The sequence below is a fragment of the Kogia breviceps genome, chromosome 1 (genome assembly GCF_026419965.1).
Source record: "Kogia breviceps isolate mKogBre1 chromosome 1, mKogBre1 haplotype 1, whole genome shotgun sequence".
Classification (NCBI taxonomy): domain Eukaryota; kingdom Metazoa; phylum Chordata; class Mammalia; order Artiodactyla; family Physeteridae; genus Kogia; species Kogia breviceps.
In genome coordinates, this window is record NC_081310.1 from 87,109,089 (window position 1) to 87,167,807 (window position 58,719).

General features: G+C 53.4%; 5 protein-coding genes across 12 annotated transcripts; 1 reads left to right on the forward strand and 4 right to left on the reverse strand.

The window, feature by feature from the left end:
• Positions 1-10,294: 10,294 nt before the first annotated feature.
• On the reverse strand, positions 10,295-22,427 carry CRABP2 (cellular retinoic acid binding protein 2). Of its 2 annotated transcripts, none has more exons than XM_067033422.1 (5): positions 22,238-22,427; positions 15,130-15,324; positions 11,575-11,753; positions 11,244-11,360; positions 10,295-10,776 (listed from the first exon to the last, which is right to left on the reverse strand). In XM_067033422.1, exons 1-5 carry the CDS (start codon positions 22,248-22,250, stop codon positions 10,726-10,728), a joined length of 555 nt encoding a protein of 184 aa, XP_066889523.1. In that variant the 5' UTR covers positions 22,251-22,427; the 3' UTR covers positions 10,295-10,725. The 2 variants fall into 2 exon arrangements, with proteins under 2 accessions (XP_066889523.1, XP_058907729.1); XM_059051746.2 differs by lacking the exon at positions 22,238-22,427 and adding an exon at positions 15,731-15,834.
• Positions 22,428-30,886: 8,459 nt separating this feature from the next.
• Positions 30,887-36,503, reverse strand: ISG20L2 (interferon stimulated exonuclease gene 20 like 2). Of its 4 annotated transcripts, XM_059051701.2 has the most exons (4): positions 35,662-36,503; positions 34,198-35,043; positions 31,895-32,095; positions 30,887-31,182 (listed from the first exon to the last, which is right to left on the reverse strand). In XM_059051701.2, exons 2-4 carry the CDS (start codon positions 34,927-34,929, stop codon positions 31,069-31,071), a joined length of 1,047 nt encoding a protein of 348 aa, XP_058907684.1. In that variant the 5' UTR covers positions 34,930-35,043; positions 35,662-36,503; the 3' UTR covers positions 30,887-31,068. The 4 variants fall into 4 exon arrangements, with proteins under 4 accessions (XP_058907684.1, XP_058907673.1, XP_066894669.1 ...); XM_059051690.2 differs by having other exon boundaries at positions 34,198-36,446; XM_067038568.1 differs by lacking the exon at positions 31,895-32,095 and having other exon boundaries at positions 35,662-36,029.
• On the forward strand, positions 35,759-42,577 carry METTL25B (methyltransferase like 25B). 3 transcript variants are annotated; one of them, XM_059051534.2, is made up of 8 exons: positions 35,759-36,501; positions 38,915-39,039; positions 39,193-39,385; positions 39,849-39,911; positions 40,152-40,295; positions 40,760-41,244; positions 41,660-41,844; positions 42,242-42,577. In XM_059051534.2, the coding sequence occupies exons 1-8, from the start codon at positions 36,391-36,393 to the stop codon at positions 42,361-42,363; spliced, it is 1,428 nt and encodes a 475-aa protein (XP_058907517.1). In that variant the 5' UTR covers positions 35,759-36,390; the 3' UTR covers positions 42,364-42,577. The 3 variants fall into 3 exon arrangements, with proteins under 3 accessions (XP_058907517.1, XP_066894643.1, XP_058907524.1); XM_059051541.2 differs by having other exon boundaries at positions 36,207-36,501; positions 39,278-39,385; XM_067038542.1 differs by lacking the exon at positions 40,152-40,295 and having other exon boundaries at positions 36,155-36,501.
• Positions 42,578-42,910: 333 nt separating this feature from the next.
• Positions 42,911-46,989, reverse strand: MRPL24 (mitochondrial ribosomal protein L24). Of its 2 annotated transcripts, XM_067038579.1 has the most exons (7): positions 46,900-46,971; positions 44,482-44,963; positions 44,127-44,370; positions 43,951-44,046; positions 43,635-43,738; positions 43,239-43,369; positions 42,911-43,141 (listed from the first exon to the last, which is right to left on the reverse strand). In XM_067038579.1, the coding sequence occupies exons 3-7, from the start codon at positions 44,307-44,309 to the stop codon at positions 43,005-43,007; spliced, it is 651 nt and encodes a 216-aa protein (XP_066894680.1). In that variant the 5' UTR covers positions 44,310-44,370; positions 44,482-44,963; positions 46,900-46,971; the 3' UTR covers positions 42,911-43,004. The 2 variants fall into 2 exon arrangements, with proteins under 2 accessions (XP_066894680.1, XP_058907716.1); XM_059051733.2 differs by lacking the exon at positions 44,482-44,963 and having other exon boundaries at positions 46,900-46,989.
• Positions 46,990-48,150: 1,161 nt separating this feature from the next.
• HDGF (heparin binding growth factor) lies at positions 48,151-57,903 on the reverse strand. The gene is made up of 6 exons (XM_059051722.2): positions 57,685-57,903; positions 51,350-51,426; positions 51,068-51,206; positions 50,212-50,391; positions 49,711-49,934; positions 48,151-49,506 (listed from the first exon to the last, which is right to left on the reverse strand). Exons 1-6 carry the CDS (start codon positions 57,769-57,771, stop codon positions 49,500-49,502), a joined length of 714 nt encoding a protein of 237 aa, XP_058907705.1. The 5' UTR covers positions 57,772-57,903; the 3' UTR covers positions 48,151-49,499.
• Between the last annotated feature and the right edge of the window lie 816 nt (positions 57,904-58,719).

A 58,719-nucleotide genomic window follows, 5' to 3' on the forward strand; every position in this document is an offset into this window, starting at 1 on the left:
GGCCCCGCTCCTGTCCTCCCTGGAGAGCTGCAGTTCCTGCCCTGAGCTATTGCCAGAGGGTTCTCTTTTTTCTGGCTGCACTGCGGCTCTCGGGATCTCAGTTCCCCCAACCAGGGATCAAACCCAGGCCATGGCAGTGAAAGCCCAGAATCCTAACCACTAGGCCACCAGGGAACTCCCTGCCAGAGTTTGGTTCTTTGAGCCAAAACAAGAGGCCTGGAAGTTAATTCCAGGAAGAACTTGCCTGCCTTGTGGGATCAAACAGAAATGGAGTGGGATAAGGGAGAGGAAGAGGCAGTGGGCTCTTGACCACTGGCCCCTCCCCTAGTGAAATAGGAGAGGGGCCCCAGGACTGAGGCTGGGGCCAAGGAGTGACTCCTGTCCAGCACCTCCTCCCCAGGGCTCTCTGAGTCTTGCCCCAGCCATGCCAGCCAAGGGGGAAGCTCCCATGCAGCCCTTGTCTCAGGAAGCCACCAAGTGGAAGCAGGACACCAGGACACCTCCCACCTCATCTATGGGGGTTTGGGGGTCAGGCTGTCTTCCTGCTGAGAGTCCAGGGTGGGGGGACCCACTAGGGAGGAATGTGAGGGGAAGGCATTTAGCAAGTCTGAGGAGATGGGATAAAAGGTGGGAGAATGAGGGAATCTGGAGGAGGTGTTGGTCTATGCAGGGCAGCTGGGGGGAGGGGGAGGTATATTTATCTTCTGAGCTGGTGGCATTAAAAATAACCAGGGCCCCTGAGTAACCCAACCTCCCAGGTTTCTATGGCAGGGTGGAGGCCATCAGTGGGGACTAGAAGTGCAGAGCGAAGGAAGAGGAAGCAGAGGATGGAACCAGAAAGGTCTCCTCCCACCAGCCCCCGCCAGCCTCGGGCTACTGAGGGCAGGGACTGGGCAGGCTGGTGCCCCTAGGGCTGGCTGGAGGGGGCAGGGAGGGAAGGAGGAGGGGAGCAGCTGGGAGCCAGGCAGGAACAATGCTGGCACTCAGCCAGGAGCTGGAGTTGGGGACTGAGGAGAGAGGAGGGAAGGGGAAAGGATGAGGGGTGGAGAAGAGAAAAAGAAAAGAGAGCTGAGAGAGGTGGAGAAAGTGTCCCCACGTGGGTGCATCCACACTACTCCTCTTCTGAGTCCCTAAAGCTACTTGAGGAAAGGAGCCTGTCCTCTGAGTTCCAGCCCCTTGAGGAGCTGAAGCTACAGCAGGAGGAACTTCAGTTAGCCTTTAGGAAGGACTTCCCTAGAGGAATGGGGGTAAGGGAAGGAGGGAGCCAGAGAGGATTGTGGGAGGGTGCAATCTCTCCTTCTCTGTTAAGTCCTGGGACTCAGCCGGGTTGTGGCCCACATTCTTGCCCTGAGACAGGCTGCTGGAAGGATGACCTCACCTTTCTGCCTCTGTTTCTGCAGTGCCTTGTCTGATTTCTGAGTCAGGGACTGTGATGACAGAAGGACAATTACAGGAAAGTTTCACTGAAAGATTAGCCTCTATACCCAGCTGTGAGGAAAGGGGCTGGAGCTGAGACCTGGGCAGCCTCATGGCAGAGGCTGAGGATGGCACGAGAGGGCCCTTCTGACACCTCGTCCCACAGAGCTTGCTGTGGGGCATCCCATCCCGGCTCAGCTCTGGAACTGAGGGGGTGGGGAGCAGGAATGATGTGCTTGGCACATACTAGAAGGTCGGGGAATATTTCCTCAATGGATGAGAGGACGGATGAAAGTCAGGGACTGCATTGGTCCTGCTCAGCACAGGGTCTGGCGAATAGCTGATGCTCCGTAAATGTTTGTCGAGGGAATAAATGCTGCCCATCTGGTCAAGGCCAGGCCTGGGCCCTGCCTTTGTAGGCATCCCTGAAAACAGTAATGACACCTGTGCTGTGGTTGAACCAAGAGGAGGATGGTCTGGTCCTTGGATCTCCTTACACTTAAGTACACCCTGGGTGGGCTGAGATGAATTGGGGGCTGGATCATCAGGCCTCTGAGGAAGCTCCAGTGTCCCGCCCTGAAGCTGGGCCAAGTGAGGGTGGCTCTCCCTCCCCAGGCAGCTCTGGGCTGAGCCCAGGATTCCCTGCTCTTAGGCTCCTGCTGAAACTTTAGCCCATAATCCCCCACCTGAGCCTGAAGGGCTCCCACAGCTGTCCTGGCCTCATAATCTTCAGTCCAGAAGGAGAGGAGAGGCCCAGCAAGGAGCAGAGGCTTGCCCCCGCTTTCAGGGTGAGAGATGGAAGAGAGCCTATGGAGAAAACTAACACTTCTCCACCCTGGAGCACCCACTTCCCCGGCTGGGGAGAAAGAGGATGTGGAGGGGTCCTGCTGACACCTGTTGGGACCAAGCAGACCCCTCTTAATGTGACCAATGATTTCCCTAATGCCTGAGTGATCCCCCAGGCAGGCCACACCACTTTCTGGTCCTCAGTTTCTTCCTGAACAAAGGAGAGGCATGATTCCCAAAGGCCCTTCCTTCTGGGACTCGGTTCTCTGGTTCTACAATTCCCAGCTTCTAAGATTCCACCTTGGGGCAGCCGGAAGGGAGGGCACGTTACCGAGGACTGTGCAGCTGTCAGGCTGCTCCAGAGCTTGAGTCACCAGCTTGAATCCCAACCTGACCTGACACACCTGCTCCCCTCAAGGAGTGGGGGTGGGAACTGAGCCCTGAGTCCTGTCTCCTCCAGAGACACCCCCAGATCTCTGCTGATGGCTGCCAGAATTGCCTTCCTCTCTGCTTCTCTGATCTCCCAGTCCCTTGCAAGTGGCTGGATCCCCTGGGGGAAGCTGGGAGAGGCTGGCCAAACCTGTGGAGGGCTGCGACAGGAATAAGGTTTCCGGGGGGGCAGAGGTCAGGCAGACATTTGATGAGGAGGCAGAAGAACGGAGGAGACGACTTTTAAAGTCCCTTCCAGTTGGAGGAGTCGGGCATGCAGCTCCAAGGAATGAGAAAGGGACCAGAATGTCATGGGAAATGAATGATGGTTCAAGAGGAGACCAGGGGCTGGGGTTAAGTGGGGTCATCCCTGTCTCATCCTACCCACTTCGGTGCTAGTGACTGGGCAAGGGGCTGACCCTGCTGTCTGGGAGCGACTGTCACAGCCCTGTGGGGAGCAGGCGGGGAGCGGGGGAGGAAGGAGCAATTCAGGCAAACCCTGCCAGCCCACCAGCCCAAAGGGAAAGGGGGGCAGAGATGGGAGGAGGGGACCGGGGTTCCTGGGACACCCAAGGAAGAAGGCGAGGGAGGGACACTGCCCCCTACAAGTCTACTCTGAGGAGAACTTCTCTTTGAGTGGGAATAGGTAGGGCCGGGAAGGAAGGTGGGACTGGACTGTGGGAGGCATGGTGAGGAAGGGGCCAGGCCACCCTCGGGTGGGCCTGGAGTGGGGAGCTCTTGGCAGCCACGGCTGGGAGTGAGGGTGCTGTCAGCCAGCCAGGTTTCTGCCGCTGCCTGGGAAGAGCCCAGCCCAGAGATCCTTATCCAGGGCAGGGACAGAACTGGTTTCTCGGCTGACGGCACCGAGGGGGAAGGGGCAGGAAGAAGCCAAGAGGTCAGGAGGGCAGTGGCAGGCTTGAAGGAGAGGTGGGAGGACCTGACCTGGGGGCCCCTGACCCTCGCTAGAGAGGCAGCCTCAGCCGCTGGGGGACCTCCGTAGGCAACGATTTTGCGTCCTATTTGCATATGACGGATTCACTTTCTAGACGGACTGAAGGACCCTCCCAGGTCCCCCAGCTATCCCTGTCCTGCTATCCTGTCCCTCGTCTTTCTCAGGTATGGATGGTCCAGGCAGGAGAAATCCCTGGGTGGACTCCTCCCTACCTCCCCACCGCAGTCTCTCCCTTTCCACTGACACCTGAAGGGTCCTGAAATCACTGAGGACAGAGGCAGAGGAGCCAGCAAGAGGTGGGGGGCTTTCCTCACAGCCTGCTCCCTTTTATCCTCCGCTACAAAGGGCCTGGCGGCCCCAGCCCCATCCATCTTGTGCCTGTGGCGGTCCTTAAGCAGCCCTTTGTTGGGACCTGGGGTCAGAGGGCCTGACCAGCATGCCCCCTCTCCTCTGAACCCCACCCCTGGGGCCCTTTCTTTCCCCCTCTTCCCCTCCTCCTGAGTATCTCAGTTTTCTCCAGCCTAGATCTCCTCCTGTCCCTGGCCACGCTGCCTTCTCCCATCTTCCCTCCCCTGGTCTCCTCCCTTTCCTCTCTCTCTCTCTCTCTCTCTCTCTCTCTCTCTCTCTCTCTCTCTCTCTATCTCCCCTCTCAGGGCTTCCTGTCTCTGGCTCCACCTCTACACATGGGCACGGAGCTGCCCTCAGGTTCTGGAGCCCTCAGAGGTACCCTGGGCCCTGGCTTCCCCAGGGCTTTCTCCTCTCTGGTCTCAGCCGTGCCCTGATTCTCTTGGTTTTGACATTTCTAGACCTTTCTCTCAGCTCCATGCTCCTGTTTCTTGGTGTGTGTGTGTGTGCGTGTGTGTGTGTGCGTATACTTCAGTTTCCCTAAGATGTGGGTGTAGACTGTCCCAGTGCCTGTAAGTGCCCCTGCCATGTGTGCCAGCCCTGACCTCAGGAGAGAATCACACATACCCCCTCCCTTGTCTTTGCCCTCCCTTCCTCTCTGGCTCTTCCTGCTCTGGCCCTTGTTGGGGCTCAGTGACCCAGGCCCCTCTGTTGTCCCAGAGGTTTCACACTCTCCCTCTCCTCTGAGAAGCTCGGACTCTAGAAAAGACTCTGCCCACACATATCTCACAGAATTTTCAGGATGCATGCAGGCGGTGTGGGGTCTTATGCATTTTCCCTCAAATGCATTGCTGAGTAATGAGGGCAGGTAACAGAAGGGGAGCCCAAGAAACCTTGGGTTGGGAGGGGAAGCTGGAGAGATTTTCTCACAGGCTGGGCTGGGCTGGGCCAAATGGGTGAGGTGGCCTCTCCCTGGTCCAATCTCCTGGGTCCAGGACTGTAACTTCCTCGTCATCTCAGGCTGGCAGGCAGGGAAGTATTGGAGAAGCAGAGGCCAGGAGGAAGGGCCCACCCAAGGGGAACCACCGTCTCAGGGTGGACACACATCTACTGCCTTCAGAGAACCCCCAGTCTGATGGGGGAGACCCAGTCCCTGCCCTCCGAGATCTCCTGGGAAAAAGAAATGTCTCTTCTGTCTGCCATTCTCAACAACTTTATTCAGAAAGAGACAAGCTAGGCAGAGAAACAAGAGCAGATGCCCCAAACAGACAGACAGAGCTCCAGCTGCAAGGGCCTGGGAAAGCCTTGAACAAAGGCCTCTCCAGGGTGGGAGTAGGGAGTCAAGTTGAAGGGGGAAGGGTAGGCTGGGGAGTCAGCAGCCTGGACGCAGGCCAGACAGAGCTGGAGTAAAGGATGGGGTGAGAGGGGAGGAGGTGATGCCGAAGATAAAGAAAGGGCTCAGGCTGACAAGTTAAGACTCTTCTGGGTTGAACCAAACACAAAACTGGCATCCAGAAGGCTCAGCCTGATTCATTCTTCCATTTCTGAAAACAGCACCAGCAGCGACCAAGGTCAGACAGCCATTCTTTGTTTTTTTTCATAAATTTATTTTTATTTATTTATTTTTGGTTGCATTGTGTCTTCGTTGCTGCACACAGGCTTTCTCTAGTTGCAGAGAGTGGGGGCTACTCTTGGTTGTGGTGCGCAGACTTCTCATTGCGGTGGCTTCTCTTGTTGCGGAGCACGGGCTCTAGAGCGTGCAGGCTTCAGTAGATGTGGCACGTGGGCTCAGTAGTTGTGGCTCGTGGGCTTTAGAGGGTAGGCTCAGTAGATGTGGCTCACGAGCTTAGTTGCTCCGCGACATGTGGGATCTCCCCAGACCAGGGCTCGAACCCGTGTCCCCTGCATTGGCAGGCAGATTCTTAACCACTGTGCCAACAGGGAAGCCCCCAGACAGCCATTCTTGACACCTCCCTTTTTCTTCCTCCCTTCTAATGCATCACAGTCTGCATCCTCCCCCAAATTTTTCTCCACCTTCTGCCCGAGCATCTCACCAGTCTTCTGATGGCTTTCCTTCACTTCCCCTTTTCTCTGTTCCATCTCCACCTGGCTGCCAGAAAAAAATCCTTAGAACACAAATGAAATGCCGCCCCTATTTAAAAATCCTTCAATGGCTTCTCATTGCTCCTAGAATAAAATAAGAAATAGTGGCAATTCCCTGGTGATCCAGTGGTTAGGAGTCTGCACTTTCCCGGCTGAGGGCCCAGGTTCGATCCCTGGTCAGGAACTGAGATCCCACAAGCTGCGCAAGGCGCAACCAGAAAAAAAGAAAAAAAGAAAAAGAAAAGAAATACTTACTGTGGTCCTCAGGTCCTTCAGGTTCTGCACGATCCAGCCAGTGATGGCCCCCAGCTGCCAGGCACTCCAGTTATGGGACCTTGAACAGCCCCAAACTGTCTTTAGAGACTTCACCCCATGGTTCTCTCTGCCTAGAGCACCTTCCCCTCTGCTCTACCCCACTGAGTCCTCCAGGGCCCCCCTAAGTGCTTTGTCCTCCAAAACACCTGCTCTTCTGAAGCTCTGCCCACCCCCAATCTAAATGAGGTCTTCTCTATGGCACTCTCTCCCTCTACTCCGCTTCTCCTTCATAGCACCTGCTGCACAGGTAATTGCCTATTTTTTAATTTTTTTTGCTGCATCGGGTCTTAGTTGTGGCATGTGGGGTCTTCGTTGAAGCGTGCAGGGTCTTCGTTGTGGTGCATGGGCTTCTCTCTAGTTGTGGCACCCAGGCTCCAGAGCTCGTGGGCTCTGTAGTTTGTGGCACACAGGCTTTCTAGTTGAAGCGCATGAGCTCAGTAGCTGTGGTTCATGGGCTTAGTTGCCCTGCGACAAGTGGGATCTTAGTTTCCTGACCAGGGATCCAACACGAGTCCCCTGCATTGTAAGGTGGACGCTTTACCACTGTACCACCAAGGAAGTCCCTTGCATATTTATTGATGCATTTACTTTTTAACCATCTTTCCCTACTAAAGGCCTGTTCCCCTCCCCCCCCCACAACCCCCATGAGGGCAGAGATCTTGTCCATTTTATTCATTTCTGTTTCCAGTACCTAGCAGGGTGCCCAGCTCCTAGGAGGCTCTCAGGAAACAATAGTTGGATGAATAAATGAAAGGGTCCCTCACCTCCCCCACCCCACACTCAGAGAGGGGACTTCCTTACCCAAGGACTCTGCACACTGTCTGCCTGCTCCCTGGCCCTGACCCTTTGCCCTCAGCTGACGAATGTGGACTCTCTTGGGGCAGGAGCAGGAGTCTCTGTCCCCAGAGCATCTGGTCTTGCAGGGAGAGGAGGCTCCCCAGCTGACACAGAGGCTCTGAAGCGTGATCACTGACTGTGCCGATGGAGGGAGAGGCCGCTTCAGGCCGTGTGAGGAGCTAAGCTTTGGAGAAGCAGCTGAATGCCAGTGGGTGAGAGGGCAGCATGCCATGCAGGGGAGGTTGGAGCTGAGGCCTGCCTGGAGGAACACACACCGGAAAGGGCAGGGGCCATGTCTTGAAGGGTCTCTCATACCTGTTTGGACACTATTTTGGACAAAAAGAGGGGGTGCAGCTAAAGGGATTTTGTGTCTTGTTTTATTGTTTTTTAAACAGGGCTCTGACATAATAAAATGTATGTTTTGAAGGATCCTCTGGCAGCACTGTGGAGGATAGATCAGAGACACTAAGAGCTTACTATTGCTAAGTGCTATGTACGTAATGAGATTTATTTAACTATTACAACATCCTTGTGAGGTAGATTTTTTTTTTTTTTTTTTTTTTTTTGGTTTTTGTGGTACGCGGGCCTCTCACTGTTGTGGCCTCTCCCGTTGCGGAGCACAGGCTCCGGACGCACAGGCCCAGCGGCCATGGCTCACGGGCCCAGCCGCTCCGCGGCATGCGGGATCCTCCCGGACCGGGGCACGAACCCGCGTCCCCTGCATCGGCAGGCGGACTCTCAACCACTGCGCCACCAGGGAAGCCCGTAGATGTTATATATAATTGCTATTTTCTAGATTGGAAGCCTGAGACTCATAGCAGCCCTCTTCATTGGAAAAGTACTCCTTCCCATCCCATGGGATTCTGATGGGATTTTTAATCACCGAGCCAGACCTGTTCCTTGGCTATGGGTGTGGCATGAGGTCCAGGCCTGGCCAATGAGTGGGCCCCTTACTTTGCCAACAGCAACTAGACCAAGGGTCCAAGGGATGGTCATGTGATATAAGCAGAACCAGACTGAGTCCTTCTGGGATGTTGAAGATATAGACCCCGGGAGAGAGTCCCACTTCTTTTTGGATCTCAAGCGGTAACCATGTAAGCTTGGGGCATAAGAAGCCAATTTCCTACGACTTAGAGAACATTTCTGTGTGCTAGGATTGAAGGTGACCAATGCACAAACAAACAGAGGTGAGCAGGATGGATGCAAGGGGAGAGGCTGATGTACTTGTTTGGGTCCCTGGATTTAGCCACACCTGAAGCTAGACCCAGCCAAAACTTCCCAGTACATAAGCTATTAAATTACATTATTTTGTGTTTAGTTTAAAACTATTCATGTACTCCCCCACCATGTTCAGAGCAGCAGTATTTACAATAGCCAAGACATGGGAAAAAATCCAAGTGCCTATCAACGCACGATTGGCCTAAGAAGATGTGGCATGCATATATATATATACATATACTATGGAATATTACTCAGCCATAAAAAAGAATAAAATATTGTCATTTGCAGCAACATGGATGGACGTAGACATTATTATACTAAGTGAAGTAAGTCAGACAGAGAAAGACAAATATTATATAGCACTTATATGTGGAATCTAAAAAATAATACTGGGAATTCCCTGGTGGTCCAGTGGTTAGGACTCCATGCTTCCACTGCAGGGGGCCAGGGTTCACTCCCTGGTCAGGGAACTAAGATCCCAAAAGCCAAGCAGTGTGGCCAAAAAATAATAATAATAATACAAATGAACTTGTTTACAAAACAGAAACAAACTCACAGACATAGAAAACACATTTATGGTTACCAAAGGGGAAAGGGGATGGGGAAGGGATAAATTAGGAGTATGGGAATAACAGATACACACTAACATATATAAAATAGGTGAACAACAAGGAGTTACTGTATAGCACAGGGAACTATATTCAGTATCTTGTAATAGCCTAAAATGGAAAAGAATTGAAAAAAAAAATATATATATATATATATATATCCGAATCACTTTGCTGTACACCTGAAACTAACACAATATTGTAAACCAACTATACTTCAATTAAAAATAAAAACAAAGGGCTTCCCTGGTGGTGCAGTGGTTGAGAGTCCACCTGCCGATGCAGGGGACACGGGTTCGTGCCCTGGTCTGGGAAGATCCCACATGCCGTGGAGCAGCTGGGCCCGTGAGCCATGGCCGCTGAGCCTGCGCGTCCGGAGCCTGTGCTCCGCAACGGGAGAGGCCACAACAGTGAGAGGCCCGTGTACCGCAAAAAACAAAAAATCCAGACAACTGAAGCTCAGAGACACTAAGTAACTTGTCTGAGGTCACACATGTAGCAAGTGGCAGAACCAGGATTTGAACCTCTCTTATTCTAACACTTGTGCTCGTTTCGCCCTATCACAGCATGATAATGTAAAGAGCAAACAGGCAAACCAGTTAGGAGGTAAGCAATGAGAAAGCATGGTCTAGGGCAGTGGCCTGGGGAAGGAGGGCAGGCATTTGAGAGAGATCATGATGGAATTTGGGAAGACACGGGACAGACCTGAGTGTGGAGGCTCAGGGAGGTGAGTGGAGGAGGACCCAAGGGGCCTGGAAGACCTAGGAGACAGGGCAGATGGGGCAGAGTGAGGGATCTCAAGGCAGAGATGGGTTTGTCTCAGACACAGAGGATACCTGGGCAAGAGCAAGGCCAGCCTGCAGGCGGTGACGAGCTCATCTGGAGCCAGGTGGGAAGCCAAGGCCAGGCCCAGGGTTGCCCACAGATTGGGGTTGGGGGAGAGAGAAGGAACAATTGGAGGAGGAGGAAGCTGTGTCACCATCATGGGAGAAGGTGGGAATCAGTTCCCCAGTGCCTGCTCAGAGCCAGGGGGACCCTGTTGGCCTTGGAAGCCAGAGCAGGAGACAAAAGGAGGCTGGAGGAGGGGAAGTGAAGGTGATGCTTATGGATTCAGCAGCAAATGAGGGGGTGGTGATGAGAAAGGTGAAGGGAGGGTGGTTCCCTCCCAGGTGTGTAAGTCACACCGGTGCTGCTGAAACATCGACTCTCTCACACTGCAGTTCAGAGGCAAAGTTGAACTCAGGTGACTTACCCAATCCCTTCCCAATGAGCCAGAGACAGGTTTCATTTTCTAAAACATTTTAATAAAATTAACCAATAAATATTCTACACTGTATGGGCTACAGGGACAAAGAGTGGAAGACAGAGGGCCAGTCTTCCCAGTCGGGCCCTCGGGTCCCCTTGCAGAAAAAGAGAGAGACGGTGCTCTGGACTGGCTTGGGGCTGGGATTGCTGACTTGGGATGGGGGGAGTGATTCTGGAATGGGTGATCTGGGGTCCTGCCATCCATCCCACTTTGTTGGTGTATGGGAGGAGAGGAGGGGCCAAAAAAAGCAGAGCCCCTGCAGGAGGCATCCTAGCACCCCCAGAAGTGACTGGGGTGAGGGGAGAGCTAGCCTAGAAGGAAGGAATGGGGGAGGGGCAGCCCATGGGGCAGTGAAGCAGGGAGCATGGGCTGGCGGTGGGCTCTGGTGGCTCTTGGGCCACAGCCACTCACTCTCGGACATAGACCCTGGTGCACACGATGTCGTCCGCCGTCATGGTCTGAAAGGGGAGAAGTCATTGTTAGCCCAGGAGGCCCCTGGGTCCTGTGCTTGGGAGCAGGAGGGTTGAGTGGAGGTACTCTGCTTGACCTCCAGGTCCAAACCTGCTTCTTGGCTCAGGACTGACAGGTAAGAGCTGGTCACAAAATGCCTGGGCATCATGGGATGGAGGACAATACAGCCCCAGGGGTCCATCCTAAGTCTTTCTCCCCAAGCCAGGAAGATCCCCACGGAGAACTGTTGGGACCTCTCGCACATGTCCTTTGCTCCACACGGAAGGGACACCCTTTTACGTTTGCACAAGGACGCTGTATGGGACAGGGACAGCTTAGTCCTGCCCCACCAGCCTCATAGGAGACGGGGAGACCAGCCACAGTTGTTCTTAAATCTCCTGCACCCTGGAATGTCCCGGAAAATCTCTGAAGGTAGCACTGGGCTTGCTCTGAGCTGAGAGGAGGCAGGCCTTACCAGGATCAGCTCTCCGTCATTGGTCAGTTCTCTGGTCCAGGAGGTCTTGGGACCCTCTCCCTTCAAAAGCCTCTGCTCGCAGACCATTTTGTTCTCACTCTCCCATTTTACCAGGCTCTGCATGAGAGGGTGGTCAAGTGAGGTGGGCCCACAGCAGGGACAATGCTGTGAGAGGTATAGGGGATGCACCCCCTTTCTACCCACCACCACCATCTAGGGACTTTCTCCATTGGAAATGGAGGAAAGACTCTAGGAAAAGACTGGAAAATGTCATGTTGAGAGGCAGGGCAATAGATGCCATGACCCTGAGGGACCCCGTCCCGGCACACACCTTACAGGGTCGCCCGTCCACAGTCTGCTCCTCAAACTCTTCTCCGATATTGAAGTTGATCTCTGTGGTTCGCACGGTGGTAGAGGTTTTGATGTAGAAAGTGTCTCCCTCCTGTTTGATCTCCACTGCTGGCTTGGATGCTGCAGCCACAGCGATCTTCCTCAGCATCACGTTCACCCCTGGAGGGAGAGGAGAGGCTCGACTTCTATGGGTGCTCCAGGCACCTGTCTCACACTCTCCCAAGGGACAGCAGGAGCAGGCTGAACTGAGTGGCTGGGAAGAGGGGCAAGCTGCCTGGGCATCCAGGAAAGTACCTTGAAGGGAGGGCAGGTGGTACAGCCCAGATGGCAGGTGGGTTCAGGGAGGAGGGACAGAGAGGCAGTGCCCTGCCCTTGGGAGTTCTGCTTCTAGCTACGGCCCCACCTGGATGAGTCAGCAGCCCTGGATCGGGATCCCCAAGTCTCAGCTCTTCACTCGGTTCTTGGGGGCAGCTTCCCCCATTCCTCTCATCCTGCCACGGCTCACCTTGGCTCAATTCACCTCACTTTTGGTCCTTTGTCCACCTTGCTGGAGACCATTTGCTGGGGTGGGCTCATCAGAGTCACTGTGTCTGCACCCCCACCCAAGTGCAAGGCAGGCCCTCCCCAGCCAGGCCTCACTACTCACGTCCTGGAGTAGGGGCCACTTCCCTCTCTGCCCACTCACCTCCCCTGTCTTGTGGACTTTATTGCTGAGCCTCTGTCCCTCCCCAGGATGGGAAGGAGCAGGGATTCTCAGCAGGGGAAGAGGTGGGACAGCTGTTTCCCCCTACAGAATGGTCAGCAGCCTGGGGACACCACAGGCTGTGAAATAAGATCCATTAGGCCATGATTTCCACCTGGCTCACCCTCCCTTGCAGGCTGGGTGACCCTGGGCAAATGGCTTAACCTCTCTGAGCCTTAGATTCCACAACTGTAAAATGGAGACAGTAACTTCTTCAAGAGCCTATCACATGGGATGATGTGTATTTAGGCCCTAGCACACACACTGCCAGGCACATCTTTATGTTTTCAGGAAACAATAGCTACTCTTATTGTTGTTATTTTCACTGATAAAAGGAAGGCAAAGAAAAAGCCAGAGTTGGGGCTCAGACAAAATTCCCTGCATTGGACTCCTGCCCACCTGCCTTCCTGGAACAGAAAGGGACACTCCCCTCCCCTCCTCTGATGGGGTCCCAACTCCAGGAACACCCACCCCACTTCAAGGGTCAGGTCTTCTCACTCAGCTTCTGTGGATTCAGAGCCCCTGTGCCTGTCCCCCTATCTTTTCCCAGATTGGACCCCTTCTCTCTATTCCCTAGTTATTTAAAAGGAGTGGAGGAGCCGGAGAGAGCAGCCCTCTGACAGGAAGTCAAGCAAGCAGGGAGGCACCTCTAGTCAGGGCCCAGGTCCAAGCTCTACACTGCTTCACCTGGCCTGGCCTCCTGCCCTAAACTGGAGCAGAACGCTTCAGGGAAGCAATGGGTGGGATGAGGGGCCAAGCTGGGCTGGGCCAGGCAAGTGGGATTCCCTATCTCCTGATGCGGTCCAGACCCCCTGGCCCTCCTCCAGACCTGGGTCCCTAGAGAAACAAATCTCCTTTCCCCTTGGCGCCAGAGCAGACCCACGCTATTCCAGACAGAAGGGAGTGGGAGGAAGCCCTGTCCCTTAGGAGCCCCAGGAGCCCACTTCTTGGCTGCTGATCTCTTGGGTCCAGGGAGAAATGACTGAGGTTCCCAGGACCAATTGACTTAGTAAAAGAGACATATCCCACTCCACCTCCTTGGACAAAAAGACTACTTCACTCTCTGGTGCTTCCCGGGAAGTCCATCCTGTTATCTATCTTTCCCATTATAGGAACAGGAGCTGCTAGCTATGTGTCATGACCATCATACTGGATGGGATGGGTATCCCCCAAATACCTGAGCATCCCTCCCCAGGAGAGAGACTCTTGCATAGGACAAAGAGGGGTGAGAAGGGACTGAGGTTCCCGCGGAAGCAAGGCTAGGTCCAGAGGAGACACCCCGGCAGCCAGCTTCTGGTACCTGTGGTGCTGGGGACAGGCTCAGCCAACGTTGGCTGATTCGGGACTGTGTTTGTCTAACGGGTCTGTTTTCAATCTGCCCCCCAGCAAGCCCTGAGGAGGGCACGTGGCTCTGAGAGACCCCGCAGGGAGGACAAACAGACTGAAGACAGACAGACAACAGGGTTGGGTTTGGGATCTTATCCTCCAGCTGGGGCCTGGGGGTGTGCCAGACCACTGCCTCCTCCACTGGGGAGAGGGGCCAGAATCCAGAGAAGTTGGGGGAGGAAATGGCATCTAGGCTTTCTGAAGGGAAAATTTTTATCCTTTGGCAGGATCTTGGTGGCATGCATGCGGGATCTAGTTCTCCGACCAGGGATCAAACCCAGGCCCCCTGCAACAAGGGTAGGGCAAGAAAGGCTGACATGATTACAAGAAATACTGTGGTCAGACTGCAAGAAGAACTAATGGTAAGGAAGGATGGAAATCCCTGCTTTCCTCACTGCATTCCAGACTCTTCCTAGTTACTGACTCATTTCTACAGCCCCCTGCCCCACACAGCCCTTAGCTCATTCCAGCTGGGGTCTCTCTGTTCAGTTCAGAAATTGATGGCTCCAGGGTTTCCGGGTGGCTTCCCAGTGGCTGGGTCCTTGACTAACCCCCATCTCTTTGCAGAGCCCTCTCCCCAACCGGCCCAGGCTTTCCCCCGCCTCCCCAGACACCAGAGGGCACACAGGAGTTGGGAAGGGCAGTCTGGGTAGATTCAACTTCCTCCACCTTTAACCAACAGACCTAGCTGGGCTGCAGCCCGTCTCCAGGGAGGCAGGGAGAAGAGAATTCGAATTTTCTGAAAGGGAGGGGATGGCTGGGGTTTCACACGAAGCCATTTGTTGAAATCTAAGAAAGTGATAATTATCCAGAGCGAGTTTAGGATTCTGGAGCTGCTCGCTGTAGGAAAATATTTGTCTCACAGATGGAGGGTGGGGGGAGCAGAGTGGAAAAGTTCTGAAAAGGGAATAAAGGGGGATCTGGGGGCCCTGCGGTGACGGATCACCTGGTGGGTGGAGCCCTGCGCAGAGAGATGTGGAATCTGCCCGGGGATTGGGTTACCTGAGGGGGGCAAGGGGAAGGAGGCAGGAATGCCTGGGGTGGGGGTGGGAGGCTCGGCTGGGTAAGGACCCAGGCTCCCAGCCTGGATGCAGGGTTTGCAGGTTTCGAACTGCGGAGAACCCCACTGCCTCACCCCAGGGAATACCGACCTCATGCTTCTGGTTTCTACCTAATTCAGAGGCTGAGTCGCCTCAGGAGTTGGCGTCTGTGGGCGCCCCGCCAGAGGAAGAAGGATTTAGGTGTTCGGGCTCAGCGCCCCGGGACTCAGGCCGTCTGACCTCTATTCTTGGGAATGCAGGCGCCCAGCTTCCCACGCGCTGATTCCAACTTCCCTTTCTTTCTCGTACCCACCTCCGAGGCCTCGGAGCCCCCTCTCCTCTTCCGGGCGCTCAAAAATCTCCTTACCCAAAACTTTGAGCAAATCCTCGAAGTTCTCCGATCGGATGATCTTCCAGTTGCCAGAGAAGTTGGGCATGGTGGCGGTGCTAGTGGCGGTCCCCTTAGATCCTTCGGCTGGAGCACTGGACGCTGAGTCCTTTAGTCGAAAGAGATGTCTCTGCCGCCTTCGCCGGATGGTGAGACTCAGGAACCAGGACTCGTCTGAGGACAACCCTAAAGCCGGCCTGGGCTCCAGCGCGGGCAGCTTTTATACCCTTTGTGGACCCGCCCTTGCCCAAGAATGAGGTGGCCCCGCCTCCCGCTCTGCCCCCTCTCCATCCCACCTAGGGGGCCTTGAGCCCCGGCCCTGCATTACCACCCCACCCCCACTCCCACACTGTCCTCTGGATCTAGCCCAGTGGGCGGGTCCAGAATTCGCTGAGAGGGCCCGGGATTGCTGGCTCCCGCGCCAGTGGGTGGATGAGGAGGCCGACGGAGGGCCAGCCCTCGGACTGGGCTCTCAACCGAGAGGAGAGGGCGCTAGGTTCGGGGCACAGATGCTGGGCTCTCATGTCCTGCAGTCCGAGGCACAGGGTCGCACCTCTCCTGTTCCCCATCCCTGCCCAACCTGACACGGTGCGCTCGACTCCTTGGCGCCGGACAGCCGGCGACACCACCGGCGGGTGAACCCCTGCTTGCAAGCCAGAGCTGGGGAAGAGAATGGGCGGCCGAGCTCCGGCTCCACTGAAGCTTGAGCTGGATCCAGTGTGACCGCTCTGAACTCAAGAGACCGGCTGGGGAGCCCTGGGGTTCAGGGGCCAGGCACCTAAGTGAGGCAACGGCTCCCCCTGCTGGAACAACTCGAAGAGGCTGGGAGGGGGCTTCACCCCCTACCCACCACCCTCGACTCCCCACCCGGTATCGGGCTCCAGTAGCGCCTGCGGACGCTGGAAGTTGGCGCAGGGAGACTCATTCTTCTTAAAGCGTTGGGCGGGCATCGAAGGGTTAAACAGGAGCCTGGAGCGCCAGGCTGGGGAGGGCAGAGGTCACAGCCAATCACTTGACACGAGCTCTTTATTACGGCGCTTTCTCCGTCACTCGGCTCCCCAGACCCCCGAGGGAATCGCAGTAGGCGGCAGGGAGGGGAGGCGGGGACTGAGGCGCGGAGCCCTCGGCGCGCCACGCTGCCACCTAGGTTGGGGGGAGTCTGGGTGCCTCGGGGAAGGGGCGGAGCGGGGTCTCAGGTGTCACCATTCTGAGCCGTAAAACGGGCGGAAGGAGAGGCCTCCCCTCCGCGAGCGGCTTTGAAGTGGGAGATCAAACGAGGGGGTTAGGCAACGGCTCCCCGCGGAGACCCAAGTGGGAGTGAGCGAGACCCCGGGGGAGAGGGCCGGGAGACAGAGAAACATAAATGGAAGTCAGGCAGGGAACCTCGCAGACAGGCCGAGATACCCGAGACCGCCGACCGCAGAGGATGCGGTACCCCGAGCGGGCGGAACCCGGGGGCCTGTCCAGCGCTGAGGGACACTGCGGCCCAGCTGCCCTCGGCGAATCCGTGCACGTGGCCCCGATGCCCGTACCGCACCCCACCCCCGCCACCCTGCCGGAGCTGTCCTCCCAGCTTCTTCCGAGGCGGGGAAGAAAATCCCCACATCTGGTCCCAGCTCTGGGTTCCTGCCCTGGCCCCTCCCTGCCAGCGTGGCCATGGGTGGAGCAGAGGACAGACTCTCCGAGATTCTAAGCCCTTTTCCTTAGAGCCCTGGAACGGTCTAGGGAGGTAGGGGCCTTAGTTGGGGAGGAGCCCGGAGGATGAGAGCCAAGGGAGAGGGGCTGGAGGATTTACCAAAGACACACTGGAGGTTGTTGAGCCTCTGTGCTGTAAAGAGGAAAATCTTTGAATTACGGGTGTGTAGGAAAAAAATAATGCAACTAGGGTGACTCTGGAGCAGGAGGGATGGAGATTAGACCGTAGAAAGGACTTCTTGACAGGGTCCCACCCTGCAATAACCAGTAAAATGTCAATTCTGAAGAAGGGAGCTGGATGCTCCAGCCTGGTTTTAGGGTTCCAGGTTTGGTGTGGGAGAGATTATTTGGGGGTGCAGGTGGCCTGGTCTTCTGAAAGTGAGGAGGCAGCAGGTCGAAGGGCTCTCGAAGGATGGACAGACAAACGCAGAGGTGGTGGAGGGAAGGGGGTGGTCCCTGGGGGTTGCTTAGGGCCTGGGGTTAAGGCACTGCCTGTGCTCCTCCCCCATCCACCCGGCTCCAGCAACGCTGTAGGTAAAGGGAGGGGGATTAGGTTCTGACAGTGAAATCAGGCTCCCAGCCAAAGGGATGAGGAGAGGCTGGGGGAGGGAACATGGCAGAAAGCAGACTCCTGCTGCCTCTCCTTCCCCCTCACTGCCCCCCATCTCTTCCACCCAGGTCCCATGTCCGTCTCCACTCCAGCCCTTTTTTTTTTTTTTTTTTTTTTGCGGCACGCGAGCCTCTCACTGTTGTGGCCTCTCCTGTTGGTTGCAGAGCACAGACTCCTGACGCACAGGCTCAGCGGCCATGGCTCACGGGCCTAGCCGCTCCACGGCATGTGGGATCTTCCCGGACCGGGGCACGAACCCGTGTCCCCTGCATCGGCAGGCGGACTCTCAACCACTGTGCCGCCAGGGAAGCCCGACACTCCAGCCCTCTTGAGACCCCAGCGAGAATAGTCCAGTCTCCTCCTCAATATTCATCCCTCTTGCTGCAAAAGAGAAGGGCCAATGTTGGCCCCCTCCCCCACAAGCCTTGTGACTAAGGATGTAGAAACCTCACTCAAAAGATGGTCACCAGAATGAGGGAGCCTAGACCTGCAGGAGCACAGAGGAGGGATGTGGTCTGGCTGAGGAAACTGGAGAGGCTGGAGGTGGGGGCTCCCTGGGGTAGAGGAAGGAGGCCTGGGCCCACTCCCCTCCCTTCACTTCCTCACTCCCCCCACCGGCCAGGCAGCCAGAATTTCCAAGAAGACAGAAGTAAGACAAAGGAAAGTCGGGCTGGGAGGGGAATTTTTTCCAGATGTGCTTGTGGTTTGGCAGCTCTGGGCCTGAGCTTCAGCCCCTGCACCCCAAGCCTGGCTGAGGGAGGTGGGCCGAGGGTCCAGAGCATGGTGCCGGGCAGCTAGGCTAGATGTCTCAGCCTCCAGAAGCCCTGTTACCCCACAGAAGCATGGAGGCTCATGTGTAAGGGGTGCTTAGGGTAGATTCAGGGGAAGGGGGTTGGGGGACTGGGATGAGAGGGCTGGGGGTACCAGGAAAGGGGGCTAACAGAGGAGGTTGGGGGAGCCTAGGGGCAAGGGGCAGGGGCTAAGGCCCTGGAACCAGGCGATGGGGAGGAGTTTAGCCAGCATCAGTCATTCAGTCACAACTGGCTTTAATTTCCTGCTGGGATCCATAAGGAGAAGGAATTTCCTAGTGTCGCTGGCCTTTTAATTATGACCCAATCTGCTGCAGATGTCCTGGGGCAATGCGTTCCCCTTTCTAGGAGCCTTGGAGACTCAGGTGGGGGAGGGTGCCTAATTGGTGAGAAAAGCTGGGGGAGCAGAGGCAGGATGGGGGTGGGGTGGGGAGGAAACCAACCCGCTTGAGAGAGTTAGGAAAAAAACACTCTGGGGCTTTGTTCCCGTTGCAGTGTGGCTATGAGGAAAGTGGCTGGTTTTGCAGAAGGAATGGAGATGGGTGGGCTCTGAATGGTTGCAAGAGTATGGGTGTGAGTAGATGTAGATGCGTGTACGATTGAGGGGTCTGGGGGCTTGGGAAGAGGAGGCTTCCCCACTCCTCTCCAACATTCCCTTGAAGCTGAGTCGGGGAGGAGTGATGGGAAGAGTGGGAGTGCCATGAACCCCTCACCCTCACCCCCAACCGGGACCAAGGAGGTTCTCTGGCCAAAGCCAGCACTTGTAGAAGGGCCTCACCCTGACCAGTGTTATTGCATCTGCTGGATCACAGAGTTTGTTGGCTGGGAGTCATGTAGAAATTAAACCCAGGTGGGGCTGGACAACTGGGTCTCTGCCACTCAGGGTAGGGGCAGCAAATAAAGCAGGACTTCTATAGAGGGTGGGGAAGTCGGAAAGTAGAAGAGAAGAGTTGGGAGTGGCTGGGGCAGGACAGCTGTGTCTCCTGGCCTCCCTGAGCCCTCAGGATTCCACTCAGCACCAAGCGTTGACTTAAGCATCCTGCCTCCTAGTCTGCTCTGATCCTCGGTACCGAAGCGGATGTTCCATTCGTGTGTCTCCCTGGGTTTAGGGACTAGCCCTTTTCAAATCTGGTAAGGCCGGCTCTGATTCTCCCCAAATGAAATTGCCATTGCAACAGGATGGATGGCAGTTAGACCAAAAAAGAGCTTCCAGCAAGCTAAAGTGCAAGCTGGGAGACAGAGATCTAGAAAGGAGGCAACTCATTTCCCAGGAACATCTGGGCACACGGGAGAGACCCTGAGAACTAAGGAAGGCGTGAGCAGAGAATCCGAGTGACAGGGGGAATGGGCAGCTGGACCCAAAGGTAGGGGCTGACAAGTGGCCTCCAGGGCCAGCCCCGGGGCCCTGCAAAGAGGGAGGTAAGTATGGCCCAGTAGGGTCAGACCCACAGGGTGTGAGGAGGGGACTGACTGTGATAGGAGGGATCACAGTTAGACCAGGGGAGGATCTGCACCGCACCCAGGCAGTCAGGCGGCTCCTCTGTTGTTTTTGGCTCTGCTACCTGGTTCCCAGCTCCTTCCGCCAACGCTTTCCTCGGGGCTGGGCCGGGCACACTGAGCCTGGGCCGGGCACACTGAGCCGCCACCGGGCAGGCTGAGCAAGGGAGGGGAGAAGGAGGAGGTGGGGATGCACTGGCTGAAGACGTGTCCGGATTGAATCTCTTTCACCTGAGAGAGGCCCCTGGCTCTGCTTGCCTTTTCAGGGGGCAGGCGCAGAGGTGTGGGCAGTCACTGAAGAGGCTGGAGACCCCCTGCACAAGGCCTGGCCACCACTGCACTGATTCTATTCCTTGACTCTGGGCTCTTTGTTCCTCTGTCCCGCTACCGTGGCTCCGCCATCTAGACTTTGCTTCTTGCCAGTCTGGCATGGGAGGTCATCCCTTTCTCCATGTAGGCCCCTGCTCAGTTTTCTCTCCTACTGTAGTGAAAGGCACCAAATTCGACTCCCCTTCCTCTGGAGCCTCCATGCTTCTCAGAGAACCTCCAGGCTGAGGTGTGGATTCAGTGTGGCCGGGACTGTTGGTGGCAGTTGCCAACATCTGAAGCTGGATGGGCCTGGACCTGAGTCTGGCCAGCTGTGGCGCCTCCCCGCCTCCTGAAGGAATCCCCCCAGGGCAGCACTGCTGGATAAAGAAGTCAGTCAGCACCTAAGACCTGCAATTAAACTCCTTTTAGCTTTTATGATGCAGTGACTAGGGCCAGACCCCTCTGCCATTTCCACTCCCTGCCCTGCACTGGCCCCTTAACCCCTGGCAGCCCAAGACAGGAGAGAGAAGGCTGTAGCTATGACAGGTTTGGCAGGCTGGACACCTGGCTTTGCATGGCACCTGGGGACAGTGGCTAACCTTGGAAAAGATGAACAGCCTGCAGTCTAGCCCAAGACTGGTTCTGGGGAGCCCGAGCCATCTCCCAGATGCCTCTTCTCCCACTCTCTGAAGATGGCAAATGGAAGAAGAGCCAGGGGTCTAAAGAACCCCTCTCTCCTTGAGATGATCTGAAGTTTCTGGAGGAAGAAAGAAATTGGCAAGTCTGCAGATTGGATGGGTGCTGTATTCCTCCTCTGGCCTGAACTGCAGAAGGTGGGCACTGGGCCAGATATTCAGACTCTGGGATTGAAGAGGAAAAAAGAAGGAGGGAGGAGAGATGGGCGAGGTCCCAGAGAAGAAGCTGAGGGGGCCCCAGGTCTGGGCTTTGAGGTTCTGGATGGAGACAGAAAGAGGGTGTTGGACCCACTGTCCCTGGGTGTGGTGGGACAGGGTAAGGGGGATGATGGGTCAGACTCAGGAATGTCGGCCAGCTTGGGGAGAACGCCTCTTCAAAGCTCCTTAGCTCTCCCATTCCCCTCCTGTCTCTAGCCCCCAAATGCAGCTACTGTCTCCAGGTAAGACCTAGTAGCTTGGGACTTTCCTGGTGGCGCAGTGGTTAAGAATCCGCCTGCCACTGCAGGGGACACGGGTTCGAGCCCTGGTCCGAGAAGATCCCACATTCCGCAGAGCAACTAAGCCTGTGCACCACAACTACTGAGCCCGCGCGCCTAGAGCCTGTGCTCTGCAACAAGAGAAGCCACTGCAATGAGAAGCCTGTGCACCGCGACGAAGAGTAGCCCCAGCTTGTGGCAACTAGAGAAAGCCGGCCCAACACAGCCAAAAATAAATTTAAAAAAAAAAAAAAAGACCTAGTAGCTTGGCCCCCAGCCTGGCTCCTAGGGCCCTATGGAAACCAGCTATGCTAATGGCTCCAGGAAGGAGGCTGAAGCTCCTAGAGTCGGGTAATAAGGGCCAGCTTCCCCCCAACACCAGGGCCCTTCTTGCTGCAGACCAGGCCCAGGCCAGTGGGCCAGACTCCCTGGAGACAGAATCAGAGGTGCAGGGGGATTAGAGCAGAGTAAGGGAGGGCCCCAGGAGCCCAGATTCCTGGTCCCTGCCCCCATCTTCCCATCTTGAGCAGGCAGGGAATTAAGAAGGGATACAAGAGTTCAGAGTCTAGCCCCTTTGCCAGGTGAGGGCCTTGTCCTTCCAGTGACCCTGCCATCCCACCCCTCCTTATAGCAGGGCTGGAGACATAGGGGGGTGGGGGAGGCCCCAGACTGACCTAGCCCTAATGGCTTTCCCTGGGCAGCATGAACAAAATGGGAAAAAGATGTGTGAGGTGGGAAGCTCTGATTTCCTTTCCCCTGTAGGCTCCAGCTCTGGAAAATGTTAGCTGTCAAAGAGAGACTGTACAGTCTCCCTGCCTCCCCCAACCCAGTACCCTTTACCCCATCCCATCCACCAGGGACCCCCAGCCTGCCCGGATTCCCAAAGGGTACTGGGCTAGTGCCTGTGAATTTCAGCTCGCTAGGCTGAGGACACACACTGTTGTGACAAAGCCCCCACCTCCCTTCCCCACCCCCGCCTGGGTCTTCTCCACCAACCTGGGAAAGACATCCAAGCCCAAGCGGCAGCTTTGGCACTTGGGATCTTCAGGGACACGTCCCTGGGGGATCAAAGGAGCCAGAAGCTCCTGGATTTCACAGCTGCCAACCTCTCGCCACGGTCTCACACCTCCTAAATCCCAGCGCTCTAGGACTGTCAGCCACACATTTCCAGGTTTCCAGATGATCTGGAGTTTTGTTAGTCTTCCCACTGAGCTTGCAGTAACTCGCCTAGAGAGGGAGCCATCCTGAGTCAAGGACACACAGTGTGTGCCTTTCTCCCTGCTTGGGGGCAGTGTGGTCTCATTGGGCCAAGTCTCCTCTGATGAGCTCCCTGACCCATGGGTGCTAGGTTCCTAGGAGCCCCAGGGAATTGATTCCAAAGCTGAGAGGAGGCAGTTCCTGCCTTTGAGTGGAGAGTGGGCATGGGGGTGGGTTCTAACCTAGCAGAAAGGCAACAGAACACTCTGCCCTTTCCCCAGCCCGGGGCCCCTTTGATTTGACCCCAGATCCACCCTCCCACCCTTCAGGAAAGCTTCCCAGACCTACCCACTCTGCCAGTTCAGCCAGGCGTCCAAGCCCCAGCCTTAGGTCTCCAGCTGTCAGGCTGGATTATCTGCCTCTGCCTCCCTGTTGGTCCTGGGTGTGGGCTATATCTCCCTCCCCAGCTCCCAGGGCAGGGGCAGTCTGCCTTCTTCCTCCTTTGGTTATGGTTTGGATCCGTCTCATGGAATCTTTCCAAGAAGCAACTGAGCAGGATTCTACAAGGTAGAAGGGAGTGAAGAACCTGCCCCTGACCAGCTGCCTCTGGTCTAGGGATGCCAGACAATTTAGGTTCCTGGTGTTGTATTGGAACAGGGGGGTCAGGGTCACAGGCACAGGGCCCAGTGGCTCTGACTCTGAACCCACCACTGTGCAACAACTTTCCATGTACTGTCTTGGGTCTGTTTGATTCCAATGCTTTGCTCTTAAACACTTCAGAGTGGAATTCGGTTGAGCCTGGAGGAAGATTAAGATGTACTTGTCTTTCCATAGCAAATTCTTAAAAATACCTTCTCTCTCTGCCTCTTCCCTCCACCCCCATCTCTCTAAAAATCCTAGGCATTATATACACTCTTTCAAAGAAAGCACAGAGTTGATGGTATCCCTAAATAAGGCTAGAAGCCTTACATATTAAAGAAAGAAACAAACAAAACCAGCAAGTCAGCACAGTTACGCGGTGGGAGGGCAGAGGAGAGTGGAGCAAAAACCTGTGCAGCAGTTCCCACAGGCCAGGGGCTGGGGTGGAAGGGACTCACCAGGACCCCTCCCCTAGCAGTGCCACTAGATGTTACTTACCCATTTAGTCACTGCCCAAAAGAGATAGTGCAACCCTAACTGTCTGCCCAGAGTCTGCAGCAAATCTCCAACCTTGACCATCCTTGGGTCCCCAACTTCTGAGGGTGCATGTACTTCCTGAGCTCTCTTTGGTGGGCTAGTGTATACAGGAGCTTGGGTGAGAGTTGAAAAGCCAAAGATGTCGGTCTTGGCTTAAACATTTGTTCAGCATCAACCATACCAAAGATCGTCCATGTGTATGTAAAGTTAGTCTCAAATGAGGCCACTTACCACATCCACTGCCTCAACTCCCATCATCTCTTGCCTAGATTACAGCAAGAGCCTCCTCTTTGGTTTTCTGTTCCCACTCTCCTCCCTTCACAGCAGTCGGGGGGAGTCCTTTAAATCCTGAGTCAGTTCACACCAGTCTGCTCAAAACCCTGCATTGGTTCCCCATTTTGTGCAGATATTAAGCCCAACTCCTTACGATGGCCTACAAGGCTCTATATCATCTGCCTGTATCTCCCCCTGCTCACTAACCCCAACTCCTACCCCCATCCCCTTGGCTTCCCCTGTTCCACCCATGCCGGCCTCCTTGCTGCTCCCTAAATACACCAAACATTCCTCCTGCCTTTGCACCTACCTCTTTCTCTGGAATGTTCTTCCCCTAGATATTTACATGACTTGCTCCTTCACTTCTTTCAGGTCTGCTCAAATGTCACTTCCTCAGCGAGGTCTTCTCTAAACAGCCCATCTAAAATCTTATGTACACATATCTGCCTTATCCCCTTACTCTTCCTCATGTCACTCATCACCACACTACAAGGGAAGTTCGTGCAGACTTCGCTAGCCTACAACAGTACCTGGCACATGGTTTGTACTCAATAAATATTTCTTGAACAAGTGAATGAAAAGTGAATGACATCAACCAAAATCAATGACTACTAAGGCTGAAAGAAATACCTGTCTTTCATTAGTACTCTTGTTCCTGGCTTAATCATTTATTTAACTGTCCTTGACAGGTGCATGAAAGAGGTACTCTGACAAAAATCAGGTCTGAAAACGAGAGTGATATAGTCCTGGCGGAGGGCATGACTGCTGCCTGGGAGGCCTCAGAATTCTGCATGCTTCTCCATGATGCCTCAGCTGCCCTCTTAGAAATCCCTGACCCAACTCTTTGAGGCTCATGCCATATGTTTATTGCATCTTCAACTCCTTGTTTGCTGCATCTATCTACCTCAGGTCCCTAAGGAGCTAGCTCAGGCTCCCTATCCTCCTGTTTCTAATCCTGCTGCTGGGGAGTTCCCTGGAGGTCCTGTGGTTAGGACTCCATGCTTCCACAGTAGGGGGCATGGGTTTGATCCCTAGTCAGGGAACTAAGATCCCATGTACTGTGCAGTGCAACCAAAAAGAAATCTATCTATCTATAGATATAGGTACAGATATATAGATATATAGATATGTAATCCTACGGCCAGCCACCTGGGGGCTTCCAGTGCTTACTCAACAGGTCAGCCTCTCAGGTCCTTGACTCCACGGACTCCAACAATCTCATCTCCATCTCAGTTCAGACACTCACCTCCGGGACCACACACTATCCTACCATTGCGGCCTATGCAGCTGCAAGCATTTAAACTCTGCACTTCTCTGTTTGGGCTGCCAAGTGATGCTAGAAAAAAGCTGTGACAAGCAGCTTGCAGCTTGTAGTGCTCCTGCAAATTCAGGTTCTGACCTCAATCAGGAACTCTGCCGTTGCTCAGAGGCCCTTCCTTGTGTTCTCAGTTGGCTCGCTCTCTCGTCTTCTCAGTGGCTGCTGAAAACTGTCTTTATTCTTCCCAAGCTCCTGTCCCCTGACTTCCCCCTCATACTCAGCAGACCACTCTGCCTCCGATTTAATGAGCAATCGAGGTCACCAAATGCTAATCACTTTATTCCACCGTCATCCCAAACCATCTCCATCTGCCCTACCCGTTCCTTTTTCCTTTCTGTCTCAGAAGAAGACAAGGGATCCCTATTGCTGGCCAAGGCTAAGCTTGGCATCCCTTCCCCCTACTCTTTCAGGATCCCCTGTAGCTTACTTCACCTGCCCCCTCGTGAGCCACCTTATGCTCTACTGGCTTTGTCCTTTGGCATCCTAAGACTTCTCACTCCTACAGCAACCTTCACCTGCTTTTCTTCAGAGCCAAGAAAGAGCAGTCCACACCCACTCCTCTCCTTCCTCACCTCCAATTTATTCTCCGGCCCACCTCAGCTGAACTTCTGCTGCCCTCCCCACCACCACCATAGACATTGCTGAGACGAAGGGCACCGAATTGCTACAAATAGACTCTTTTCTTTGCTCTCAGCTTACTGGCTCTCCGTGCTGTTAATGCTACCTCCTCCCTCCAGGGGAGTCTCTTTAGTTGTCCTCTTACCCAATAGCCCTCTCTCAGACCTCTCTTCCTCCAGCAGCTAAGGATGGGTACTTCCTGAGACTCTGATTTTGACCTTCTGTTCCTCTTTATACCTTTATATATAAAGGCTTCATTCCAATCCAAGGCTTCCATCCCACTGCTACAATCTTGTCTCTAAGCCTTAGTTTCCAGCCCCAGATCTCTTTCACTCTGCTAAACTCCAGTCTGGTACATCCAGCTGCTGGCTGGACATCTCCATTTGGGTATCTTCAGGCAGCTCAAAGTCAAGCCAGCCAATACCCAAGTCATCCTCCTCAAAAAGAGAATATGCCCAGCATATTCTCTGTCTTGGTGAATGGCACCACTGCTGTCTATTCACTGTAATTCAGAAATATCAAGGCAACCTTTAATCCTCTTGCCCTGATCTCTAAGTCTTACTGATTCTACCTCCTCAGTGATGATTATATGCATCTTCCCACTTCATTAATTCAGGACTCCATCACTGTTCATCAAATTAGTCAAACAGAAGAACTCACTCAGCTCCTGGCCCTTCTCCAATCCTGCTTCCATTTGGCTGCCAGCATTGTCTTCCTAAAACCCAGATCTGACCATATCACTTCCCTGTTTGAAATCCTGCAGTGACTCTGGACAGTACTTGCCACAGGACATTGAAATTAGTTTACTGGTTTCTCTTCAGGTTGCTGTAAGCAACTCGGGGGCACATGCTATTTCTCTGTGCCTAGCACAATGCCTGGCACATAGCAGGTGCTTAATAAACATTTGAGTGGAAGGATTCAAAGCCTCATCAGGTGCTGCCTGAACGTGTTAACAGCCAAGCAGGGCAGTGGCTAAGAGCAGAGGCTTCAGACAGGCAGACTTGGCAGGTCTGAGTGCCAGCACCACCAACCTCCAGCTATTTGGCCTGGGGAAGATTTCTTTTTTGTTAGCCTCAGTTTCCTCAACTGTTAAATGGGAATACTACCACCTACCTTACAGAAAATGGGACAATGCTCCTAAATGACTCAGCACAGTGCCTGACACAGAGAAGCACTCAAAAAATGTTTGCCATTATTATTATTATTATTATTATTATTTTTTTTTTTTTTTGCGGTATGCGGGCCTCTCACTGTGTGGCCTCTCCCGTTGCGGAGCACAGGCTCCGGACGCGCAGGCCTAGCGGCCATGGCTCACGGGCTTAGTTGCTCCGCGGCATGTGGGATCTTCCCGGACCAGGGCACGAACCCGTGTCTCCTGCATCGGCAGGCGGATTCTCAACCACTGCGCCACCAGGGAAGCCCTGCCATTATTATTATTAATGACAGCAACCATCAGTTAAACTTCAAGGTTAGAAAAGAACCCCAGAATTTTAATGCTAGAACCACTGGGGCTCCAAGAAACAAACTGGCTGACTGTCACAAATTTAGTAAGTGGCAAGATCAGACTTGAAACCTAGTATCTATACAACAATAAAATGCTGTTATGGGCTGTTTGGTGGACTTGCCCTTAATTACAGGGTAAATGAAAGAGCACTGTTAACAATAATACGTAGACTGTAGACATAGGATATTCATAAATGCACTTGGCATATTGCATACATGGAAATTTTTCTCTAAACTTGGACTTGTGCTAATGTACCTTGGGGTAAGTTCATAATTACAGTGCTGTTCATCTTTCCTATCATCAGCTGTAACCATCTGTTAAACTAGGAATCAAATAATTCCTTTAGAGCCTTGGCTCGATCAGTGGTTCTTTTTTTTTTCCTTTTGGCCACACCGTGTGACTTGTGGGATCTTAGTTCCCTGACCAGGGATTGAACCCACGACCTCGACAGTGAGAGTGCAGAGTCCAGTGGTTAACGGGACTGCCAGGGAATTCCCTCAATCAGTGGTTCTTAAGGGTAGAGAGAATGGCAGTGCCATCATCTGAAATTTCAAAATACATCCCCCCTTACCCTTCTGAGAATCACTATTACATGAAATTTTAAGATCAGTCATGTTTGGCATGATACACTCCTCACACTCTTTGCCCTTTATCATTCTCACCTGCAGAAGGGGGTCTCGGCATTAGAAAACATTATTATGCTATGAAAAGAATACTATTGGAAGAGCATGTGTTTTGTTATACGTATGCTCCACTCTGAAGAGCCTTAATACCCAAGGCAAAACAGGACTTGCTGATTGCTATTTCCATAGTAATCTGCAATGTGGCTTATCTGTCATCAGTTGGATGAAGCCTGGGAAAAGAGGGGCAGAGAAAGAGGGGATTAAAGTACAGGGATCAGGCTTCCCCGGTGGCGCAGTGGTTGAGAATCCGCCTGCCGATGCAGGGGACACGGGTTCGTGCCCTGGTCTGGGAAGATCCCATATGCCGTGGAGCGGCTGGGCCCGTGAGCCATGGCCGCTAAGCCTGCGCGTCCGGAGCCTGTGCTCCGCAACGGGAGAGGCCACAACAGTGAGACCTGCGTACCGCAAAAAAAAAATAATAAATAAAATAAAGTACAGGGATCCCCAGGACTTCCCTGGTGGTGCAGTGGTTAATACACCTGCAAATGCAGGCGACATGGGTTCGAGCCCTGGTCCAGGAAGATCCCACATGCCACGGAGCAACTAAGCCTGTGCTCTAGAGCCCACGGGCCACAACTACTGAAGCCTGTGTGCCTAGAGCCTGTGCTCTGCAACAAGAAGCCACCCCAATGAGAAGCCCATGCACCACAATGAAGAGTAGCCCCTGCTCGCAGCAACAAAGACCCAAAGCAGCCATAAATAAATAAATAAATAAATAAATTTATTTTAAAAATAATAATAAAGTACAGGGATCCCCAGGCACCTTGCAGGGTGAGCTGGGCTCTGACCAGGAAGTGTGATAAGAGAAAAGAGTAAGAACATGTCTGCAAGGTCCTCTGGTCTCCAGGTTCTTCCTGGTGAGCTAAAGTGAGACTGAGCTCTTCCCAATGCTGGACTGAGAGCACCTGAGTGGGGGGTGAAGTGGAGCATAAAAGCCAGTTGCTACTCACATGGATGGACCTGGAGATTATCACACTAAGTGAAGTAAGCTAGAAAGAGAAAGACGGATACCATATGCTATCACTTACATGTGGAATCTAAACTATGACACAAATGAACTTATCTATGAAACAGAAACAGACTCAGAATAGAGAAAAGACTTGTGGTTGCCAAGGGGAAGCGGTGTGGGGAAGGGATGGATTGGGAGTTTGGATTAGCAGATGCAAACTGTTATATATAGTATGGATAAACAACAAGGTCCTACCGTATAGCACAGGGAACTATATTTAATATCCTGTGATAAATCACAATGGAAAAGAATATGAATGTATATATACATGTATAACTGAATCACTTTGCTGTACATGAGAAATTAATACAACATTGTAAATCAACTATACTTCAATAGAATACATTACAAAGCCAGCTACCCTAAAACTTGAACTCAAATGAGAATTTTCCACATATCTTCTAGTTTACTGATCACAATGTAATTGACTCGCCTTCATTTCAATTGAGACTTGTATCCCCACTTTTTGGTGTAGCCTTCCTAGATTACTCCCACTTAGAGGTGTGTAGGATGCCTAGCACCTCTTTGTGAAGTATCATGGACACTACATACGTTGGCTTCAACAGGAACCAACTTGCTCACAGCTCAACAGCTGCCTGTGCAAGCAGATCCTGTAGCGCAGGACACAACAGCAAGACCACGTCTGGGTCCGGTTTGGCTGCGGGAAATTCCCTTCTATAGGCAGCCATGACTGTGACTCTGGCCCCTGGAGCCAAACTAGCCACTCAAGAGGGCACCAGCCTTGGTGTACACATGGAGTCTGCGTTCTCTCAAGACAGAGTACAGTGATCCCAGACACAAGGTCAGACCTGTGATTCACCTTCCCAACATGAGGGTGTATACCACCGAGGAAGAGCTGGCAGGAGCGACCAGGCTGGTGTCATCAAGCACCCTTCCTCCCCGCTCCATCCCTCCCGCGTGCCCACTCTCTGAGTCACTTTCCTGGTCACATACCCTCTCTGTGAGGGTGTTTGCATGGCTTGGGGTGTCACTTTAGGTGTGCTCGTTGATTTGTGGTAGGGTCGAGGACAAGGCAGCAGAGCACATGGGCTACACACAAAGGCTTGGTCAGCGATTCTTGATGACTTCCAGCAAACCAGGGCCCAGTTAGTGCCATTCACACAGACCCTGGACCCCCTATCAGAATTACAGCTCTACAGGATCCTGTGACAAAGCTATTTAATGTGAAGTTATAAAGAAAACATCACACAATTGTTTTTCCTTTATAAAAATTTATCAAGGGAATAATTTGAGTTTTAAGAGGCTTGGTTTAGCAAAGTAAAAGACTAAAAACCATTAAAACACTTTGAATTCTTCTTTAACCTACCGACATGCTGCTGCTTCTGCAGTTAGCGGGCTACAAAGGTAGACCTCTGGTCTAAATTAAATAAATCCTCTATCACTTTAGGAAAGAGGCTGCTTTCCTAAATCAGAAAAATTGATTTCCAAGTCACACTCTCTTACCTCTACTGCCTTGTAACCGTAAGAACTAAACCTCACCAGGGATGGCTCCTCTGGAAGTCAAGGTGGAAAGAACAGGTGATATCCCGACACAGACTGGATGTAGACTCTGAGCCAAAAGAAGTCTGAGAGATGAACTGTGATCAAAAAGTTATCATCCAACAGGATACTTTTGGAAAGTTCAACACAGTGCTGCTAATTACTTGAGAACAAAAGGCATAAAATGAGACATATGGTCACCCTAGTGATAAGGCAGTTTGGGAAACTACACTTCCCAGCATGCCCTGCCCCTTGAAAGTCAAAAGACTTTCCCAGGAGCAAAGCACCCTGGGACCCAGGGTTAGCACCATTTAAGAGGTAAACAGCCTATAGGGCTGGGTTCTAACATGGAGCCTTCCTCCTTCCATGGAACACTTAACAACACCTGAGGTGAAATTTTAATGGATATTAAGTCTGGGGTGGAGCCTCAGCCTCTCCCCAACAACTCTAGTTTCCAAAGGTGTAGAGCCGGTAGAGCTGTCCACTGCCCTGTTCTCCTGGGTGTGGTGCTGCCTCTGCCTCCCCACATCACCAGTGTCCCCACTGGCACTAGTCTTTTGGGGGATTCTGGGCCAGGTGCTGTTCCCACTCAACTTCAACCAACTTGTACAGCTCCATGGTGGCCTGAGCATCTTCCACAGAGGAATGTCCGCTTTTCCCAACCTGAGGGAAGGAAGAAAAGGGAGGAAGAAAAGAGCATGAAGCTACAAGAGACTGTTTCTCCCCTTCCCAACTGGCTCCCTCCAACCCACTGATGCTGCTGCTTCTGCAGTTAGCGGGCTACAAAGGTAGACCTCTGGTGAGGCTCTACTCCTTATCTAATTTCAGGGGTTCAACTCCTATGCTACTGTCTGCCTCAATCCTTTCTGTAGCAACATGTACATACCATATTGTTCTACATTCTTCTGTGAAGGCAGAACAAACCAGATCATAGACAGGCCTTCTGAGTCTTCCACCTTCCCCAGTTCCTTAACTGATCTGTATATGACATGTGTCTACAGCCTCATGCCAGGCAGGCCATCCCCTCTTTGACTGCCAAACATATGAAATACATTAAGAGCCTCTTGCATCCACTACGTGGTCTTTTAGACCACCACAACTACCTGCTTTCTACTTTTCTTAGTCAGGGTTTTATCCCCACTTTCAGGCTTTTTTCCTTTTCCAAGTATTCACTGGAACACTCTGTGAGGTAGAGAACAGGAATAGTTATCCCTATGTAGAGATGGACCCCTTTGCTCAAAGCTCTTCCCATCAGAGCATCCTGTCCAGATCTCTCTACAACCAGAGGAATTTTAGGGTCAGAGCCTGGAGAGAGGCAGCAGGAGAGCCTTCAGTGTCCAAGCTAGAGGTCTGGCAGCATTTGGGAAGATGCTACCTGGATGTCCCGGCTCAGCAGCTTCTTGGTGAGATGCTTCAGAGACATGGTGGCATTCTCTGGGCAGTCGGCCTTACGGTTGAGGAGGGGGATATGGGAGGTATCTCGGGTGAGGGACTTAGGGTGAAAATACTGAAGGGCTTTGAAGTCGTTGTGGATGGCATGCCCCACCACTATCTTCCCTGTGAGAATCTTCAAGATCTGAAACAGGCATGGAAGAAGAGGTGGTGAGGAACAGGATTCGAAGACGTAGCCCCTGCATCTTAAAAGCCAGACATGGCTGTTTAAGTCCTTCTAGGTTCTTTTCACCAATTGCCCACCTGCCTCATCCTTGAAATGCCTGCTTCCACAAGTTTTCTTTCACCTGAAATCTATCTCCTCTCCCCAAGGTAAAAGTAGGTATTTTCTATGGTGTAACCCTGTTTGGATTTACATCACCAGTGGCTCCTTATCTTCACATTAATTTCAACCCCAATGTGGTTCATGTAACTACCTAGTTCAGTCCTGGCTTTATACTTGAAGTTCTTTAACCATGATCATTATGTTGGCCTTAGACATAGGCTGGGACAAATGTTGTTAAAGATGGGCTCCAGGAAGGTAATGGAAGCCCCAAATTATATGCAAATAGATATGCATATGTTTGTCTTTTTTGGGGGGGGGCGGGATCCATGGCTTTCATCAGATTCTCAAAGAGCCTACAAGCCATAAAAGATTAAGAATTGGGAGTTCCTTGGCAGTCTAGTGGTTAGGACTCTGCACTCTCACTGCCTGGGGCCGGGGTTCGATCTCTGGTTAGGAAACTAAGATCCTGCAAGCTGTGAGGCGCAGCCCCCCACCTCAAAAAGGAACAAGATTAAGAATCATTTATAGACTAAGGCTGCAGAGAGAAGTGATCAAGTGACCATGTTTATGCTGCTTTAACAAAAGATCAGTCCCACCGCTTTACAGCTCCTCCTGCTCATAACCAGAGGGTATTTACCAGCTGGTCAGGAACCTTACTCACACTATTCTTAGAACCAAATAATTTCTCACCATTTCAGAATCTTAAACCATAAGGACATACTGCCAATGAGGATAACTAAAGAATATGTCATGAGCTCTGAAGGCCATTACCAAAATGGGGTTCCAAACAGATTGTGAACAAGAGCAACAGGCCTGGAATCAATGCCTGGCCTCCCAAGGGGACCCCTTGGAAGGGAACAGACTCATTTGAATGTACCTTAATTTCATACCCCAGCTTGGGCACTGGTTTTTATGATAAAACCCAGATATAGTCCAATCAACTTCGTATTTAGTTGCTCCTAACTTCACCTGCAGTTTACTGACCATTAACACCTTTACTTCACATTAATTTCAACATATAGCCTGCCTTAAAGCTAAGTGGATTTGCTGTTTCAGACCCACCCCATCTTCTGCCTCTCCCGAGCCTTTGCTCAGCTATGCCCCTGGTACACAGGATGTTCTTCAACTCTTCAAGGTCTTTCTAAAATCCAGCTGTTCCACCTCTGATGAAATTCCTCCAACTGACTGCTCTGGCATATGAGGAATTATTGGAACAGTGTGTGTCTAGAGAAGGCAGAGAATGTGGAGCTGAAATTACAAACAAGTGGACCAAAGGCGCCCTCTGGAGGCCTTCCAAGACCAGCAGTCTCCCTTCCCCTTCACATTTACCAGCTCACCCTCCTTTCCTGTTCATTTGTTGTGCCTCCAGTATTCAGCATAGGACTTACAGTGGCTAGGTTTGCTCAGTGAGTGAGATGAGAACCCCAACATACCAGCCCTGTGTCTTTTATTCCCTCCACTGCAGGCTACCTGTTCCAGTTATACAAATATGCCCCAGCTCCTTCTGTCAATATTCTGCCTTCTCCTACCACCAACTTTCCACATGGCTACAGGCTACTTCTTGCTTGGGAAGCCCTCTCCACCTCTCTATTCTCAATCCTAGACCCCACCTCTATAAGGCATTCTCAAATTGAGCCCTTTGCCCCTGGCACTCATGCCTGTTGCTCTGTCCATCACTGGCTGTTATTTCTCTAGCAGATTCCCGGTTCTCCAGATGAGAATTCCACTTGGGACCTAAAAGATCTTAACCAATAAAGTTCGTTACACCAGCTAATTGTAACTTTCCAGACTCTCACCACTCCTTATCCCAACAGAAAGCCGCCTTCATCTGCTACTCCACCTACTCCAGCCCTCCCTCCACAATCCTTCGGCGCCTTCCTAGGGTGATATTCTTTGCAGAAAAATGATTTGGACCTCTCCCCACCCACCTCGCTGCTACCACCATCTCCCATGCCTCTCACCTGGCTCCGAGCAATCTTGAAGGGTGTAGCATTCACCATGTGCTGCTTCCGGATACCGCTCCATCTGGTCCGGTAGTCCACAATGTGGCAGGGGGGAAGGATGTACTCATCATAAAGCACATCTCCACTGTAGCTGACAATGCTACATCGAGCCAAGGAACTGACATGCCCCTTGGGTCCTGTGCCCACCATCTCACAGTCAATTGCCACCATCTTCGTTGGCATCTTCTGGGATGCTCCAGGGTATTTATTCTCTGAATGAGCTTGGGTGGAGATCTGTGGGGCAGTCTTCTGAGGAGGGTTCTTCTGGGAGCCCTTCTTCTGGAGGCGAATTGGGAGGCTCTTCATCTTTGGTAGGGCACTCTGAAACTCCCCCAGTAAATCTACTTTAGCCAAAGCAGAACCAGCTTTCTGTGAAGGAGCAGGGGTCAGCCAAGGCACTGCAGCTTTCTTGTCCAGGGACTGCTCTGACCCACTGCTGGAAGCAGCAGTCGTCTTTTTTGGAAGGGGAGGGGCCTTCCAAGTGCCATCCACCTTGGGAGTGTCCCCTTTCTTTGAAGGTTCTGAGTTTAACTTAGGGACCTTGCTAGGGTGCTGCTGCTTCTTATTCAGAAGGCCTTTCCGCTCCAAGAGCCGCCGCTTCTTGACAAATTTTTGGTGCTTGGCATTCCCTTCTAATGCCTTTCTAGGGGGAGGTTCGCCAAAATCCAGATTGAGGAGTAAGGTAGACATGATGACGGTGGATGGTGGGAGAACAGTTGGGAAAAACAGCTTACCAGTGAGAGGATGGACAACTCATCCTCTGCTGAATCCCATAGGCCAACATCTGGAGGTTTGTAGTCTACCCTGGGGAAGAAAGTGATCCTGATAACGGAGTCCATAGGCTTGGGAACCAGTAAGATAAGACCCATCTCCGTAGGATTTAAAAGAGAGAGGAAAGACATCAGAGTAACCTCTCAGATAATGTGAAATGTGAAATGATGGAAGGACTTCCTTCTGAATCAAGAAGCCTGGGTTCCAGGGAAGCCCCACAATTCTCCAGCAGTATGGTATTAGGAAGGCCATTTCCCCTCTCTAGATCTCAGTCTCATTTGTAAACTGAGGGGGTTGCAGGGCCAACCAGCTGAAACTCTTGTGATCTGGAACGCCAGAATAGGTGAGCTCTATCATTTGCCCAGGGAAGAAACGTCTAAGTATGCTCGAAGGCAGTCACAGGTTTGGCATAGTTGACCTCTGAACTACCCAAGCATCCCCAGCGCGGGTCCCAAGGACAGAGATACAAATTCAGGCACCCATTTCCCTCGTCTCCACGTGGGGGAAATCTCCACATGCATCTCACTCAAGTCCTTCTCCCAAGAAAGGACCTTTGACAACACATATTAACGGAGGGGAAAACCGAGGCTGGGGACAGCACACTCTGGCCGTCCACGCCACGGAGCCAGCTTCCCACGCTCACACACCTACCTCCCAGATGGGCCCCGCTAAGAGCGGAAGCGCCAGGGGCCGGATGCGGAAATTGGCGCGCGTCGGCGAGGCCCGAGCCGGCAGGCTCGCGGATTGGAACGCACCGGAGGCCGGGCCCGCGTACCCGCAGCGCCCCTGCCTCCGGGAGCGAGGCCAGGGATTCCTAGTGTGTGAGAAGCGGCAGCGGCAGCGGCGGCGGCGGCGGCGGCGGCGGCGGCGTGGGTGGGGGCGTGGGCGTGGGCGGGGGCGGGATGCGCTCCCCGGCCCCTCTAGCCCAGTGGAGGTACAATTCGAAGGTGTGGGGAAGCCGCGAAAAACCGGCACTACAGCGTGCCGGAGGCCCCGGGCCTCACTTCCGGTAGAAGAGTGAAGTGTACGGGAAGGGACGGGATCTAGAGGCGGGACCTGGAGTTTGGCCTGCCCCACTCCGTGAGGTGGGCGCCGCGGCACGCCTCTGTGGCGTCACTGCGCTGGCAGCGCCTCCCGGTTTGCGTCCAATGCTGACAGCTTCGGGCTGTGGGACGTCGCGGCCTGTGACGTCCGGAGGGCGCCTCAAGTCTTCAACCCCAACCTCGAATCCCGGAAAGGCAGCGTCTGGGACCGGATTCTGAGCGCTTTCTTCCGGTCCTGCAGAGCTGAGCCCAGCCCGGGTCCCGGACCCGTGTGGTCCTGACCCAGGTTACCTCCTCACTGAATTCTCCCTCCCCGCGCCACCAGCTGGGCCCCGGAATGCCGGGGGTCTCCGCCCGGGGCCTCTCTCACGAAGCGAGGAGGCAGCTAGCTGTGAACCTCACCCGGGTCGTGACGCTCTACCGTTCCATCCTGGACGCCTACATCATTGTGAGGCCACAGGGTTGTGGGTGGGGTGCTCCTGGTTATGTGGGTGGCTCCCTAGCCACGACAGGGAAACAACGTAGAGAGTTAGCTTCTGATCTCTTTTCTAATATGTTTCTTCAGTCTTTTGTCTGTACAAGAAAGGGTTAAAGCTGGGGCAGCCCCCCTCCCCCTTCTTTTTCTTTCAGATGACCTAAATATTAATAGTTTTAGCATCTAGGTTGTTTTTCTAACCTTCTCAAGTCCAAAGTAATAAAACGCATGGACATTTGAGCCATGCTGCTGCAGCTACGTTAAACTCTCCCAGGAACGTGTGAGGTGTTTCGAGAACACACATGTTCATTCATTCAGGCGTTGAATAAATTCCTGGCTTTGCAGTGTAATGGACAATTCCAACTTTGGAGCTGACAGACTTGGACTAGAAGCCTGCCTCCCCTACTGTGTTAACCTTAGGCATTAAAAAAAACATTCCTCCTAGCCCGAGTTTCTGAGCGGTAAAATGGATCCCTTTTTGAAGGATCATTGTGAAGAATAAATGAGATGATGTATAAATGGCACCAACATCCACTGAATTGTTCAGCTCCCAAACCCAGAAGCCATCCTCGATTCACCTGTTTTCTTCTTTGATCTACGATCCAGCCCTTCAACAAGTCCTATTGGTTCAACTTCCAGAATAGATACCAAATTCACCCATTTGTCTCCATTGCCATTGCTACCACCCTAGGACAAGCCAACATCATCTCTCTCTTGGACTACTTCCTAACTGATCTCTGTGTTTGTTTCCTCTCCTCCATACCCAGTTCTTCACAAAACAGCCAGATTAATCTTTTAAAAATGTAAATCTCACCAGGACACTTCCTTGCTTCTTAGGTGCTTTGATGAAATCGTAATTCTTTACCATTACCTATAAAACCCTACATGATCTGTCCCCTGCTCCCTTTTAAACCCTATCACATTTCATTCTCTCCCACATTCACTGTACTACACTGGGCCTTTGCACTTACTGATCTGCCTGGAATGTTTTTCCTCCACAGAAAGCAATTGAGAAGGGTGGTTAAGAGCAAGAACTCTAGAGTCAAATTGTTTTCAAATCCCAGCTGTGCCACTTACTAGCTTTTTGACTTAGAATACTTAATTGCTGTACTTTGGTTTCCTTATCTGTAAAATAGGGGATAAAAATAGTACTATCTCATAGAGTAATTGTGAGGATTAAATGCATTAATATACGTAAAATGTTTCAGACAGTGCCTGGCATATTATAGTATTCTGTGTTTGCTATTACCTGAATTTTTAAAAATTGAGATAGCATTGACATTTTAGTTTCAGGTGTATGATATAGTGATTCGTATTTGTATATATTGTGAAATGATTACAGTAAGTCTAGTTAATATCCATCACCGTACATAGCTACATTTTTTTCTTGTGATGAGAACTTTTAAGATCTACTCTCAGCAACTTTCAAGTATACAATACAGTATTATTTACTGTAGTCACTATGGTGTACTTTACTTCTCCGTGACATTTATTTTGTAACTGGAAGTTTGTACCTTTTTACCCTCCTCACCCATTTTACCCACCCCCCACCCCCTGCCTCTGGCAACCACTGCCTGAATTTTTTTACATGTGCTGTTTCCTGTTCATCATTCAAGTCTCAGCTCAAGTGTCACCTTCTCAGACAAGTATTCCCTTATTACTCTATCTAAAATAGTACTCTTTCAAACTCTCCATTGTTACTGTCTCATTAGTGTTTTATTGTCTATGTGGCATTTGATGTTATCTGAAATAATTTTTTAAAATGTAAGCTCTGTAAGAGCAAGGATCTTGTCTGTCTGCTTCATTGTTTGTATTCCCTGAGCCTAGGATAGAACTTGGTGCCTAACCAAAGCTCCAGAATTTGTGTTGAATAAATGAATGAACAAAAATACATTCTGGCAGGGAATTCCCTGGAGGTCCAGTGGTTAGGACTCTGCGCTTTCACTGCCGAGGGCCTGGGTTCAATCCCTGGTTGGGGAACTCAGATGCCACAAACCACGCAGCTCGGCCAAAAAAAACCCCCAACATTTTGACATATATAATGTCTGGCACATCTAACGGTAGGTTACTAGATGGTAACACTAATACTGGGTGTCAGTCACTGTGGTGTTGAGGATGCAGATGTGAAGCCACCATCCCTGCCCTTTAGTTGAGTGGAGGAAACAGACACATAAATAAATGGGGACACTGCTAAAAGGAGAGGTGTGTCCAGAATGCAATTTGGGCTCAGAGGAAGGAGGGGGAGGCTAGAGCAGGCTTCAGAGAAGAGATGACAGCCAATGAGTAGAGGTGCCTGCTAGTTGCAGCCAGTGGCCATGTGTCCAGTGGGGCGGGGAAGAATGGGAAGAGTAGTAGCCTGTTGATTGCTTCTCCCTTTCCCCTACAGGAATTTTTCACAGACAACCTATGGGGCACACTCCCTTGCTCATGGCAGGAAGCCCTGGATGGACTGAACCCGCCACAGCTGGCCACACTGCTGCTGGGGATGCCTGGGGAAGGGGAAGTGGCCAGGTATGGGCAAGAGGGGACCTGTGTTGGGGGACTTGGTGCTGAGCCCTGCAGGGAGCCATTGCTCAGAGCCTCACAAGGGCTTCCTGGGTTGTAAACTGGCACACTCAGGATGCAATGGGACTATTCACTGGTGGCCTGGGTGGGCTATCTCAGGTACAGGTCGGTGTGGCCACTCACCCTGCTGGCCCTGAAGTCCACAGCCTATGCCCTGGCTTTTACCCGGACGCCTGGGTTTCAGACCCCCTCAGAGTTCCTGGAGAACCCCAGCCAGAGTTCCCGACTGACAGCTCCATTCCGGAAACATGTCAGGCCCAAGAAGCAGCATGAGATTCGGAGGCTGGGAGAGGTGAGGAGATGGCTGGGGTATAGGTGGTATCTGGGAGCCTGGGGACTCCTTAAGCCTATGGGTTACAAAGGTGTGGGCACCTTATACCACCTGCAGGACCAGAGGCCCTAGAAGGTCCCTTCCTTGGCAGATACACTATAGTCATATCTTCATCCTTTTGCTGGGTCGTTTGGTGGCTATATTTGAATCACTGGCTTAGTCTTGTTCTGATAACCTTCACAATCTGCTCATGGCTTCACAGCAGGGCTCTTGTTCTGTGGAGAAGACTGAATCACTAGCCTGAGAGGAGCAAAGACAGTAGCCTGAGCCTGGGGTCAGCACACCCCATTTTGGTTTTCATGTCTCTTGTCTCTTCCCTCTACCCGTCCTCCTCTGCCATCTTCAGCTCCTTCACCCTCATCATGGGTGTTTGCTCTGGGAGCCAACACCAATGGCAGGAGACCTTTGTTCCCTCCTCTTTCAGTTGGTGAAGAAGCTGAGTGACCTCACAGGCTGCACCCAAGTTGTGGATGTAGGCTCAGGCCAGGTGAGCCAGACCCCTAATGTTCTGGTTTTTTGTTCTGGTTTTTTTGATAGAACAGCTGGAAGACAGGTTATCAGGCCCCAGACCCAGGGAGGCAGGTGCTAAGGAGTGGTAGAAGTAAGGTGCGCAGAATTTAAGCCTTCTGGGGGCCTAGGACCCAGGCGTCCAAACCACAGATAGGGAGGGGGACAGTGGAGAGGACACTGAACAGGGCTGTCTCCACCCTCCCTCTCGGGACTCCAGGGCCATCTCTCCCGCTTTATGTCCCTGGGGCTGGGGCTGATGGTGAAGAGCATTGAAGGGGATCAGAGACTGGTGGAGAGAGCCCAGCGCCTAGACCAGGAGCTCCTGCAGGCTCTGCAGAAAGAGGAGAAGAGGAACCCACAGGTAGACCAGCCCTTCCTGCAGCCAGGACCGTGAAAGCAGGGTCTGCTTGGCTGGAATTGGGCACCAAGGCTAATTCCCTCTTTTAAGTTTCTCAGCTTGAGATGGCGTGTCCCTATTTCTGCTACCCCTTTCCCAAGGTCCCTCCTTCACCGAAGCCTCCTCATAATCTTAAAGGCACCTTCTAGTTAAAAAGTGCTTTCCACACCGATACGTCCTTTTCACAGCCACCTGTAAAAAGTGGCCAATCAAATGAGGAAGCTCAGAAACGAAAAGACCTGCAGTTACTAATGACAGACCCAGAATCTATCCCATCTCCTGATTTAAAGTCCCACTTTCTCCTCTGCCCCAGTTTCTCCCCCACCTTCCTCCTTGGGAAGGAGGACAGATCCATTCCCGTGGCTTGAGGTGGCACGGGGACGGGAAGCCGGCTTCCCTTCTGCCTCTGTTCTGCCCTGCCTCCACAGGTGGTCCAGACTGGCCCTCGCCACCGCCCCCACCATGTGGTTAGGTGGGTAGACTCCACGGCCCTGTGTGAGGAGCTTCTGCTTCCACTGGAGAACTCACCTCGGAGTGAGGCCCGCTTGCTGCTGACAGGCCTCCATGCCTGTGGGGATCTGAGTGTTGCCTTGCTGAGGCACTTCTCCTGCCGCCCTGAGGTGGCAGCCCTGGCCTCAGTGGGCTGCTGTTACATGAAGCTGAGTGACCCCGGTGGCTACCCACTGAGTCAGTGGGTGGCTGGGCTGCCCGGCTGTGAACTGCCCTACAGGTTACGGGAGGGGGCCTGCCACGCCCTGGAGGAATACGCTGAGCGGCTACAGAAAGCAGGCCCTGGCCTCCGAACCCACTGCTACCGGGCAGCACTGGAGACGGTCATCCGGCGTGCCCGGCCCGAGCTCCGTCGGCCAGGCGTGCAGGGGATCCCCAGGGTCCACGAGCTCAAGATTGAAGAGTGAGGCTGGGGAGTTGGGGGTGTGTGAGGAGGGGGGCATCACCTACTGGAGGTACGATTCCCCTCCCACCCTCAACTGTTTAGCATGTCCTGAAGAAAATATAAATGTGCTGGGAGGAGGGGAGTGATTTTGAGTTCTGAGGCAGCTTCAAACTTTCTTTAAAAGGCAGTTGTCACTCTTATCAAGTTTTTGAAATGCTAAAAGTATGGCTAAATAATTGGACAGATTTGGCTGAAAATAAATTTTTGGATTGATTTGCTATTGGACAGACAGCTCACAGCCAGAAAAATATTTAAAAATGCACCTTAGGGTGACAAATCTATTACAGCTGGAACTGAATTAGGAATGGACAGTTTGAATGGGGGAGGAGGGTTCTAAAACCAAACTGAGTGCTGTCTGTGGCTGACCCCACAGATACGTGCAGCGGGGGCTACAGCGGGTGGGGCTTGACCCCCACCTGCCGCTGAATCTGGCTGCCCTTCGGGCCCACCAGGCCCAGGAGAACCGTGTGGTGGCCTTCTTCAGCCTGGCCCTGCTGCTGGCCCCGCTGGTGGAGACACTGATTCTACTGGACCGGCTGCTCTACCTTCAGGAGCAGGGTGAGGGTGGCCAAAGCAGGGACCCAGGGCCAGAGGGGCTGGAGTTCTAGGGCTCTCCTTCAGGTCCCAGCCCCTGCACCTGCCAGGACTGGGTTCCAGTCGGATGGGGGGAGGGGAACTTGTTAATGCAAATTCCTACTGAATCTGCCTGTGGTGGTACCTCCCTGAGGTGCATTTTAAGCCAGCATCCCAGGCACTGAGAACCTACGATGTGCTGCAGACTGCCTCCTCCTGAATCAGTGTCTCGGGCACTCATGTTCCTGGAGAGGGCTGGGTCTCCTTAGACCCCCTGGAGCCTCCCCCATGGGGAAAAGGGGCTATGCCTACAGGCTAAGCAGGAAGTGGCTAAGAGTTTGTTTCATTTCTCCCCTTCTGAGTAGCCCTGCCTTTCTCATAGGCTTCCATGCTGAGCTCCTGCCCATCTTCAGCCCCGAACTCTCTCCAAGAAACCTGGTTCTGGTGGCTACCAAAAGGCCTCTGGGTGAGACCTTCTCTGTTCTGGAGACTGAAGACAGCTGACACAGCCTGAGGAAGGGCATATCTCAGACCCCATCTGAAACTGCCAGGTACCACAGTGGGTGGTGGAGTCTTCACCTCCTCAGCCAGAGAACCAGCATCCTCTGTGGAATCCTGGTTCCCTACAAACCTTCAGCTTCATACCCTTTCTCTCCCTCTGTGTGTTATGTAACATTATGCAAAAAGTTATTAATTTATTAAAAAATTGAAATCTTTACTTCTCTATCATTTCTATTAAGTAGAGAAAAGGACAGACATGCACCCTCCCTACCGAATCCTGCAGAGGTGCTAAATTAGGTCTCACATCCCCAATCCCCACTGTCTTCCCTAACAGGTAGCACCTTGTTACTCAGAGGTCTCCGTGGAGGGAAGCTGTCTCTCCCTTAGATCTCTATTCCAGAATCTGCAGGCCCTGCCCTTTGGGAGGACCACCTTAAGGCTGGCTAACTTCTCTCCAGGTTCTGTCATAACATCAGGGCAGATGCTCCCTCCCTCACTCCTTGAAACAGGGGTTAGGGGTGCCAGTCTACCAAAAGACAGCAGCTGCACACAGAGGACCCAAGGCTCTTTATTAGAGTCTGAAGAAGAGGTGGCCCCAACCTTCAAGGTTAAGACAAGGAGGGGAGAAGCAGCTCTCCCCAGACTCAATACCAATAGACTTTCTTATGTCTCCGAGTCTCCTGGATCCCCATCGCCTCCATCACCTCCTCCTCCAGTGTCTTTAGACCAGGCACATAGGTTTTTTCTAGAGCATCTTCCACTGATGTGTCTTTGGGGCCATCTATTGAGCCAGAGAAAAGATGGGTGGGAGGGCTTCTTAACATCCCTTACTCCCACTCCTCCCACCCTCCCCTTCTTGCCGCCACACCCAGCCTCACCAATCCATGTTTCAGGGACGATGCCATCAGCTCTAGGAAATTCAGGTCTAGGGATAATTCTTCCTGATCTTGTGGAGACTCGTACCCGCTCTCCTGCCTCAGTGAATCTCCACTCCACCTCAGTGGGTTTCCTAGGGGATAGAAGTGAGGCCAGCCCAGGAGTTACATCTCCCTCCTATGTTCCAACCCGAAAGTCAATGACTAAAAACACTAAGGTCACCATCTTGTTTCTCTGCTACCCCTGCACTGGGGTTTCCTATGGGGGGTCATGTCCATGAGATGGCCCCTCTCAATTTCCAGCACATCCAACCCACCACTGCCTTTGGATAAATATGGTCAACAGCTGTGTGGACTCAAAGGGCAAGAAACCCTCTGACCAGAGCCCCATGTGCTTGCCTGTCCACAGGATCCACAAGTTTGACCTGGTTGTGGAGCAAGGGTGCTTCGCTGGGGATCATGGTTCCCCGGTAATCCACGGTCTTGCCAACATAGCGGTAATGCTGTCCAAAAGAGGAGGGGGCTATCAGAACCCAGGAGGTGAGAAGGTGGCTTGTCTACCACAACTCAGAGCATTCAGCTCAAGTTGAAAAGTAGAAGGTTCAGTTGTCTCACCATCCCTTCAGCCAGTCTCTGGCCTCCCTGTGCTGCTCTTAATGAACAGGGACAGATGGCACAGGCTTCCTGAGCATCGCTATCCTCACTCTTCACTTACCGTATTCAGCCCCTCCACGACCACCCAGTTTCGCTGCCGGATAACTTGAACCACTTTGCCTTGCTTCCCAGTGTCCTTGCCTTCTAGGATCTCTACCTGTGGGAAGAGATGACCGTCAGGGAGGGAGATCCTTGCCCAGGTGCACCCTGCCACCCTACCCCATCTGAGGTTCTCACCCTGTCCCCACAGAACAGATGCCAGTCTTCATCAGAGATAGGTTCCACAGCCACCTGGCGCCGCCTAGTCCCTGGAGGGTTCTTCTTCTTGTCTGACAAGGAGCCTGGGCGGCTCATCCCATAGCGGTAATTGGGAGGCAGAGTGACCTTGGATGCCAAGGACAGCAGAGCAGAAAGCCGCATGGCTGGAGGCTGTGAGAAATCCCCTGGCCAGTGAAAGACCCAGAAATCTTCCTAGTCAGCTCTGGGGTAGGACAGAAAGAAGGGGGCAAAGAAACAAGAGAAGCAACATTTTCTTAATTACTTACTTCATGGCTCAATGGACTGATCTTACTGAATCCGCACAAGATATTACCTTCGTTTTACAGATGACGATAGAGACTCAGAGAAGTGACTTGTCAATGGTCATAAGGCTACTATGTGGGAGAATCAGCATTCAAAGCCACATATATCTGACTTCGAAGTCCAAAAATTCATTGAGGCCAGGGACCACGTTATCTAGATCACCCTTGAATCCAGCAGATCCCAGTAGGGCTTGGCATGTAGTAGGTACTCAATAAAAAGTTATTTAATAAACGCACCAACGGCAAGATGGAAAGAAAACAAATAATGGACAAAACACTGGCGTAAAGCCAAAAAGCAGGCGGTTATAACGTAAAACAATCAAACAGGTGGCAGAGATAAAAACGGATTCAGGGCTTCCCTGGTGGCGCAGTGGTTGAGGGTCCGCCTGCCGATGCAGGGGACACGGGTTCGTGCCCCGGTCCGGGAGAATCCCACGTGCTGCAGAGTGGATGGGCCCGTGAGCCATGGCCGCTGAGCCTGCGCGTCCAGAGCCTGTGCTCCGCAATGGGAGAGGCCACAGCAGTGAGAGGTCCGCGTCCCGCAAAAAAAACAAAACAAACAAAAAAAACCCTGGGATTAAAATGTCCCTACAAAATGTCCAATTCCTAATCTCAATCAGGAAATAACCACTTCTCCCTAAGATAGTTTCTTTTCTAAAGGAAAAGGACCCAGAGCCAGACTCTAGGATTATAGGGTCCTACATTTCCAAACTAAGTATGTACTCTAAGCCTCCCAATTTTGGATAATGGACTAAACCAATGGGGGCGATGAGACAACTGAGGGCAAAAATAATAAGTGCTTCAGTTTGCTAAGCACTTGCTACCTTTCAGTTGCCATGCTAAGTCCTTTCCTGTATCATCTCATTTAAGCCCAAGGATAACTGATGAAGGAGGTACCATTAACCTTGTTTCATAGCTAAGAATAAAGCCTAACTTCAAAGTACAATTAAAGTGCACTCTAATGACATTAAAAGCTCTGGACTGGGAATCAGACGACCTGGGTTCTAGTCCCCGCTCCACCATCATCTTATTCTGTGACCCTAGGCAACTTGACTTCTGAGCTTCAGTTTCATCATCCATAAAACTTTACAGGGTTGTTTCTGTCATTCGAGTTATCTTTAACATTTTAACAAAGCAAGATACAGAATCATGTGGATAGTATTATCCTTTTTTGGGTAAATTTAAAAAAATATATTCTATCACAGACATAAATATTTACAAGATGGCAGCAGGGAACAAATAAAGTACTTGTTTTGGAGATGAGGAAGTTTGGGAGGGCTATTACTTTCCATCTTGTTCCTTTCCATAACATTTGCACTTTCTAACCACGTACCTTTAAAATAATACATCAACTGGTTTATCTGAACAGTAAGATATCAGGTCACTTTTCTTCTCTATACTTCTCAATATGGAAAAAAACTAATATTATTTTAATTAATGCTGGATGAATGTTAACGGCTTTGATGTTCCCATTCAGAATCAAAAAATGCTTAGGGAGCACTCCTATGTGACCGGTCTAATGCTGGGAACTTCACTATTCCCAGCATTTTTTTTTTTTTTTTTTTTTTTCGGTATGCGGGCCTCTCACTGTTGTGGCCTCTCCCGTTGCGGAGCACAGGCTCCGGACGCACAGGCCTAGCGGCCATGGCTCACGGGCTTAGTTGCTCCGCGGCATGTGGGATCTTCCCGGACCAGGGCACGAACCCGTGTTTCCTGCATCGGCAGGCGGATTCTCAACCACTGCGCCACCAGGGAAGCCCTATTCCCAGCATTTGATCTTCACACTGCTCTCCGCGGGAGGTTGACAGGAGACGAGGAAACCAAGGCCCTGAAAGCTGGTGACTTGCCCTAGTTCATATGACTTGATAGAAGCAGAATTCTTTGGCGGTCCAGTGGTTAAGACTCTGCGCTTCCACTGAAGGACTGTAGGGGGTACGGGTTCCAATCCTGGTGGGGGAACTAAGATTCCGCAGGCCGCGCAGTGCGGCCAAAAAAAAAGACAAGCTTGAGACTCCTGCGTGATTACTGCAAGACATCCCTTAACCTCAGCTATTCAAGATCTGAAGCTCTGGGAGGAGATCCCAGAAGCCAGCCCCCTGGATGTTTTCCTTTTTTCCCTCCAAACCCTGGAGACGCTGGTGCCCTTCCGCAGTGGGGCTTTCATGGCGCGCCCTGGGGCGCCGTGCTAGGTAGTGAGGTAGAGCGTCTGCTCCCTCAGACCCAGGCTCCAAAGGACCCGCCGGCCCCATCTTAGGTATGGGTGATGTCCATCCCCCAGCAGTCTTCAGCAACCACCCGCTCCGAGCTTCCGAAGCAGGAAGACCCCGGACGAAGCGACTGAGCCATGCCAGGGTAAAGGAAAGCTCTTCCCGCTCCCGCTCCCGGACCAGCCCAGAGCTGCCCAAACCTCCGGGCCACGCTCTTCTCACCTCCGCTTCCCGCTGAGCCCCGAAGCCTCCGCCAGTCCCTTCTGCGCGTGGGACCTAAGCCCCGCCCCACCGCGTCCCCCGGCTTTCTGGGAAAAGTAGTCTAATGGTACAATGGACGCGCAACGATAATCTAGCCTCTCTGCATGCTGGGAATTGTAGTCCGCTGCTGCAAAGCAAGCGAGAAACAGGAAATTTGGCTTTGTAGGAAATCAAGGAAGCCTAAGAGCACCGTGAAGCACGTCGGGAGTTGAAGTCAAAGCGGAATATGCTATCGCGCCTGGCACATTCCTGCACGTCCTCTGCGTGGAGGCCGCTGGGAATTGTAGTTACTAGAGACGACGGCTCCATTTTCTAGGTGATTGCGGCTTCTTCAAAGTAGAGGGCCTCCCTTTCTAGTGAGGCTACAGTCAATACTCTCCCCGCCCGCCCTCTGCTGGAGGGAGCCAAGGCAGATGAAGAAAGTGTCATAGGCTTTCTAAACTAAGGGATGAAACGTGGGCCCTTCCAATGCCAGTCGATGATCTAGTCACAAAATGTCAGACTGAAAGAAACCTCAGAGAGGATCTAATCCAGCCATTCCACTTAATTCAGGAGTACTGGGAGGATTCCATGCTATCAACCTCCCCGACCCTCATCACGTTATCAGTAGCGGGCATCCCTGGCTTTGCCCTTGAGTGTCAAAGTTGTTTCTACAACCAGCCCCAACACCCTAACTAACTTCCCTGGCCATCGTGAGCTGTGGCTGATATTGTCACCTCTCACAACCTACTTCTTTTTAAAAATATTTATTTATTTATTTCGGCTGCACCGTGTCTCAGTTGCAGCACATGGGATCTTCGTTGTGGCATGCAGAGTTCTTAGTTGTGGCATGCATGCAGGATCTAGTTCCCTGACCAGGGATCGAACCCAGGTCCCCTGCATTGGGAGCGGGGAGTCTTTCCCATTGGACCACCAGGGAAGTCCCACACCCTACTTGTGCAAACTTAAAAAAAAAACTTTCCCAGGTGCTTATGGGGGAAACTGTTAAACAGTGGCTGGGCACTAGAATACTGGGCACAGTATTCTGTGACTTTACCCTCATGTAGAATCATGTAGAATTTTAGATATCTCCAACAGACTGAGAATGGAGAAGGCTGGCACACCTTACCTCAATCTGAAAAGTGGATTTGGAAATCATTTGCATTCCCTTTCCTGTTCCCCTGCACCATCAGTTAACCAGTACACCCCCAAAGAATCAGTCAAAATCCAATGTAGTAATCAATGGGTTTTATTTTCCTAGAACTGAAATCATCTACGGTTCTCAGAGCTAATCTTCCAAAGCTACAGTCAGCAATTTTTCATCAGAGCCCAAGGGAGGGGGGCAAGGGTGAAAGAGACAAGAGACGGAAGAGCCAAATAGACCACTAGAAAGAGGTTGGGAGAGGGTGCTTATTTCCCTCTGGCCTCTCAGTGGGTTACAAATTGGATCTGGTGACAACACTGAGGGGACCAGGTGAGGGTATGTCGATGGAAAATGACACCAGAAGGAACACCAAAGCCCCTACTACAACAAGAAAAGTCATCAAGCCCCAAACAGAAGGGGAGCCTCCAAGTGCACCTCAGAAATGGGGGCAACAGTGGGGAAGAAAGGAGCAGAGTGGGGGGCACACAAAGGGATGGGGGGGGTCTTTAAAATTTTTTTTTTTGTAATTTTCTTTTATTAAAAACATTTCCTAAAAAATGTGTCTTTTCCTTTATGTCTGGGTGACGTATGTGACTGTAGGCTGGCCTTGAGCACTGTGAGGAGAGGGAAAAGGGCAGCTAAGGGTCTCCCCAGGGCATCCCATCTCTGGCCTGAGGTCTAAAGGTGGATGGATACTCCTCAACACTCCCATCCGAGCTGGGTGAAGTCAACCCTTCAGATCTCAGGTCCTTGACCCAAAGAACTTGGAAGACCCCAAATCTTTTGATGATAAACTGTACTCCCATAACACCTAGGGTTGGCGTAAGAGAATGGGCATTGTCAACCATCAAGGATTTATAGAAGGGAGCCCCTCTCCCACAAGCTGTCCCACTTTCCCTGAATCCAGGTAGCTGGGAGAACAGGTGTAGGAGGAAGGCACAGGATGCCATCCTCTTGCCCACTCCCCCACCCCAATTTGAAGATTGCCCCTCCCAGGCCACAGAAGCCCACTGTGCTACTTATTCTCCATCCCTTCCACTCACAGCCCTGATCCCAACCAACTCAGAGGTCTAGAATGCCCGGGGAAGGGCGAGAGGGGTGTCAGAAGATGGAAATAGCCGGTCCAGGCCCTAACAAATACACTGGGAAACAGCTCCAGGCAGGGAGGGACACAGTGGCCTCATCTCATCCCACAGAGCAGAAGACATGGACCTGACTCAGGTCACAGGGGTGTGGGGACATGGAGGTGAGGGCCAGGTGGCCTGCCCCATCCGGGTCAATCTCCAGGGTCTGAGCTCAGAAGGGGGACAGTGAGTGGAAGAGGAAAGTGGGTTGGGGTGGGGAAGGGGTTCCCAGTTTGCAGGCCATGGCCAGTTTCCCCAGTAGCACCCAGACAGCAGCAGGAACGGGGCGGGGGCTCCTCTTGAAACATTGGTGGCTACAGGCTGCGGGGGAGGGTTGGAGGGGAGAAGGGTTAATGGTGTGGCCTTGGCCTGGCCGGGCCCCAGCCAGTGCCGGTCTCCTGGGAGAGCCCACCCTGCCTCCCTAGAGGCTGACTGCTACAGGCCCTCCTCCTCCTCCTCCTCCTCCTCTCAGCAGGTGGCTGGGCCCTCCCAGCCCAGCTGCCAAGGGGCAGGGGGCTCACTCACCTCTCATGATCTCTGATGCCCGGGGCCTCAGCATCTTCCTTGGCAGCCTCTTCCTCTTCTTCCTCCTCTTCTTCCTCCTGAGGAGGCCCCCGGCCAGAGCCTGGCTCAGAGGGGGTGCTGTTCTTCTCTGCCTCCACTGGAACGGGCCTCTCACCCTCCAAGGTGGCCCCTTCCTTCTCCTCCCCTTCGGGGTCTTCTGTCTCCTTGGGACGTTTGGGGGAGTCCTGGGCAGGGTTAGCAGAGATGAGGTGGGCTGAGGCTAGAGAGGGAGGACACCAGCCTCCCCCTCCTTTCCTCAGAGGCTCTCCTTCTTAGGCAGACCCACAGTCCTCCAGCCCTCTGCTAGCTGAGATGTCTGCTGTGTCCCATCTTCTCAGCAAGGGACTCCCCAAGACTAGGGGCTGAGTCTGTCTCTCAGACGGGCACTCCCTGAAAAAGTCGTTAACTTCCCTCCTCAGACTAGGAGCCTTGCTCCGGGGCCCGAGGTAGGGGGGCAGTTACCTCCAGCAGGTCTCCCGCTCTCCTCTTCAGCGCCCCCTTCTCATTCTTCTCCTTGGTCGGCTCATCAATGACCAGCTTCCCTTCCTCATCACTGCTACCTTCAGCATTCCCCTTCTTATCGCCATCACCCTCGGTGGCTTCGGGCTCGGGCTCTTCCACACAGCTCTTTTTCTGGGAGGACTGCGGCGGAGACAGCAAAGGCTGAGTGGCACCAGCGACTGCCACGCTGGGCCCCTCCCCAGACCCCTCCCTCGGCCACTCACTCCTTCCTTCTCCCACCTCTCCCCCGCCCCCACCCAGGTGCCCAGTCTCACAAGTGATTTGAGACCCACCTCTGTCGGATTAGCCCCGGGGTAAACCCACTGGCCGGGCAGGCAGGGCTCTGTGCAGGAGGGGGGAGGGCTGGAGCAGGAGGCAAAACCTCGGGTCAACTTCTCCCAGAGGGAGCTGGGACCCTTTCCCCGCCAACCCCCGCCCCCCACCCTCCCGCCTCATCCTGCCCGGCTCACGAGCACCTCCTCCTGGAAGCCTTTGTGGAAAGAGTTAAGGCCACATCCTATACTCACACTGGGCCTGCCAAAGGCCTGTCCCCACTTACCGCCTCCATCCTGTTCCTGCCCCCCCAGGCGCTGTCTAACAGGTGGCCCCTGACCACAGCTATATCACACACCCGGAACCCCTTCCCCTCTGCAGGAAGCCTCCCCCAACCCCCCACCCCATGAGCTCCTACTCTGAAAGCCCTGGTGTTGGTGTCTGAGCCCCCCGTTCCTGAAGCATCACATGTGGGTCCAGGGGCTCCCGGCACCTATGGCCACACCCGCTTTCCAGGAGGTCTCTGGGGCGGATGGCAGCTCACCTGGTAGCCAGAAGCCTTGACGGTAGGGTTGTTCTCGATCTCCCACAGCCCCTCGCTGAACCCTTTCCGTTTGTTGGGCTTGCCAAACTTCTCCTTGGACTCCTCGTAAGGGAAGAGGTCTTTGGGGCCCAGGAATGCCCTGGTGAGAGATGGGAGACTGTGCTCTCGAGTCCCTCACTGCATCTGAGCTGCGCAGCCCGATAGGGGAGGCGTGCCGTCACCACTGCTCTTTCCCCAAAGTGGTCCCCCCGTGGCCCTCCCCACCTCTGCCCCCTCACTCACGTCTCGTGGGTCCCGAAAAAAAAGACTTGATATTTGTTGGCTGTTGATTTCACGGCAGCCTCAGGCATCTCGTCAATCTGAGAGCAAGATGAGTGAAGTGAGCGTGAGCTGGAGTCTTGAGGTCATGAATTTGGGGCCGGAGGGTAGGGGTTAAGGGGCTGATCTCTAAGGCACATCTGTGAAAAATCAGACTGAGAAGGACCCAGGAGTTCACCAAAGGGGTTTCTGAACCGTTTTTAGCAGTCTGACTTTGTTCAAAAGAAGTCAGGCATAAAAGCCCAGCAGAATCCCGGCCTCTCTTTCACAAACCAAACAGCATCCATAAACAGATCCTGTCCATAAAGCTCCACGTCTTTGCCATCACCCTGGTCCAACCACTGTCCCCTCTTGCCTGGACTCAAACCACAGCCTCCCTCTCTTCTCTCAGTCTCCATTCTTGCCCCACTACAACCCATTCTCCACACTGCAGCCAGAGGGGGCCTTTCCAAGTGCGGGTCTGAGCATTTCATTCCCCTTGCTAGAAACCTTTCGGTGGCTTTTCAGGACTCTAGGGCCCACCTGTTCACCATACTCTGTAATGTCAAGGTCTGAATTCCAATGCTGCCAACAGTATTTGTATGAGCTTGGGCAACTGACAGAACCTCAATTTTCTCAACTGTAAAATGAAGATGGTCATAGTACTTAAGCCATAGCGTTTTAAGGATTAAATGACCATAATGTAGTACGTCCCGCATATGTGCTTGCTATCATCCTCCTCTCCCCAGTACACTGCTCTTCTGCTCTCTGCTCCAGCCACACTGACCTTTCAGTCTCCTATACTAACTCCTGATCAGCCTTCCAACCTCAGCCCCATCATCACTTCCTCCAGAAAGCTTCCCCATCTCTCCCAACCTGGTCAGCTTCCCAGATAAAACTCGCAGCACCTCTCCTGCACAGTGCTTTTCACAATTCCAGTTTCACAGTTCTTCATGTTACCATTTGATTAATGTCTACGTGGACTATACCTGCCCCGAGAACAGAGAGAGGTCTGTTTGTAAGTCCAGCACAGTGCCTAGCACCCAGTGGGTGCACAGTGAAGATATGCTGAATGACTCTATGAAACAGACAAAAGCAGCCTGCTCTGACTGAAGTGGAGAGGTGAGGCCAAGGAGCTGCCTATTCAATATCCCCATCAGTAGCAGCTCCAAAAGACTTCTGGGGAACTCTCTGAAAGTCATGCGATGTAGTCAGACTCTCATTTTACAGACAAGGAAACTGAGGCCCAGAAAAGAAAAGTGATTTGCCTAAGATGACAGGACAAGTTAGTGAGGGCCAGATTTCAGAACTAGAGCTCCTAACTTGATCCTCTGCCTCAAATGTCCTGGGGGCATAAGGGATGCTGTGGTGGAGAAGATGCAGAGGTCTGAAGTCAGGGAAATGGTGAGAGGCAGCGGCCCACATAGCCTTTCCCAGATCAGGCCCTGGAAGCCCAGGTCAAGCTGAGCTGGGGGCGGGGGGGGGGGGGGGGGGTTGGGGACAGGGGACGGGGGAAGAGGACTACAACTCCCAGCAACACTTGCAGCTGCCCTAGCGGCCGGGCTTTCCCACCGGACAGAGGCCAGGTGGCCATGTTGGCTGGGGCCCGGGGTGCAGATAGGAAAGAGACAGACAGGCCAAGGCAGTGATTAAACATACAGAGACTAGGACAGAGTGCCTGACTGGGGGCCTGGGGAAACAGGGAGGCTAGGTGGATGGAAATAAGCTGAGACACACCCAGGAGATGGGGTAGAACCTGAGCAAGAATCTGAGGGACATCTTGCTCCAGACATGGAGTCTTCAAGCTCCTGAGCACCTCCCCCCTTGCCCTGTGGCCTCTGGGGACAGAGGTCCAGCCCCTCCTCCCCCAGGAAGGCCCAGCACAAACTGGGCCCTCCCCACAACCGGGAGACACTGGGGTGTGAGAGCTGGGGGTGGAAAGGCACGCTGTCCCCCACCCCAGCTCAATCCCCATCGCCATGACAACCCAACCCCGCCCCCAGGGCCACTCAGCAACCAGGAATGTGACTGCCCCTCCCCCCCAGGCCCTCTCTCCAGATTGGGGAGGAGGGGACACTAACACACACCCCACCCCCAAGCCTGGAGTCTGGCACCTGGGTCCCTGGCTGTGCCTGAAACCACAGCTAGGGCTGAGGGCTGGGGGCCCTTCTCAGGAAGCCAGAGCTGGGGTGTGGGCAAAGGAGGAGCCAGTCCTCTGCCAGGACACCTGGGTCCTGTTGCTAGCTCCCCACCCTCCTCTCAGAGGGGGAAGCAAAAAATAAAATGAGGGGCTCCAAGGCTTAGAGATCTCAGGAGACAGGCATAGGACAATAACAGCAAAAGCTCTTTCCTAGGCCTCTTCTTGGTGGACCTTTGTGCACCAGGAAAGAGGGCAGGGGGTGGGGAATATCTAACGGTCCCAGCTGGGAACTACTTTGGGCTCTGCATTTTCAGTGCCACACTTGAGCCAGGATGTTAACAGGCTTGTAGGAAACATGTGATGAAAAGGGAGAAACTGAGGCTCAGGAAAGGGGTGGTGGTGAGTGAAGGGGTCAGAAACAGGAGACATGAGGTCCTCTCAAGGAGCTCGGACCAGGCAAAGCTGCACTCTGCCCATCAGTCTCTTTCCCGTGGGAAGCAAACTCAAAGAGAGGTAGCTGAACGCTGTGACAGGGGATTCAGGAGGCCACCAGCTGCCCAGCCTCAGGGGCGGGGGAGAAACCAAAGAATGGATGGGAATTAAAAATAGACAGAACGGGACACACCAGATATACCCGCCCTGCTGACTTCTAGCCAGATAAAGGGTAGGCCAAGAGGAAAGAGGGAGGCCAGGGGCCTGGGCAGATGGGCATCTACCCTCAAAGCATAAAGCCACCCCCATCCCACCTCACCTCCAGTGTAGGCACCCATGGGGGAAGGGCCTGGAGAGGCGTGCTCTTTTCACTTAATGGAATTCCCAACCCCTCACCCCCAAAAGGGGAGACATTCCTTCTCTAGTGGACCCTTCATCCTTCAAGCCACAAAGGAAATGTCTTTCTGCATTTGGAAGTCAAGGGAGGTTCTTTGTCGACAAAGTAGAGGATATGAGGTCTCAGGGGAGGCCTGTACTCCCAATACAGACATGTGTCTCCCAGGCGGTGCCTTTATATCCAGGTTGTGACTCAGAACAAGTGAGTCAAAGCTAAGTGGGTCAGGGTGGGGCCAGATGAGTGCTGGGTACCCCACTGCACCTCCTCCACTGGCCAACAGGGGAGGGGGCTCTGCTACTTCTCAGCCATTCCAGGAATCCTGGCAAGTTACACTTCACCCCCTGCCGGCTGGGGCTCATCTACTCCCACCCCCACGCCCCGCCCTCTGCCCTCTGCATGTGCCTCATTCCATCACACAGGCCTGAGCACAAGAAGTCCCATCCCCCCAGAGCCCAGGACACCTTCTAAGGCCTGAAGTACCCAGGTGAGGAGAGGACTGAACACCTCTCCCGCAGCCTCACACCAAATCCAGGCTCAGCATATAGAAAGGCAGCAGAGAAGGCTAAGCCCACCCTGACTGCCAGCCAGGGTTCTGACCACCACAACCAAGGCCCCGGCCCAACCTGACCCATGAACCGTAACATCTGGGGCAGGAGACAGTTGGGGCCAGGAAAGTGTGGCAAGCCCAAGAGGCAGAAAAGAGAAGGTGGTGCCTGGATGTGGGGGAAGGGCAGAGTGAGGACAGATGGGCGAGGCCCTCTGGCTGCTCAGGTTTTCTGGGACCATGAAACAGGAAGTGGATAAAGGAGGAAGGAACCTAAGGGGGAAAATCCCTGAGTCTTGGAGGTTAACTGTTAAGTGCTTGGAGATCCCCCAGGAAGTCAGGCAGGAGGAAGAGGAAAGGAGAAGGTTAAGATGGAGTCACACCATCCTTCCAGGCAGGTCTTGCCTACCACGTGGTCCCCCTGGCTGAACTCTCCAAGCACTGGGCTGTTCCAGTCTCACCCAGAGTCAGCCATCCTCCCCAGAAGCAGGGGCTGAGGAAGTAAAGCCCACACAGTGGCCTTCACCATGACTGAGCACTCTGGTTGCTTATTAGATGGAGCAGTCAGCAAGGCCCCCTACTCCTCCTCCATCTCAGGAGGAGCCAGGCCCCCCTTCAGGCTCTGCCACTCAAAAGACTGAGACAGCACCCAAGGATGGTGAGGAGACTCAGATTTGTCTGCTCTTTTGGTGCTCAAGGAGAATGTATTTGGAAGGTAACAACCTTGGGGGTACCACTCCCTCCAATTTTCAGAATCAAGACCCAGAGCACAGGCAAAGGGTGGGGTCCTATCTCTTTGGGATCCAGTCTGATCTCCCTCCCCCAACCCGAACTTTATCTAAAGGGCCCAGGCCTCAACAAAGCAAGAGACTGCCTCCCTGTCCCACCCTTCTGTCCTGGAGGCCTAGGGTGAACAGAGGAAATGGACAGCATCCCCAGTCCCAGGTGCTGCCCTCACTCCAAAGGCTACCAGAAACCTGAAGGTCTTCTTCACAGGGGCCAATGTGGGTCTGCATGGGCCCCCCTTTCTTCCCTGCAGCCTGAAGGGGTTCCCTACAACCCCTATTCCAGTTGAGCCCCCTCCCCAGTCTCTGGACTTTGTCCCACCCCCAGGAGGTAGGAGCAGTAGAGACCTGTGTTCAGTTCTTGCCCTGCCCACCAGGACCTTGGCATCTGGACCAAGAAGCCAGATGGATCAAAGGTGCAGGGTAAAGTACATGAGTGTTCACACACCACACACATACATGCACACACAAGGCTGTCTGTGGCTGCTTCCTCACACTGCCCCCCACCCCCCAAACCCAAGTCCCCTAGGAGGCCCTGGAGGCTGGGAGAGCCCTGCTTCACTCTGTACTTCACTCCCATTCCAGAGGCCAGACATCTAGAAGTTTCAGGGAACAAGGAGCTCAAAGCATATGGGATTAGGTATATTCCTCAGGAGAGGGTACTGAGTGAGGAAGGGTCTCCTGGACTTTCTCGGAGTGGCCCCAAAGTTGGTCTGGACACTCTGAACAGGATCCAAGGAAGCCTGGGGCAACTTCCCAAGCTCAGAGCAGAGTCTGGCCCAGATGAAGACACAGACTCATGTGGAAAAAAGCAACCCACAGCCATAAGGCAGTTCTGCACTTGGCCCCCTTGCCCAGAAGACTCTCTCCCTCTACTCCTCTCTGCCCTTGGATTACACTCTACAGGAGTCCTATACTCTAGGGCCGATACCAAAGGCCTCTCTCTATACCAACGTTGAAATAAGGTGCCAGAGACACTGTCCCCTGTGACACCCCCAACCTCCTCCAGCACCCTCTGGCAACCTCCCTTACTCCTTACTTTACCTGTCTCAGTTCTTAGGGGAAACATGATGAATGCGCCAGGCTGGGCATTTGGGCCCCACCCTCCCACCTGGCCAGGTGCTGGGGGGTGGGGAGAGTGGGCGCCTCACATTGGCGGGCTGAATCAACCACATGGCAGACTGGGCCGTTCTGGCGGGAGAAGCTCAGAAATGGGGAGGAAAAGCAACTCGGGTTCCCCCCGCCTCCACTAAGAGGCAGGGCAGTCTGGACTGGACTTCCCAATCCCAACAAGGGCTCTGCCACCCTCAGCCCCCAATCTGAGTCGGCAGCATACGGAGAAATATTTTTGTGGGGCTGAGGATTGAAGGGTACTAGCCAGTTATTTCCAAGCTAGACGGATCCCCTCTTCTGCCGCCTCCCAACGATTCCTCGACCCTCCCAACTTCAGACCTCTTATGGATGCCCCAAACCAAAGTTTTCTAGAAGCAAACTCCGCCTCCATCTAGCCTTTCAGGGCTGAGATCCTTCTTAACCATCTAATCTAGGAAGAGGAGAGTCTGAACTGGGGGTAATAATCAGTGAAGAAACTGGGGGTCTCTAAGGGGGTCCCTGAAGGGGGTAGCGGTGGCGCCTGGGGGGGTGAGTGGGAGGAGTTACACTGCTGGCCCAAACCCAGGCAGCGCGCCCGAAACCGCTGGGAGTATGGGGGCTGGGGGCGGAACTGAGCACGCGGAGCCGGGGGCCGGGAAGTGACCGGCGCCCTCAGATCCCCACGCCGCGCACACGCCACCACGCGCGGACGCCGTGTGGCCAGGTGTTCGCCGCTGCCGCCACCACCACCCCCACCACCCCGCCTCCACCATTATATAACAGGCGGGTGGGCTTGAGTCGCTCGGGAAAGATTCGGGGACTCAGACGCCCCCCACCCCCCCACCCCCTGCGCGGAGCGCTCTTGCCCTCCCGGGTGTTATGCAACCCAAGTCTGGAGGTGGATAGGGGGCAGCGGGCCGCCCTGCTCACCCGGGCCGGCCAGTGTGGATAGCCCTTCATCTTGGCGAACACCAGGTCCCCGCATTTGTACTCCTTCTGCCGGTTGGATCGCGACATGGCGGGGCTCCGGGCGCCCCGGGCTCCGCGCCGGGCCGGAAAGCGCGAGCCCAAGTTTGCGCGTGCGGCGGTGGCGGCGCCGCTCCGCTCCGGCCCTCGCGCGGCCCCCGCCTCGATGGTGGCCCCCGGCCCGGGCTCCGGCGCGGCCACGGCGTCTCCGCCCGCGCGCCGCACGGACGGGGCGGGCGCGGATCGGGGGCAACGCTCCGGCGCGATGGGTGCGCGCTCGTGCAGTTGTTTGTGTTTGAAATTCAATTGCTCCCTCCGCTGCGCGAGGCCTCTTCCTCCACCCCCTCCCGGTCCCCACTCCTCCTCCTCCCTCCTCCCTTTCTCACTCCTCCTCCTCCCTCCTCCGCGCTCCCTCCCGCGGCGGTTTGATGAGTGCGGCTTCTTGACGCCCTGTGCCTGCCACTGCCCGACGCCCAACCTGGAGCCGCCTGGCGGTGCGCGGCGACACAGGCGTGAGGAGCCGATTGCCGAGCAAGCCGAGTAGGCTTTGTGTGCCCGCTGTCGGTGGGTGCCCGCCCGCCCGGGAGGAGCTGGCGCCCGGCACGACGGAGCGGCCTGGTGCCCCTCCCCCGGCCTCGCGGGTCGCTCCCAACTGCGGCTTCGGCGCTGCCAACTGTCGACATTTAGGCGCAGTGTCTCCCTGCCCTCGGCTCCATCCCTATCCACGAATGTTTGCTCGGCACTCAGTGCATGGCAGAGTGCTGGGCGCCGGGGCGAGGGCTGGGCACCGCGCCCCTGAGCGCACAGAGGTTTGGCCTGGACCTCGACGTGCTTACAGTCTGTGGGGTGGCTCCTGAAACGTCGGGGATTGCGCCCTACGACGGCCTTTGTGGAATTAGGTATCGAGGAAGCTTCGGAGGGGTTGTGGCACAAAGTGGCCACGTTACATGTGCATTAGACAGGTCTCGGTTCTCTGCTACTTCCTGGCAAAAGAGCTCT

Bases quoted from the DNA above. Each gene is read 5' to 3' on its own strand.
- CRABP2 (XM_067033422.1), bottom strand. The intron at 11,754-15,129 runs GTAAGGAGATTT...CTCTCCCTCCAG, and splicing joins GGATTTGCTCAAAGTTTTGG to GGGTGAACGTGATGCTGAGG. The intron at 11,361-11,574 runs GTGTGTGCCGGG...CCTCTCATGCAG, and splicing joins TGGACGGGCGACCCTGTAAG to AGCCTGGTAAAATGGGAGAG.
- ISG20L2 (XM_059051701.2), bottom strand. From the start codon at position 34,929: ATGTCTACCTTACTCCTCAATCTGGATTTTGGCGAACCTCCCCCTAGA. The intron at 32,096-34,197 runs GTGAGAGGCATG...TGCCTGTTTCAG, and splicing joins TCAAGATTGCTCGGAGCCAG to ATCTTGAAGATTCTCACAGG. The intron at 31,183-31,894 runs GTAGCATCTTCC...TCCTTCCCTCAG, and splicing joins TGCTGAGCCGGGACATCCAG to GTTGGGAAAAGCGGACATTC.
- METTL25B (XM_059051534.2), top strand. From the start codon at position 36,391: ATGCCGGGGGTCTCCGCCCGGGGCCTCTCTCACGAAGCGAGGAGGCAG. The intron at 39,040-39,192 runs GTATGGGCAAGA...GGGCTATCTCAG, and splicing joins GGGGAAGGGGAAGTGGCCAG to GTACAGGTCGGTGTGGCCAC. The intron at 39,386-39,848 runs GTGAGGAGATGG...CTCCTCTTTCAG, and splicing joins AGATTCGGAGGCTGGGAGAG to TTGGTGAAGAAGCTGAGTGA.
- MRPL24 (XM_059051733.2), bottom strand. From the start codon at position 44,309: ATGCGGCTTTCTGCTCTGCTGTCCTTGGCATCCAAGGTCACTCTGCCT. The intron at 43,739-43,950 runs GTAAGTGAAGAG...TCTTTTGGACAG, and splicing joins TCGTGGAGGGGCTGAATACG to CATTACCGCTATGTTGGCAA. The intron at 43,370-43,634 runs GCAAGCACATGG...TCTATCCCCTAG, and splicing joins CTTGTGGATCCTGTGGACAG to GAAACCCACTGAGGTGGAGT.
- HDGF (XM_059051722.2), bottom strand. From the start codon at position 57,771: ATGTCGCGATCCAACCGGCAGAAGGAGTACAAATGCGGGGACCTGGTG. The intron at 50,392-51,067 runs GTGAGCTGCCAT...TCTCCGCCGCAG, and splicing joins TCAAGGCTTCTGGCTACCAG to TCCTCCCAGAAAAAGAGCTG. The intron at 49,935-50,211 runs GTAACTGCCCCC...AACCCTGCCCAG, and splicing joins GAGCGGGAGACCTGCTGGAG to GACTCCCCCAAACGTCCCAA.